This window comes from Agelaius tricolor, unplaced genomic scaffold (assembly GCF_023055355.1).
Source record: "Agelaius tricolor isolate 1412-34295 unplaced genomic scaffold, bAgeTri1.0.p SCAF_2, whole genome shotgun sequence".
In the NCBI taxonomy this organism is placed as follows: domain Eukaryota; kingdom Metazoa; phylum Chordata; class Aves; order Passeriformes; family Icteridae; genus Agelaius; species Agelaius tricolor.
The window spans coordinates 37,442,402-37,513,406 of record NW_027269262.1 but is presented as its reverse complement, the minus strand read 5'-3'; the positions used below and the strand labels follow the sequence as shown (position 1 = coordinate 37,513,406).

The 71,005-nt window shown below is 42.7% G+C and overlaps 2 protein-coding genes across 5 annotated transcripts; one reads left to right on the top strand and one right to left on the bottom strand.

Annotated features, from left to right (window-relative positions):
• Positions 1-15,979: 15,979 nt before the first annotated feature.
• Positions 15,980-34,976, bottom strand: DIPK1C (divergent protein kinase domain 1C). Of its 3 annotated transcripts, none has more exons than XM_071456333.1 (5): positions 34,752-34,976; positions 34,250-34,307; positions 28,516-29,234; positions 24,920-25,084; positions 15,980-22,893 (listed from the first exon to the last, which is right to left on the bottom strand). In XM_071456333.1, the coding sequence occupies exons 1-5, from the start codon at positions 34,890-34,892 to the stop codon at positions 22,675-22,677; spliced, it is 1,302 nt and encodes a 433-aa protein (XP_071312434.1). In that variant the 5' UTR covers positions 34,893-34,976; the 3' UTR covers positions 15,980-22,674. The 3 variants fall into 3 exon arrangements, with proteins under 3 accessions (XP_071312434.1, XP_071312442.1, XP_071312449.1); XM_071456341.1 differs by having other exon boundaries at positions 28,516-29,193; positions 34,752-34,975; XM_071456348.1 differs by lacking the exon at positions 34,752-34,976 and having other exon boundaries at positions 28,516-29,193; positions 34,250-34,683.
• A 12,871-nt stretch (positions 34,977-47,847) lies between these two features.
• On the top strand, positions 47,848-63,190 carry CNDP2 (carnosine dipeptidase 2). 2 transcript variants are annotated; one of them, XM_071456329.1, is made up of 12 exons: positions 47,848-47,910; positions 50,510-50,606; positions 51,558-51,701; positions 54,157-54,319; positions 55,869-55,957; positions 56,870-57,070; positions 57,825-57,909; positions 58,445-58,605; positions 60,506-60,670; positions 61,191-61,332; positions 61,926-62,073; positions 62,497-63,190. In XM_071456329.1, exons 2-12 carry the CDS (start codon positions 50,547-50,549, stop codon positions 62,564-62,566), a joined length of 1,428 nt encoding a protein of 475 aa, XP_071312430.1. In that variant the 5' UTR covers positions 47,848-47,910; positions 50,510-50,546; the 3' UTR covers positions 62,567-63,190. The 2 variants fall into 2 exon arrangements, with proteins under 2 accessions (XP_071312430.1, XP_071312428.1); XM_071456327.1 differs by lacking the exon at positions 47,848-47,910 and adding an exon at positions 48,242-48,337.
• Positions 63,191-71,005: the final 7,815 nt, after the last annotated feature.

Below are 71,005 nucleotides of genomic sequence, written 5' to 3'. Positions count from 1 at the left end.
CCAAAGGTACAAGAGAGAGGGAGAGGGGCTGTTTACAAGGGCACAGAGTGATAGGACTCAGAGTAATGGCATTAAACTGAAAGAGGCAGGTTTAGATCAGAGTTCGGAGGAAATTCTTCACCGTGAGTGTGGTGAGGCACTGGAGTGGGCTGCCCAGGGAAGCTGTGAATGCTCCATCCCTGGAAGTGTTCAAGGCCAGGTTGGATGGGGCTCTGAGCAGCCTGGTCTAATGGAAGATGTCCCTGATGGTCTTTATGGTGCCTTCCAAAACATTCTATGATTCTATGAAATCAGCTAAAACTGCTCAGTGCCAAAGCGTTTTCTAGAATAAAAATAAGAAGGGTTATTCTTCTGGGAGGTGCAAGCAAGAAACCCCTATATCCACACATCCAAAAAAGAAAGGTACCCATTTAATTTTTTTGTCGCCTTTTTTATTACATTATGCAGCAGAAATATTTTTATTGCAGCTGAAGCTTCACGTCTCTGGGATATTTCAAAGCACATGAGGTAAATGAAACTAAATTAAACCTCTGCTGAAGAGGGAAAAAAGGAGTGGTAAATCATAATTCAAGAGCATAACATGTAGTTCTTAGTCTTCAAAGTAAAAAAAAATCAGAATATTAACTTCATTTATTTTCCATTTATACAATGGAAAATGATATGTGAAGAATTAAAATGGAACCCTGGTAAAGCAGATAACATTCTGCAGCTTACTGTGCAGCTTTTAGTGTGTGTGGCCAGCACGGTAAAGTACTGAAGTATGTGTAAATTCAAACATTTGTTAACCAGGAAAGTTCTGTAGCTCTCCTTGTATTGCAAGAGAGACTTAAGTAAGGCTCAGTTCTATAAGTTTGTGTTTTCTGGGAGTGTGGGTGCTTTGAAGACTGACAAAAGCTTTTCATTGTGTATCAGATTTTGCAGCTCCTGTAAGAATGCCCAAAGTAAAATGCCACTCAAAGTGATCACATTGTCAGTTATTACTTTTCAGTCTCATACTACTGGTTGAATACTCTGCCACTGCATTTTTTTTTAAATTTAGAAAGAATAACAATAAAATCTAAAATCTGCCCATCCAGTGAAAGTAAATGCATTCCAGTAATGGAAAACACAAAGCTCCCAATACCTGGGCACCCAGCCAGCCCAGCTTGGCATTAATCATACATATTCATTAATTCCCATTTAGAGATGAGCCCATTGATGGTAGCAGTATAAGTGCACACAGTATGAGCCACCATTCAGCTGTGGAGGGAAAAACAACACCAGTTTGGGGACTTCATGTGCACTGAAAATACTGGATAAGCACACATCCCTTGGCCACTGGCATGCCTGCATCTGCTGAAGTCTGAGGGTGCAGCTGGGTGAGGGGTGCTGAACCACACTCTCTCGTGCCCTGCACTGACAAACAGCAAATCTGGTACAAATTTGTACCAGAATCACAATTTCACCTATATTTTCCCTATTTTCCCAGGCCTTTTATGGGCTGGAAGGAGCCAGCTGGGTGGGAGTGGGCAAGAAGGTGAGTTAAATCACAGAGACACTGCTTTAGAATGCTGATTTACATGTTTGATAAATGACTGCAGAGATCAATTTTTTTTAAATGACTTTAATTAAAAGGCTAAAAGCTACTTATTTGCTGCAATTTTAGTTAGTGATAATAAGCCTGAGGGAATTTGTTGTAACAATTATGCTGGGAGTTTCAATACTCTGAATGCCTTAACTTTTGCAGCTTTATGGAGAAAAGTTCTCATCTACTGGATCTTTTTAAATATTAATGGAAATTTTACCATGTGCTATAGAAAAAGATTTCTTTTAAAATATTTAGGTTTTTTCCAAACTTCAGTTTGCTATTATATGGAATTTTAAACCCAAGATGCAGATCTAATGCAGTCATATTGACAACTGGAAAGGAGAAAAGATATCTCACAGAAAGTCTCTGTAGATTAAATAGAAAAAGGTAAAGAGAAGGAAAGTTTTTTGGTGAACTAAGCCCACTCCCTGCCAAAGGGGAATACGCCCCCCTGACTGAGTGCCTGCCTAACTGGAATCTCATCTGAACCTACTGAGTCGTGCATTGGCAATGAGAGAGCATGGAGAGCATGCATCATTAATTTTTAAGAGAGCTACTGTTAGAAGAAAACAATCAGACTTTGTGAAGGGTGTAATAGACCTGTCAGGGCCACGTTTTAACGCCAGAACATTTTTATTTTCATGTCTCTGAAGAGTCAGTATCTGTTTAAGTTACAGCAACACTCATTTATTGTGCAGTTTCACACAGTGCCCAGGGGAAATTTGATGCAAAGTTTAGCTCCTTTGGATCAACTGCACATGCCTGCTACTGCATAATCAGGGCAAGTATTTTAGGATAATTTTTGGTTTTAGATGTAACAGTCACATAAGCTCAGAAAGTCTGTAAAAATTTGAGACTCATTGACTCATAAATGGACGTGGTACTTGCAGTCCTGATGAGCTTATACTCAAGCAGGACAGACACATTTTTGGAGGCACAAACTATGGACAGGAACAGAGAGCTGGTGAGTATCAAAATTTACAGCTGGTTCTATGTCACAGTTCCCATCCAGCTCTTTGCACATTTAATCAAGTCTCCCTTTATGATTATGGTGGTGCTTGCATTAAAGGCAATTAATCAGTCATACTGAATTCTGTGTAATTTTTGTCACTCCTCTCTCCCACCAGTTTATGCTTGCTCAGTCCAAAGGTGCAGTTCTCTGTCTCCATCCAAATGAGGGTCTTCCCACCTCTGCCTCATGAGCTACAATGTGCTTAGAACTACAGTGTGAATAATGCACATTTGGGATTGCTCTACAGAACGTAATTAATGGAATTGACTGTCATTCCTAGTGAGTCCTGTTTGGGCCAGTAACAATTTTCATATGGTTTAGGTTGCTCAGTCTTGCTTAATAAGACAGTTGTGATTAAATGCATTCAGAGCATCTGAGCCAGGTATCTTTTGAAAAGGAAATCTAACAAGAATTGAAATAAGCTTTATTTTTCCTATTTTGGTCTTTTGAGATTGAGGTTGTTTGTTCATCACCACACACATTAGATTTCTTTTATCTTTTCCTTCTAACATTTCTTGGAGGAAAAAAAAATATTTTTACTTAAAACTGGGAGCATAGGTATTCAGCTCATGTATTTGTTCATGTCTTTGTTCATGTCTTTTATATCCTTGGTCTTTTTGCACCAAGGATTCTATTGCTTCTTGCTTGTGCTTACAGTGTGTTGTCTCACAAAGCTGCCAGCTCCCATTTCTGATGACGTTTTTCTGCTCGCTGCTTTTCCTCCCTCTCTATTCCCAAGCGGGTCACCAACAGCTGCAGCTCCTTGGGGTGTCCCTGCCCAAGGTGTCCCTGTCCCTGCCCCAGGGTGTCCCTGAGCCTGCCAGCACCTCTCTGGCCAGGAGTGTCAGCCCAGCTATGCAGTTCCAACACCACCATCACCCATGGGCAGACATCCCTGGGATGGCAGGGCCCCCAGTCAGTGTGACACGGCTGCAGCCCTGGCCAGACAGCAGGACTCTGCCTGCTGTGCCTCAGACTCCCCTTGTATACAGTATGAGAAAAGATCTTAACACAAATTGTCTTTGTTTGAATGCAAACTCTATGCTTTAAAGTGCTGATCCCACTTGGTACTCAGGTTCTGGCCAGCTGGAGGCCTCCCATAATGTCCTGATGCCCATCCCTCCATTTCCCTATCACAGGCTTGAAGTGATTATGCAGTTTGGTTGATGGTGCTACATGAGTTGCATGGAGATGATTCCCTCCCAGGCCAGGGAGAGCCCAGGACCAGCTAATTCTGTCTGTGAGTACATGCCAGAAATCTATTTATGAGCAGCCCAGTGCATCCCAGAAAACCAGACAGCGCCAGCTTCTCCCACAAGGCTTGGTCTCTCCCACAGTCTTACTCCAGCCTGATGTTTTCTTAGTTTCCCAGACAGAAATCTCTGTCACTAATCAGTGTTTTCTTACCCTTGTCTTGGCTTCCACAATCGTATCTGTCCAAACAAAGATCCAGGGAGGACCAAGAAATTTTCCAGATTTTTACTCTTTCAGTATTTACTTTGAAAGAGGGAGTTTGAGACATGTCTTTTAGAGCAGTGTTTTTTTCCAGCATGCAAGATTAAGGGAATGTGCTGCTGATTTCAGGCAGATGATCTTCTTCTCCTGGCTGCACCACTACCTTTCCTCCAGCTCCTACAGCCCTTCATGCCCAATGATCTGTGATCACTGCCAAAAAGTATGTTCCTCCAGCTGTTTATCTGGATATCTGGAAGCTGATCCTCTTGCATCCCAAGACAAGGTAACATGCCAGCACAACCTCTCCATCCCTGCCAGAGCTAGAGCTGGCACAGAGCCCATCTAACAGGAAGGTTTTTGGTGGCTGTGCTGCCTGCATGGCTTCAGGCAGTACCCGACCTGCCCTGTGAGCAGGTGCACAGAGGGCATCAAAGGCTTAGAAATCCCAGAGGAGCTGGATCCATGACTGGCACTCATCAGTGCCCCTGCAAGCAGCTAGTTTTCCATAGACAAGATTTGGACCCAAACTATTCTTAGTACTTGGGGAGTGCATTTTATTGCTTATAGTTTGTGATTAAATGAGCAAGTAAGTTCTCATGCCCCTTTGTCTCCCATTCATCAGCATGGCTGCATCAAAACTAAAATAAATGACCTTAGAAAGGAGAACTTTATGTTATAAAAATACCCTTAAAGAATGTATGGAAAGCATGTGAATATTTCTGAAATATGATGAAAACAAAACCCAGATGACTGTAAGAGGTTGAAGTAACATTATCTGTTCTTTATTCAACCCAACCAGAGTTTCAATCTGCTGCAGGCAGTCTTTAGAAATAGCGCTTAATGCAATGCCAGAGCATCCTGCAGAAAAGGTACAGCACATTAATGTCCATGGATCATCTTTTATTTTCTTTAGCTCTGTGAAAAGGCCTAATTAGACAACTGCACTAATGGTAATTATGTAATTGATCCATTCACAGCAATTACTTCAGTGCAGTGTTGTTCTTCCATGGTGGAGAACAAAAACAAGAAGTTAGGCCATTGAATCAATTATTAAAATAAATCTTGACCAGTTTGATTTGTAGGGGTCTTTGAAACTTGAGTTAGAAAGATGACAGTAACTTTCAAGAGTAGTTCTTGGGAAGCTCTTTGGAGGGTGTTTTAATATTTCTACTTTTCCTGTCCTTGCCCCTGGGCTCTGCCTGATTTAACATCTCTGTGGGCTCTGAGGTTGGTGGATTGTCTTAAATTGTTGGCATGGCCTTATCCTGCCATCCTTCCCATCCCAGCCTACAAACACAGAGCCAATGGATCCACCTCTCAACAGTGGTGCTGACAGGGCATGATATTGACAGTCCTTGAATCTCAGAGGACTTGAAACAGAAATATTTCAATCAAAGTAGTAAAGCATGTCTGAGCACTGAGAGCAAAACTTACATCAGTTCCAGCTGATGCAGACACAGATTTTTTAATTCTTCTGTCCACTGTATGCTTAGAATTTTTGAGTAATTCCTTTTTTTTTCTGGGTATCTGAGGACTAAGTTTCTCTGTCCATCCTGATTTCAGAGTAGATTTTGCAGAGAAGAAACAGTTTCCTAATGAAAATATAGTCATTGAATGCTATGGCTAGGTCTTCAAGGGTATTTTTGGCATGAGTTTTGTTGCAGATAGGTGTTGGAGATAGGTTTGAGTTTATTTCATTCTCTTTAGTCAGACTGTCATCTGGAGTTTCTTTTGAGTTTTCAGTACTGTTCTGGCCTACTCCTTATGTAGAGGATTTCTCTAACTTCATAAGCAGACACTTGAGGCAGAAGAGAATGCAGATGTTTATTATACAAAGCAGAAGAACAAATACATAGGTTTGGAGTTTTTTTGTCAGTTCTCAGTAATATCTGCCTAGAGAAACATTAAAATAAAACCACATGTTTATAAAGCACAATCCCTTTTAAAATTCTGTATAAAACACTAATCTGCTGTGGTTTGTTTTTCTGGGGTTTTTATTTCCATTCATTTAAATAAATATGCAAAGAGTTTTTCAATTAAAAATGCCAACAAGCATTCTTGCAGAGCATTTTGCTTGGGTGGATATAGCGTGCCAGGGTCTGACCCTGCCTTACCCAAAGCTGTCTTACTCCATGAGAAAGGCACTGGAAGAATAGGTGGCTGGGAGCCAGCATCAGGCAGACTTAATTGAGAAACAAGTAAGGCTGATTAGCCACTGGAACAAACTGGGAAGAGAAGTGAAGGGCTTTCCACGTCTGGATGTCTTCAAAGCAACAATCAAATCTCACATGGAAGAAATGTCTAATCAAACAGACAATTTGAGGCTCAGTAAAGGGTGACTGTATGAAAGCCTGTGACCTACAGAAGATTACAATATTTAACAATTCCTTCTGGATTTAAGCCTGAGTTTGGGGCAAAATAAAATACTGATAACATGTGTGGCTTTCTGAACCCCAAATTCCCTTTCACAGATCTTTTTTCTTCAAGTCTGCCCAACTCCGAACATCCAACTATTCAGTGAGCATGGAAACAATTTTCCAAAAGGGCAGTTTTGAAAAGTTGCCAAGAAAATCATGGGCCCACATGTTTTAATAGACATCTGTAGGTGAAAGCTCCTTGCAGCAGAAAGAAGCTGTTTTTATCCTGGTGGGCCATCAAGGAGCCCTGACTGAGGTGTTTTATGGTGGCATCTTTGGCTCAGAGACCCTTTTGGTGACCTCAAATGTCAGACCAAGATAATTCTATTACTCAGTAAGTTGGTCTGGATGGACATCAAATGCAAATGCTGCCAGGATTTGATTGTTTTCATGCTTGACAAGTCTAAGGACAGAAAAATGGATTGAGCAAACTGACTGGTAAGCAATTACCAGTTCTCCCAATCACATTTTCCATCTAAGCATTGACTCGTGTGATAAAAGCCTTTTATCATTTGATAAAACTGAGCTGTCAGGGTTTAAAGTGCAAGAACAGGTTACCACATGGCAAAGAATTAATTCCATGCGCTTATTTCATCAGATGTTTGTGGTGGTGGAGTCTGTGCTCTGAGCCCAGTCACAGACACCCCTCGGGACTGCCCTGGGAGTGCTGCAGCAAGGGTGGGGAGCACAAGCAATCCAATCACCCCTCTGTGGGAACAGCTTGACACTAATGTCAGTATCAAAATGTCAGTATTGCAAACATCCATATGAACATTGGCACATCTTCTGTCCATACCTCACAAATTTATAGTAATTAGAGGAGGAAGAATTCAGTGGCTCTTGCCTTAGCAATAAATTATAATCTGCAAGATATGAAAAGAGCTTCATCTCTTTCAATCCATTTTTTTACTATTTCTCTTGCAAAATAAGCAGATATATGCTTTAATTTCAGGCAAGCACTCTAGCCAGTGGGGTTTTGTTGTTTTTCAAAATTGGAAAAATTGGTTCCTTTGCTGAGTGGATTCCTGTGATCTAAAGCTGCAGTGCCTGTTATCAGTATGCAGCTGCTTGCTTTCAATCACTAACTTCTGAAACACTTTCTCAAGCATTCCTGAAATAGAATATTTCATGTGGAAATAAATGAGTTTGTGAAACCCTTTTAATTATTTTACATCAGTAAAAAGATTAAAATCTAAATCTCTCTCGCTCCACATCCATGTTGTAACTTAGAGAATATAAAAGAGATTTATCACTTTCAAATGCTAAATACAGAACAAAGTCTATTTTTTTTCCTTTCCTCCACACAATTTGAAAGCCCTCAAACTCCCCCACCCACCTACTGTACATATGAGTTGAACATTGTCAAGTACAAATTAACAATTTCTTCCATGCGTAGATCCCAGGCTCAATCCAAAGCCTGCAGGGCACTTCCCAACACAAGGGATCAGGCATCTCAGGGGAATAAAAAGGCTCTGAATCTGTAATTATGAACCATATCTAATGGTGAACCTAACAACAAATAAATAAATAAATAAATAAATAAACACACACACACACACACACACATATATATACAGATATATATTTTCCTCTCTCAGCTGTAGAAAAATTTAGTATCATTTAGCAACAGGACGGCCTGATGTATTTTTGGAGGGGAAGGTGTGCTTGTCTTCAGGGGTTGTTAAAGGTGCAGGTTGGTGAGAAAGTAGACATCAAGATTTGAGTTCATAGGGTCTTGCAGTGCCATTTATTCCCAGGGAACATTGTAAGCTTCCTACCCTGCTCCTAAAGAAGCTGTTCCCTGGGAATACATCAGCAAACAAGGGCTTGAATGTAGCCTAGGCTACAGCTGGTGAATGCCACGCCACTCGCTGCAGAGCCATGAAAACCTTGATTGCAGTTTGGATCGCTGTAATTAGCACTTTGTATTTGCACTATGCATTTTAAATCAGGTGCACATTAATGCATCAGTTATCAAGAATGAGCAGCACAGAGCATCAAAATTTTTATAAAGACTTATTCAAAGCTAGATGATTTTTAATGTGTGTGATTAGCTGCAACCAAAATTACAGTAATAAATAAAATTATATACAAAACAGAATAGGAGGGTTCTACATAAGAATGAGGCAAATGGTACAACAAATGCCAAATTGATTTCTAAAGCTGGTTCAAATAAAATGTTTAGAGGAATTGCTTATGCTTTGATCTCAGTACTGAAAAATGTGAAGATTCTGTTTATTAAAAATATTTTAAAGCTATTAAACTCTGTTAATGTAAACCATGCAAGTATTTGTAAATGCCTTAAAGAGTGACACTAAAATTAGGAGTTTGTTTAGTGCAGCGTGGTGATGTAATTCACAGCAACAGAGGAATCCCAAATGTTATGGAGAGTTTGTCTCAAAGTCCCCCTTTGCTCAAAATTTTCAGCTCCCAAATGGTGGGTCTGTTCTCTGAAAATCATTATTTGAGTTGGGACTTCTACAGTGCCAGTTTTGCAAAAGGATTTTTGAAACTGTGGGGAAATATGCTTTGAGGCAGCTCAAAAACTGGGGCTATTCTTATGTATCAAAATTTAGGTATTTGCAGGACTGCTCCTTTTGCTGAGAAGCCACAGATCAGCAGATTCTAGACATTAAGCACAAGATGTAACTTGGACAAAAAAAATGCCCTAGTTCCATGCTATTTTTGTATTCTTGTGGATATTTTTCAAAGCAGATACCTTTTTTTTTTCCAAAATATTTTCTTTTATTATTTTGTATTTCTCATTCTTTAAAAAGCTGCTAAAACATTCCCAAGCATCTGGTTGAGGAGGCTTTACACTAGAAAAAGCACTCTTGAATCCAATCCTCATGAGCACTGCACTTTTCTAGAGCAATTTATCCCCAAAGTCTTCTGTAGGGTCTGATCAACTGTATTCTGTTTTCCCTGTCTGTGCTCCACACCTTGGAGTAATTTCTGTCACCAGCTCTCTCAGTGGCTTCACCCTGAATAGATTTTCTGCTCAGTTTCAAATTTTTCCCATGTCTCTCAGGCATTCTGGGTTTCTTAATGGCACTAGTCTGTGCCCCCCAGCTGATAGGAAAAAGGGTTTCTGTTCTCTGTAGTTTGTATTTGATGTTTATTCACCTGTTTCTTTGTTTGTTGCATATATGGTTCAACACATTTCATCACCTGCTTCCCTCTGGAGCACTGCCAGATGCCACCTCCCCTTTCCAGCCTGCAAAGGGAAGGGAATGAGCTGGCAGTGAGGCTGCTCCTGCCCCAGGGAGGCTGTCCTGAGCCACCCACCCTCTGTCACCTCCAGTCCCTGCAGCTCCAGTGGAGCCTTTGCTGTGACTCCTCTTCCCCCTTCCAAAAAGAGGGAAGGAGAGAGGTGCAGGCATCTCCACGGAGATCCCCACCACCCCATTTCTTCCCAGTGCTGCAGACCATGGAGATGGCTGGGGCTTTAGAGCTGCCAGCACTACCTTGGGTTTCTGTGTGCTTTGCTGGGCAGGCAGGTTGCCAGCCCAGGGTGGCAAGGCAAGGCAGGGTAATGCTGGTAATGCTTTGGGGTGAAGGTGCTGTCCCAAAGGTCAGGGATGCTTTTCTTCCTGTATTTTTTCTAGGCTGCTTTTGTTTTTATTTTTAGGGAAGGCCAAACCCTTGAGGAGTTTGCTCTCAGATGTCACCTGCACATTTCTCATTAATAAAAATGAATTTATTCCTTTGCCCTGAGGTAAGCAGTAACAAATATGAGGTAGTTCATAACAAATGCGTGTCTCAGAGCACAACTTGACTGTGTAATTTCACTTGCAGCACTAGACGGGATGTTAGTCTGTCACTAGAACCCTGCCAGATTGCAACAGTGAGGATCTGACTGCTAATTTTTCTCTCCCAATGGTATGTACTATTTTACAAAGAAGTTTTCTTTAATGAAAATTCCATTAACATTAGTCTCTTTCACTCCCATTATCAAAGAAGGCTTCATTTACTTTATTAAAAAATGGTTTTTGAAATGCACTTATTCTGACACTTTCTTGTTCTGGTGATGAGAAAATCTCTGAATAACGTGAGAAGAATAAAAATGCACTACCCTTTTTTTATTCCATAAGTGACATATTGTAAAAGATACTTCTGGTTTCACCAGAACTGTTTTTGTGACAGCATTTGTGGCTTTCCTGGTAGCAGGGCTGTTAGACAACTATTTTGTCTGACTCAAGAGTTGCTGACATATCTTATTTGATAACTGATGCAGCTGCACAGCCAGTTTAAAATGCTCAGCACCAGGTCCTTAGACCATGTGAAAAGCCCCAGCTCTATTAACTTCACTGGAGAAGTGTCTATTTATATCAGCTGGCACAGTGGGAGATGCAGCTATTGTCCAAGGAGGGAAGGGGATAGGAAATGCTGGATGGGCAGCCACTGACAGATTATTTCTGACAACAGAAGAGGAGCAGAATGAATGAAATTCCCATCCCTTTTTTCCAATACTGCTATTAGTTGCTGATTCACTAACACAATGCCACAAATCTTTTTCCTCCTACAAGCAGTAGGCTTGCATCACAATTTATAATGTGCTAACAAGTTCTGAGGGGCCTTCCAAGGAAGGTCCTAGAGTACCTCTCAGATATTTGCAACAAAATTACACCAAAGATCCTCAGGTATTCATCCTGGAGGTAAAAAAGTCAAAATGCTGTTGTCAATGGTTACAAAACAGCTTGTATCAGAATTCCTGGGAAGCCTATGCACCTGCTGGAGAGGGTTTGATAGGCTTCTGTGCTGTGGCCACTTTGAGCTCTGGTTCAAGACAGTAAAACCCCAGGGTGCCCCAGAGATTCAGCAATTCCTGCCAGCAATTTCCAGCTGCTGACTTGGTGGATGACAACATCCCTAATTCTCAGCAACAAGCCTTTGCTCTCTGTCTGAGCCCACTGCTTCAGAGGAGTCAGATTTGGTTTTGCTTTTAGCAGACACCATTCTCTGTTTCGTCCCCCAAGCAGCAAAGACACATGCTGCTGGTTAGAAAACCAGGGGTTTATTTCCCCCTCCCAAACAGATCTGATCGGTTCTGACAAGGTACACTTACCCTTTATCCTTCCTGGCATTCTGATCAAATTCCTCCATGTTTTTTTAGCAATCCCAGCTGCCCTTTCACTACAATGGAAGGATGGAGGCAAGGCTGGAGCATCTGTGCCTACACCTGAATGCCCTTGCAGCTTCAAGCAGAGGGGGAATCCCAGGCTGCCTGAGCTTGTTCCTACTTAAGAGACCCATGGGATACATTCAGTCTTCTCCCTCATCTCATATGGGTCAGATTTATGAAGAATTAGTGGTTTTGCAGCCTTGCAAGTAGTCAATTTCAAGGTCTCCAGCACTGTTTTATTAATGAATATCTAAATGGTAGAAAACTGCTAATTAGGAGATCTTAACACCCTTCAACCTAATCTTCAGATCTGTTGTAGGTTATGTATGAGGGACTATTGTTTCATGCCATTATAAATGAATGAGGAGTATGTTATTAGTGACAATGAACTCTTTGTGGTTTATGGTTTACTGAAGAATATTTTTTAAAAGAAGACTTTGTGCTCTCAGGGCAATTTATGTTGGAACAAGAGTGTCTATAAACTGCAGGTGTCTCATTAAATTCTGCTGGTGATTAGAAGAAGCAGCCATGTGCACAGATCTTCATCAGGGGCTCTGTGATTTGTGTTGTCATGCTCAGTTTTCCCCTAATAGCTGCACATTACTTAGCATTGATGCTCAGCTGCTGTGAGCAGAGCTCTGCAAAAATAGTTGATTTCCATTCAGAAGCAAATGGCACCAAGCCAGCTATTGATTTATAGACTGACACATTCCCCTTTAAAATGGCTATAAGAACATTGGCTACTTACCTGTTACCTTTCTCTGTGTTAAAATTGGGTTAAAAATAATTTTCCACTTGATAAACGGAAACACAGTGTGTGATATTTATACTGGTCATTTTCATAGAGAGCTCTGAAAAGGGCTGCTTTATACAATTGCACTGGAGAGGGAGGGAAGGGTTGAGAAAGTTTGTCAGTATTCCCAGTTCTGGTTAAATGGTTTGGCCTGGAGGCAAGATGGATACATGCCCATTTCTTCCCAGCATGGACATGTGTTTGAAAACAGAAACTTGGCATAATGTTTTTAAAAAAACCAACACTAAACACAAAACAACAACCCTTTTGTATCTGCAACATATCCTGCTTCTTTGAGGGAAAAAGGCAATACTATTCAAACTCATAACTGCAGGGATACATTATTTAGAATTGTGCTGTCTTATTCATCTGAACAGCTAAAGAAAATTTACTACAGAACTGATTTTATAATCCTCTGGTAGTAATATGACAGCTACTTCTAAAATTTTTTGTACCTCCAGTGCTTGGCTGGTCTTTTTTTTTTTTGTTCATAATCTTGCAATTGTGCTTGGGATAAAGGAGGAGTACTGGCTTTTTCTCAGGACTGAGGGTCTGTTTGGGAGAGAGAATCTAAGCCATATAAAAGAATCCACCAAACTATTTGGCATGATTCTGATTTTTCCTCATGTTCAGGTCTTACAGTGGGCATAGATTATGATGATATCAATTTGCAGCTCTGAAGGGCCAGAGAAGCCCAAACATGAATGCCAACTCAGGCATTGTTTATTACCCTGGTCCTGTCCAGCCCCTGGCACAGTGAGTCCCTTATCCACTTGGCCTGGGACAGATACCAAAATATTTAAACCATGATCGTATTTTCTTCGAAGTTCAGATGGAGATTGTTTTGGGATCCAAGAATTTTGCAGAGGATTCATCCTATTAGCAATGCAACTCTGCTGTTCCTTGGCATTCACAAAGCCCTTGTTCTTCCCATTCCTCAGCTTCCTCAGCTAGCTTGTGTTGGCTTTGGCTAGGCCAGGGTGTGAAATCTGTTCTTCAGCTGAGAGCAGAAGATGCCTGCAAACTGGATGGGCCACCTGTTAGATGGAGACCAAATACATGCTTTTGGCTGCTTCACATGAATAAGAGCCACAGTCAAAAGAAACCTTTAGGTATTTTGAGTAACAATAGTTTGCAAAGGCCTGATTTGTTTCTCCAATTTTCAAACTGCAGTTAACCTTTTTGAAAGGCTCCATGCTGGCACTGAGGCATAAAAGCTTCCCAGTCCAAGTGCTTGCTCAAAGGTGGACCAGTCAGACTGGATTTCTTAGGCTTTTGTCCTGTCAAGCTCGGATATCTCCAAGGACATGGATTCTACAACCTCTTTGGAATGCTGTTCCAGTTCTTGACACTTTTCAGTGTATAAAACCTTTTCTTAATACCAAGCTGGAATTTCCTGTGTTCCTGCTTGTGCCTGTTGTCTCTTGTCCTGCCATTGTGCACTTCCAAAGAGAGTTTGGCTCCATCTCCTGTACAGGCCTCCATGAGCTGGACACAGGAGTCACTGCTTAAGGCCAAACAAGCCCAGTCCTCTCAGCCCTCTCATAACAATCTTCCCTGTTCTTGTGCAAGAGAGAGGATGTGAGGTTTTTTGTAGGGCTTGCTTCTTCTAATGAAAAGCCACTGTTATCTTCTGCTTTTAACAGCAAGCATGTCACAGTACCAGAAGTGTCTGCAGAGATCCACACAAGCACCCTTTAAAAGCCCATACCTATTGATTTGGCATTGCTCCAGCTGTGCTCTGCTTTCCAGCATCTTTGCAGCTTGAGAGCATGCACTCAGAGCAGCCAGTTTAAATATTTATAGCTGTGTAGTTGCACACTCCAGCTACAAGATTTTTATCCAAATGCCCAGGCAGGTGTGTATGCCTGCATTCAAATCCCTGCTGCTTACAGAGATGGCATCTGAGCTGGCTGACAGCTTTGTGAACTCCTGAAATAAAAACTAGAAACACCCTTGCTGTGCTTTGTCATCTGTTATATGAAAGGATGGAGCACAACAAATTCTTTCTCTTCCTTTACACTTAGAAAAAGACTGTTGTATATTGTACTGATTGTTCAGACAATCCTTCTCAGTTTCCCACGTGGAAAAGCAGATAGTATTAAATACACCCCCACAGGTTTTTTTTGCAGCAGTCTACACTGAGAGTAGGTCTTTCTCAGCAAAGTTTGTGTAAAGGCTATGGGATGGGGTAATAGCAACAGATGAGGAACCTCCATGGTGCCACATTTGTTTTCTGTTCCTTCACTGCCATTCTTGGCATGAATGTGGTGCTCCTCTGAAGTGCCACTCTCATCATAGAAGAGGTTTTTTCCTTCTCTTTTTCAGTCAGAAGAGCAGGATGGCATGGGTGATCTCCCCACCACTGTGCTGTGACTGGGAAGGGTACCAGCTATGGAAAGAGACTTTTCTGGGTGGGACTCTTCAGTACTGGGAATGGTGCTAGAGGTTCACCCTCCAGCACTTGATGGAGATCCATTAGAGAAGTAGTTTTATTTCCCAGTGAGCTTTCCCTCAAGGACTGGGAGAGTGAACACTTGTAACTCATTGCCTAATGGTCAGTGCTGCCAGAGAGGGTCTGAGATTCAGCCTTCAGCCAGCGGGGCAGTCTGATCTACCTGCTCATTTTCCAGGTGCAGGAGAGAAGAACTCTCCTGAGCTGCATCCCCACGTTCTTTGCCCTGCCCGAGCGCCCAGAGGAGGTGCCAGTGGTGAGAGCAGAGCCCAGGCTCAGGGCCAGGCATCATGGGTGAGCCAGTGTGCATGGAGGGATAGCAGTGGCTGTGACACAGTTCTTGAAGAAGATCCCTGGATTGTGTCCGAGTGGGTGCAGCCATGTGTCGGTGTTTCCACAGAGATTCCCGCTATGGAAAGGAAAAAGTGCTGGGCTGTGGTTAAACATCTGCATTCTCACTTTCATTAAATGAGTTTATTGCTCATTTACTCCTGCCTCTGCCCATTTAAAAGTGCAAGGAGCCCCCATTCTCCTGCTGACATGATTCAGGAGCACACACTTAAATGCCATGGAATTGTGCTGGTGTAAATCCAGCCTGAGCCCCCAAACATGCCAGTATCACACGTGACTTCATATTCCTGGGAAAATGGATGCAAAATGAATGAGGTGGAACTGAGAACTGTCCCTGCATAGTCCATTTCCAGGCTTTTCAGTGGAGCTTATCACTGTCCTGTCCAGCTCTTGGCTTCATTTCTTCTCTTGTGAAAGATATCTGTTGAAATGGCAATGGAAATTCAGGCAGTATACTTGCATTATCTAATGCCTCTTCAGTGATATTGCTTTGGTTAATGTAACACTGTTTATCCAATATTTTCTAAGAGTTGAAAACTAGAATCCGATCCAAAAAATGTAACTCTTTAATTACTTAAGAAAGCTCAGCGAAATCAATGGGTAAAACCACAGAATTTGATTAAGCATTCTGTTAATTTTTCATCATTTCTGTGCACTGTGTGATGCTCATTCATGTTGCTAATTACTCTTGCATTTCCTCAATTTATATAGAATATAGTATGAAAAATAAAACCCCAGGCATTTGGGTCTGCCCACTGAGCATTTGTGACATGAAATTACAGCTCAACAAAGGAATGCCTGAGGATCTGTGCACACACTGCCTTTATTCCATGAAAAATAGAATACAAAGACTAAAAGAAAGACCATGGCTAAAACATTCCAAGGAATGGTTTGTTCCTCCATGCTCTGGTCACAGTTTTACCAAGAATCCGTGTATATGCACATCTGGACATATGTTTGGCAAAGCACTTACATGAGCATATATAATCTAGAATCAGATAGACAAATACTGGTATCATTACATTAAAAAGAAATTCTGAACACAGGAGTAATTACTTGGATATTTATTTAGCTATTGTTAGACATTTCATTCCATTAAATAGGCCCTGGTTCATATAATAAATATTTAGCCACTGATTAACTCCCTTCAAGATTAGAATAGTATTTAATAACCCTTGTACAAGAGAAAAAAAAAACCAAACAAAAAAAAAAAAAAAACCAAAGAAAAAGAAAAAACCAAAAAAAACCCCCCACCCCCCTCCCTTTTCCCAGCTATTCCCTTTCCTGGGATAAGGGAAAAAAAATCAATTTCCTAAGGACAAAGATACAACTTGAAATCTCTGACATAGAAATGAGAAAGAAGTAATTACCATATCTGTGAAATTTGGAGTAGTAAACACATTGTGCTTTTTTAAATTTTCTTTTGAATAGGAAAGAAGCAGAGGGTTTTGAATTATGCAAATGGAGAGGAATGTTAGCTCATTAATGTACATGGGATATTGGTTGAAAGATCTATTGTTTTCAGCTACTCTTATTTAACTTCCTCTTAGAAATAAGAACTGACCTCTGTTCTTTCCTGCAGCTTTGCATGTCGTACCTTTAAGAGAATGAACCCATCCTGAACTCAAGGCAGTTTGTTCTTTTCCTGCTGCAGCATGAATCTTGGAGAGATTATAACCAATTTAAGCAGGATGGGGGACTCTGTTTCTAACTAGCTAGAAGCAAACTGCTAAGGAACCAGCAAGGGAAAATGAGAGGTATTCACAATAGTCTCCAGCTTGGGTTACATGTATCTTGAAAGCACTAGCAGCAGATGCTTGTGGAAGTGATTATGCACTGGATCATAGGCACATCCTTCTGGCTGCCAACATCACTTAGGCACATTTTGTAGCGTAGGAAAAATCCCCTCCGGTTTACAGGGGAAGGAGCTCAGAGTACACTGCAGAAGGCACCAAGAATTGTGGTGTTTAAAGGAGCTCAGCAGTCCCTCTGCTGCTCTGGAGCCCAAGCCTGCAGGATCAAAACTTTACCCACAGGATTATGGATTGCAGCCTTTCAGGGATTTCAGCATTTTGCAATATTTTAATCTATAGATATAATAACATTTCTAGTGAGAAAAAGACTCCTTTCCCTCTTTTTGGCTGACATTGTTTGTTGCTAATTAGGGCAGTTTTATGCATTTATGTAAGCAGTAGTTCTAAAAGCTTTTTCCAAGTGATTTTTTTCTGTTTAGTCTTTAGGCTGCAGATGTCATTACACAGTTCCACAGTCTATTTGACAGATCCTTAGATCCTTAAACACATACAACAAATGGCTTTGGTCATGGCCGCACTATATCCCCTGTGCTACTGCACTTTCTTATTTTAAAGTGATGGAAAGTAACAATGGAAATGTTGGGATTTTTTTTCTCTCAATCAATTCATTGACATTCTCTGATTTTTCAGTATGGAGTCTCTTATCTCTTTGGTTCTGAGTTCAATTGTCCTGGATTTTCATTCTTCCAAGCATCTCATTCTTTCCTTGCTCTGCATTGCTGTCTTTTTTTGCTGCTGAAAGCCCAGTAGCCTTTCTCCTGATTTCACTGAGGATCCAGGAAAGTGGCAGCGACTGAGGCTCCTGCAGAGTGACTCTGCTTATTGTGTGGACTCACTACAGGTGGCCTAGACAGAGGGATTTCATTTTTCATTTGTACTAGGCTTCACAGGGCATCTGCAAAACAGCCAATCTGGTTGTTCACATCTGCTGATACAGAGGATTCTTGGCTGTTTTGTAGTTGGCTGTCCAGATGTGTAGACTGCCATCACAACTACAAGGCTCCCATATTACAGCCAGAAGCTCATTAAAAGCTGTAATTTATCACCCTCCTGGCTGTTACACATGACAATATGATTTGCTGTAAGACAGGCAACCTGGTATATGGCTTCTTTAATTTTTTTTGTTTGGTTTGGGTTTTTTGTTTTGTTTTTTTTGGGGGGAGAGGGTTGGGTTTTTTGTTTTTGTTTCTGTTTTTTGTTTTTTGTTTTTTTTTTATCTACACCAAAATAAATAGGCCAACTTGGATTTACATTTTATAACAAAGGAAAAAAATTATCAGTGAGGAGTCCCTAACCTCTTCAAGTACATGATCCCATTTTTCACCTTTAGGAAATATGCTGTTCAGCCAATGTTTCTAATTTAAAAAAAAAAAAAAATCAAACCCTTCTCTCTCTTCTCTCCCAGTCCCAAATATCTGTTGTTATCTCTAGTGGTGAGCAATGCATCTGAATGCTCTCAGATTGGGAGATGCTGTCAGGGGAGTCTGGGCAGTCACATTAGGGAGCAGTAGTATCTGTAAGAACAACTCTGGCTACAGCAATGACCTGCTTTTCAGGGCTAGTCACCATTGAGCCAACCTAGAAACACAAGGGGGACCACATAAACCCTTTAGAGCAAGGAGTTCTGCTCTGTTTTGTACCATCCTAGTGCAGGACTATTGCTTGCAGATGTCTTTTGCAGAGCATAAAATGCCAGCTGGAGAAAATCAGAAGTAGTGCTGTGAAAATCCTGAGCATCAGGTTGAATTTATCTTTTTTAAAGATTTCCTAGAGATGAAGTAGACCTCCAAGTGGACTCACCTCTTGTAAAATGTGGGAACAGACTGTGTATTTGGATTATTGCAGAGTTGAAGCACACGCTGCTAACTGAGATGCAAAGAATGAATAAACAATGACTTAATGCCATTCCTGTTTCACAGGGAGCCATAAATATGGGGTAGAAGTTGCTGACTAAGGCACTAATGGAGCAAGTGGTAGAAATTAATCAGGAGGTAATGCCACTTTTATAGGGCAAAAAGGATATGGGAAGAGACTAACAGAGCAAAGGGATGGGGCTGAGATCAATTGAATGGGAACAGACATCTTGGACTGGAGTGGCTGTTGCCAGCACAACCAAATGCTATTAGTGAACCTGAGACTCGGGGAAAACCAGCAATGGAATATTTTGTCACAAATGACCTGGGGAAAGGGAAAAGAGCAGTGTCACGGACATATTTTATGAAAAATTCCTCTTTTATGTGGAAGGGATGAGCAGTGGGAAGAATCTTACACAGTCTTTGTAAAGCTGTGGTGCACTAACTACCAAAGAGGGGTGGGCAGTGCTGCCAGGGCAGCATGAAAAGGGCTTTGTCAGAAAGGAGCACCAGTCCTGGGTCTTCCTATCAAACACATTCCTGTATAGATTTTTCCACCCAAAAAAAAAAAGATATTTTCACCAAAAATGTGGTTGTAAAATCACACAGGCTCAAATTACAGCAGTTTGTACTTGTCTCCTTAAAGTAAATGGGAACTAAACCAGTGCCTTAACTTTCTTTCTGTCCCAGGGTCATAAAGGCACACCTACTGTTTTATTCCTGTTTTGGTCATTGCTACCTGTGCTAGTTAAATTACAATATTTTATTTGCTTCACTGGTACTGCTTTCTCTCCTGTTTCCCAGGATTTAGTGACTTTACAAAGCACATAGGGGGCTATGAAGAATCAAGTCCTGTGTTCACAGAGCCTGTCAGATTCTCCTTGAAGGTGTGCACCAAAACCTGCCTGGAGCTGGCTGCATCACTGATATGTAATCTCACAGCCCAGCCAAGGACAAATAACCCGATTGTGTTGATCTTGAGAGGTTTCTGAGGTTTCTCTGTATCCTGAAAAGAAGTGAAACCTAATGTCCTGGGAAAGTGTGGTGTGGGGGAAGGAGGCCCTGCCAGGTGGAGGTGGCTGCAGCCAGGACCTGAAGGGTTTGGAGAAATCTGTCAAAGGCAGCTTCCCTTCCTACATCCTGCCAAGGAAAAAGGATCTTCTGAGCAGAGTCACATTCCACCAGCATTTGGCTGCCACCAGTTTTCATTTCACTGTGTTTTTTCCCGCCTGTTTTTAAAGTGGAATATCCCACCCAACAGAAATTTATCCTCTCTGAAATGCAAATCTGGAAATGGGAAGGGGATCCCTGCCATGGGGGGAGCCTGACTCTGCTGCAAAGCACCAAGGGTCTGTGTGATGCCTGCTGGCACTCTCTGAGCTTGGGAAGGAGGAAAGAATGGGACCAGGGAAACAGGAACACAATGATATATAGTAGCTTCAGGTCCCCCAGCAGCATTTGGGACTTATATTGAGTCCCTCCTGACCTAGCAAGGATCAAGAAGGAGGGATTTGTTGTGAGGGAGCCCAAAAAATTATTTGTGTCACAAAAGCACAAATGCTAACTGGTGATAACATAATCACATGACTTGGAGGTAAAAGGTTACCTCAAGGCAACATCACCAACTTAACTTCATGTTCATTATTCCTGACAGGCCCTCACTCTTGCCTGTAGTTAAAAACCACAATTTGTGAAGTCTGATGATTTCCCAGATGATTTGTGTCATATCTTCACTGTTTCTTTCTATCAGAAAGCCTGCAGCAAATGTCTTACCTGTTTTCTTCCTTGCTACAGTTTAAGCTCATTGCTGGTCATATCCACCAAGGAAATCTGGATAGCAAAGTTCTCTCCTATTCTCTTTTTATTAACCTTTCAGTTTTTGAAGAAAGTTATCATGCTTATCTTCAGCCTCTTCTTCCCCAGACTAAATGTCACTTTATTGAATCTTGCAGCATAAATCATGTTTCTACAAAGGCTGACGTATTTTTTACTTCTTTTTTTTTCTATTTTCCCTTCATCTATCTTTTCTTGTCTTCTCTCTAACTGATACTTTACCTATCTTCACTCCCTTGCCACAATCTGATTCTGTCCTTAATTATTTTCTCCATCTATTTCATGGCTTTGTAACAGGGCTAGTTCTGGAGTTTGTGTTTCTTCTTATTCTGCTTTGCCTTCCTGCTTTTGCAAAGAATGATCTTAAAGTATTGAAGCATTCTTTGCCTGCCTGGTTAAAGGAGAAGCGTGGTCTGAGAGCAACTTTACCATTCAGAATCTGCTAAGCTGGAGCTCCACCTTAGCAGCAGCTTGTCCAGCCCCAGGCAAAGCATCTGACCTTGTTCTTGCTATGAGTTTCTTGAGGCCTTGCATGATTTTTAAAAATATGATAGCTTATTGCAAGAAATATATATAAAAACACACTAGTACAGTCTGAAAACACACTAGTACAGTCTGAGATAGGTTTTAAGGGGTCAAAGCTGTCTCCTCAACAGCTCCCATTTTTCTGGTCACAGGCAGTCTTTAGCTTTACTTTAAAGAACCACACCAGAAATGGAAAGTTTATGTCTAATTAGCGCTCACAGGCTTCACAGCTGTCATAAGGCTGAGGGACATAAAGATGGAGCAGATTAAGTGTTGGTACATGTCTCACATCCACAAACCAGTATTGTGGATCTCAAAGTTGATTCCTCAAACTGAGGGCTGCCATAGGCTGCTGGGATTCCTGTTTGTGGGGTTTGTAATGTCCTCATGCCAAAACCAGTTCATGGGGACGTTGCCTGGTACTGGGCCTACACACTTATAATGTCTCCTGAACCCATTTTAGTTTCTCCAGCCACAGCTCTGCACATTTGAAAGGCAAAGTTAATGTTTTTAAGTAAATCTAGAGATCTTTATTTACGTAACTGATTGCAAGATAATGAATTTGTACAAAACATTTTCCTTTTGTTCATTAAAAAAATACCATGGAAGAAAACTCTGCATCTGGATATTGTTCTGTGCAAAGGACAGATTGTTGACATTCCTGGGCAATTCTGCTCTCTGGCAAAGGAGTGCTTCTTATCAAGTGCTCTGATGTACAAGTGCCTGAGGGCTTGTTCACATGGGAAAATCCAGTAGCATTATTCATACCTCTTCACTGCAGAATATGAGTACCCACATGGGAGCTCAGCAGGGGTATAATTATTTTGCCCTAGAAAAGTCCAAAGTACCTTTATATAATTTTTCCCCAAAAGAGTTTTAGCAATGGCACAGGTAATGCAATGGCCCAGAGGAAATGCATTTGGGGATGTCAGGAAGGACTGCTTTGTACAAAAGCAACTCTTTCCTTCTGTGACAGCACATTTCCCTGTTTGCGATCCCCTCCTTTGTTGTTTTTTTTTTTCCCACACAAAAAATGCTCTGTATCTACTGTAAAAACTCACCTCATTTGACAGAGAAACTGAAACAAACACCATGCATGTACTTATTCACACCCACCCACCCACCCACCCATTCTTTTAATTATTGATCGAGTTTTGCTGCACTTACACTTTTCTTCTGTCAGTGCATCCTCTGAGCACCACACTCAGACAGATGCTATCTGAGCAGTGACTGCAGCCCAGAAGGATGTGCTGTATGCTGATGGAGAGGGGCAGTGCTTCCTCAGGAGAATAAGCAAGAACAGAATCCATGTAAAGCAATTTAACATTTTAGAGGGTATCATCAGGACGTGCTGCACCTGCAGCTATGAACTTCATTTGCATAGCAGAAAAGCAATCTCTGTGCTGTAAAACCCGGGGTTAGGAGGGGTGACAGAGAGACTGGGGTGTGGCCTTTACAGTCCTGCCCTTTGTGCCTACTCTGGCCCTTGCAGCTCTCGCTGGGTGACCCTCAGCAGGTGGTAGAGCTCCGAGAGGGATTTCAGAGCCCTCTGGTGCCCCGTGGCACCCGTGGTGTGCCCTGGCTGAGCACACTCCTGCACAGCTTTCTGCAGCTGCAGCTGCAGGGGCAGGGAGACCAGCGCTCCTCTGAGGCTTGGGGAAAACCAGCGACGGAATATTTTGTCACAAATGACCTGGGGAAAGGAAAAAGAGCAGTGTCACAGACATATTTTGTGAAAAATCCTTTCACTAGGATCTTTTCTTCTGAGAAGCTGAGAAGCTTCAGCTTCTCCATGTTTTGCTGCTTTGGAATGTGATTTGGAGAATTGTTTACCCAGCATGTGAAATTGTTTTTACTTGATAACCAATGACAGCCACCGGTGTCGAGGCTGTGAGCAGTCACAAGATTTTATTATCATTCCTTTCTATATCTTGCTAGCCTTCTGATGAAATCCTTTCTTCTATTCTTTTAGTATAGTTTTAATATAATATATATCATAAAGTAATAAATCAGCCCTCTGAAACATGGAGTCAAGATTCTTGTCTCTTCCCATGTCAGGATTGCCTGCAAATTCAACAGAGCGGATCATTGTGTTTCAGGAGCTACCACTAATGTCCTGCTGCTTCCCTGGGACTGTAGCAAAATGTCATCTGAATCCAAAGTGCCTCTAGCCATTCACAGAGGGAGGTATAGGAAAGGAGCATCCATAAAGGCGATGCTCTAGCTAAGGGATGGCCCTTCTCAAGCTGCTCCTGCACTTCACACATCTTAGGAGTGGCTGGGGGAGCTGGGGTTGTTCAGTCTAGGAAAGAGGATGCTGAAGGAGGACCCTATAGCCCTCTCTAATTACCTGAAAGGAGGTTGTAGCCAGGTGAGGATCAGCCTCTGCCCCCAAGTGACAAACAATACAAGGGGAAATGACCTCAAGTTGTGCCAGGGGAGGTTTAGATTGGATGTTAGGAAAAATTTCTTTACCAAAATGGTTGTCAAGCGCTGGAACAAGCTGCCCAGGGAATTAGATGAGTCGCTGTCCCTGGAATATTTAAAAGATGTGTAAATGTGACACTAGAGGTGTCATCTGTTGGTGGACATGGCAGTGTTGGGTTAACAGTTGGACTTGATGATCTTAAAGGTGCTTTCCAACCCAAATAATCCTATGATTCTGAATTATGAGTGGTGAGGGTGAGGGGGTGGGAGAAGCAGGCAAAAGGCCAACAAGCTACACCCCCCCAGCCTTTCTGTTTTGCCAGTGCCTCCCACCAACACAAACTGGGTGAGCTGTAAGACACCTCATCCCAAAGCCAAGAACCCCATGGACACCCCTTCCCAGTACACCCACACACTGCATCCGTAGAGTGGAGAATCGCAACCACTGCTTACACTTGGACAGCCTCAACTTTCACAGAATCATAGAATCACTAAGGTTGGAAAAGACTTTTAAGATCACTGAGTCCAAGTGTCAATGCAGCACTGCCAAGTCTATCACTAAATCATGTTCCAAGTGCCACATCTACAAGTTTTTTGAACACTTACAGGGACAGTGATTCCACCATTTCCCTGGGCAGCCTCTTCCAATGCTTGACCACTCTTTCAGGAATTTTTCCTCATATTCAACCTAAACCCTCCCTGGTGCAACTTAGTGTCATTTTGTCTTTCCTACCACTTGTTACTTGGGAGAAGAGGCCAACACTTCACTGCATCCTCCTTTCAGGTAGTTACCAAGAGCAATAAGATGTCCCTGATCCTCCTTTTATTCCAGCCTAAAGATCTCCAGCTCCCTCAGCCACTCCTTGCAAGTCTTGTGCTCCAGACCCTTCATCACTCCATTGCCCTTCCCTGGACATTCTTCAGCACCTCAATGTCTTTGTTGAAGTGAGGGGCCCAAAAAAATGAACACAGGATTTGAAGTGCAACTCAAAAATGTGAGTTTACCGTCAGTGGAGACAGGGAGTGCTAATCCCCTGCCCCTGCTTACTCTGCTCTCCTGTCTGTGCCACTGGGCTAACACCTACAGAAAATCATGGCAAATAAACACTATATAGAGAGAAAATAAAGATCAGTTTATGTGCCCCAAGATGAGATTTCTGAACAGGACATTTACATGGACACGTTTAAAACCTGACTGTCTTCATCTCATAGTCTCCTTGTACATACCGTGCATTTTATAGTCAGTGTGATTTTAAAAGGAATGGATGCATAAAACAGCTGTGTCTACTCACTTGCAAGTTGTTATTGGCTCTCTGTGCTCCACATTTTCTGATTTTCAGATTGCATTTTGAAAAGCAATCAAAGAAATTACAATCTTCATCTCCTGTGCACTTCTGTTCCAGGATGTCCCTCATTTTGGGTTCAAAAAAGGCCATATCCACATCAATGGCCACCACCTGTGAATCAAAACATCCCATCAGATCTGGCACGGCACAGCCTCTGGAACAGGGCTGAGCAAGCATTCTTTGCTGTTGGCTTGGGGAAATGCTGTGCTGAGAGCATCTGCTGGTGGGGAACTGGGATCACAGGGGCTTCATTTCGCTTAACTGAGCCACACTAACCTTATAAACAACACTTTTTAAACAAAAACAGCCAATGTTTATGACACCAGGAATGGAAAAATTATTTGTGAACAATATGCACCCCTGGGGTCAATTGGATTGATTCACCTTAAAGTGGACCTATCCAATCTGAAGATGGATTTACTTGCTGGTGCCGCAGATGCAGATGGCACCTCAGCCTCTCAATTACATGATGGTGCACAATTACCCATGGACCAGACAGTTTCATTTAGAACTCAGCATTCAGACTAAACCCCTGACTTTGCCACTGTGGAGAGGAACAGTGGGATGTGCAAGGATAGCTGCACCTGGTACAGCTCCTGCAAACCTGTCCTTGCATTCTGTGGGTTTGAGTCTGTTCAGCTGTAGGAGGAGATCCCTGACTTTGCTGAAAGCTGAGTCTGGCTTTGTGCAGTCTTCTTTGCTGTGGTTTGACACATTTATTGTGCACAGTTCTTGTTCTTGTCCAGAAATACGTCCTGTAGCAGTGTCCAGCCAGAAGCTGGTCACAGCAGAAAAACCCTGAGTGAAAGGGGTCAGTCCCTTTCCTCCCCCTGGCAGGAGGCTCCCAGATGCAGCACAAAGTGTTGGCAGAACTGCTGCCCGTGCTGGGGGTGAGACCTCTCTGGAAGCCAAGGGCTGTGGGCTCAGTTTCTGCCAGTGCCACTCCACCCCTGAATGCTTCACTTAAAGAAATCACAGTAATAAAGAGGGAAAGAAAGACAGAAAGCCAATACAGGGATGGCAGCTGCCTGATGGGTAACCACAGGGAAGGAAGCCTGTATCCAACATCAGGGATGTGCAGCCAACAAATGTTCACAGCTGCATTTCACACTTGACAGTCAGGATCAGGGATGTTCTCTCTCAGCATCTGACACACATTTTTTGTGGAGGAAAAGGTCTGGGACCTGGGCAAAGCAGAGTTACTTGGGCTCAAATTATAGTTTTGTTTTTCAGATTCGACCTCCCAAGTAACAGGAGAAGATGAACAGTGTGACTGGAACAGCAACTGGATCAACCCCAGGAACTAAAGATGTCTGGTTTGGTAGAAGGCCAAATAAACCTTCCACAGGCAAAATAAAGAATATAGTCTAATCTTCATTTTGTTCTACTCCTTTTTCCATAGGGAAAAATCTTACAGAGATGAGGCATACCTTAAAAATATAAGTATTTTTAAGCATTTTGGAGAGTTCTATGATGATGTAGCCTAAGGAATTTTACATGTTTGGACACGCTTTCTTTTTTTTTTTTTGGATTCTTTACTTCCTAAAGCTTTCTGTGGTTTTGTTGTTCAATTCCTTGGAGAAGAGACAGTGAGAGAAGTGCAGGGTTTCCCCAGTCCCAGCATCACTGTTCCACCTCCCAGGTGGGGTCTTTGCCAGCACATTTGACAATCTTATCCATTGCTCCACTAGGAAAAGCAGCCCCAGTTCCCAAAAACGTGGCTGCCAAAGGGTTCAGTGGCTTCACTGAAATTCTTTTACAAAAATGTGTGGGCATCCAGCTAGACCCTGTGAAGACACATGTGGCTGACGCTCTGCCTATAAACAGCTATGTTTTGGTGGGCTTTGCTACGATCATAGCTGATGAAAAAAGTACCATAGGAAATACAGGAAGGACCCAACTTGGCTCATGATCTGATTTAAAGTCATGCTTCATGGGCTGTAATCTTTCCAGTTTTCTCTGAAGTATTGGTAAAAGAGGAAGCTCTCCCAGAGCACTGTGCATTCACCCAAACCTCCTTCTAACTCTGTACCTTATGTGGCTCCACAGCAGCTTAAATTCCTCCTGGATGATCTACCAGACAGCTCCTCTCTGTGCTGCAGGAGAGCACGTGAAGCCTGGAGGCTTATCCCTACCACATGAAAATAATCCTCAATGTAAAACTATTGCATTCCAAGTACATTTCTTTGGGCATTAGAAGTCTCATTACTCAAATGAGGAATAGTGGTACAATTGTGAGGTTTTTTATTATCCTATACAAGAAACCAGCAAGTGAAAAAGTTGCTTAAAACAAATAGAAGAGACAAAAAAGGCTGCATTGCTGTGTTCCCATTCTGGAACTGGTTGGTGACTGGAAGATTCTGGCAAAGCAAGCCTCACCAACAGGATTCATAAGACAAAACACATCCGGTATTCATCTCCTTTCCCTAAATGGAATCTATGTTCCTGTAAGTAGGTTGTGAAACAGATGCTCTGGCCTGTGCTCAGCCACAGGCAGCCACAGCCCTTAGTAACTGAGGAAGATGGGCAAAGCCTGCCTTTAGGAATTCCTGCTTTGCCTAAATAGTGGTACAGCTTGCTTCAGTTTCTTGCTGCAGCTCCTCACCCGTTCCCTGCTCAGCTGCTGTATTGCACCTGAATAAACACTGGGAGGAGAGGGAAGGGTGAAGGGGAAACACTCTAATTGCTCTTAATGGCTGTGTGTTTAGGTAGTGTTTGTCTAGTACTCTGAAGATACAAGTGTTACATTAACACTCAGTGAGTACTAAAAATAAAGTCCCTGAAAATGCTTTATATTCACTCAGAGTGCAGAAACTCCACTGATGACACTGCAAACTGGGGGCCTAAATTCAAACACTCACTGCACGGTACCTCCAATCTGTATACAAAATTCCAACATAAACCAGAGGAATTTCTGTCCACAGAACAAATGTGAGCTGCACTACTACTTAGAAAATATACACAGCTATCAGGTCAGAGTTACAGCTGCACCATGAGAAGTCAAAGAGTGACAGTAGTAGGGAGTTTCATGTTGCTGTCCTTGCACAGTTTCCAGACCAGGTAAGCTGACCACCAAAGCACAAATATGTGTGTTGGGATGTGGGGAGTTCCCCTTGTGTCAGACCATGAATTCAGCCTTAGCTTTCAAATTCATATAGTTTTTTCATTTCAGCATCACTACCAGAAATATTATTCAAATTACAGCTTCATTTAGAGATTTTGAAATCCCCATGTCTCCAGGAGGCATTCCTCGCCACATCCAAGGGACCTTGCACCGGTGCCTTTGAAGAAGTGAAACAAAACAGAAGTGAGCAAGAAGTTTTCAAAATAAGCAGCAGGATTTAGCGCTCCAAAAATGTGGCTGTACACATTACAAAGAGAAAAAGCAGCAGAGAATCTCCCTTGATGCTTGTAAATTCATTGGCTTTGCAAAAACTTAGCCAAAAGCTGTATGAGGAGGGAAGTGTCATTTTTACACAGTCACCTTCAGACTAGAATTTGACCTCAAGTTCCTGGAACACCACCCCAAAGGCCCAGCTTACCGTGAGATCGTGCCTGATAGCGAAGTTTTCTGGTTTGATGTCGCACAGGTGAAGGCGGTGAGAGAAATCATTATCAAAGTGCTGCACCATGTCCAGAAAGCTGAGTGCAATGTCAATGATGGCTCTCACCCTGCTTCTGTGGCCAGTAAGGGAGGAGCCCATCACATTTTCCAAGGGAAAAAGAGTTTTGTGCCAGGCATGTCCAGCTGTGAGATACTCCACAGCATAAAAGTGTCCACAAGAGCCAATAATTCGTAGCACATGTTTGCTGAAGTCCTGCAGCAAACTGAAGTAGATATATTCTTCCTGCTGGAGCAAGGACCACATGCTGGCCACCTGTGCTTTCCAATGTGGTCCCTTCTTCCTTGTCCACAGGGGCCCCATGGTATTGTTAGACAGTTCTAGCCCCAGGGCATTTTTGACCTCCAAAGCTACCATAAGCAGAAGCTCTGTTTCAGGGATATCCTGTGTTTCCACCTCCTCTAGCATACTGAGGTGCTGGTAGCTTGAAAAGCTTTCTTTTTTGGATTTCAGTATGATGGGCTGGCCTCTCCAATCAGCCTGAATGACCTTCTTACCTCTGTCATAGTAAAGGCAGTGTTTGTACACCAGCTTCTGTGCCACACACAGGTCTTCACAGAGGTCTCCAGTCAGGGCTCCGCTGCTGTAGTCGAGGCACTGGAGTGAAAGAGCAGAATATTCATAGCAGAACCATACCCCTACAGACCATGCAGAAGAAAGACAAATAATGAGCAACAGTCCTAAACTTGAGAGGATTGCAGCAGTCATGGAACTGCAAACACACACCTACAACCATTGGGTTGTTCAATGGTTTTTCAGAAGTCTCTAGAGATCTATTACCAGGGGAGTTTTGCTTCAAAACAGGGATTATGGGGATGGTAAAGGGCAAGCTTTTCAGGGGCAAGGAAAGGGACTGGATGACCTGTTAATCTGAAATATTTTACACATATGAGTTCAGTGGGACAAACTCTAACCACTTGGGCTGTGCTGTGTATGATTATGGGTTGTAACGCTTTAAGGCACAGAGTAATGCAGCACTTCTCTGGAAGGTTCAGGGCAGCATGACTTAGACATTGCCACTAAAACTAAAGGAAAACCCATGTGTAGCTGGATTTCTGGGACATTCCACAGCTCTGCATGTTTCAGCCTTGCACTCAACATGCTCTGAAGGAAGCTGTGATAACCTCCTCCTGTATCAACAGGAAACACAAGTTTCATTCAATGAGCTTTGGACAAAGAACTTTCAGAATTTTTGAGTATGTAAATGCTGCAGAACACAATGACTCTCCAGGGTTTATATGTAGTTATCAGAAGTGACATTTTAATATTAATTGCTTCAATATTTAATCTTTTATTAACTGGAAAGAAATCAGTCTTTGGAAACAAGGGAACTGCTGCTTGATGGTTAAATGGTCAATGGAAATTAGTGCAAGAACTGCAAGGATTCCCTCACCAGTTCTTCTCAAGCCAGAATAATTTCTATAATATCAGTTCCAAAAGTGGAGGCAGTTGATGTATTCCTATGGTCATTCAGAAGTGCAGCTGTAGGGACTGCTTTGGGTCCCTCAGTAGAGGGGATGATCAGAGGTCTGTGGTGAAAGGGGAATAGAGGGGATGGTGTAAGAAAGCCAAACATCTGTGAGGCAGCTTGACAGTGTCATCCACCTCCATTGCTTTCTGACATTTGAACCTTCACTTAAACAAACTGGCAGGTCCCCCCTGCACGTGCAGAACTTGCAGTGGCTGCCTGAGCCCCGCCTCAGTTGTGACCGCCTGTTACACGAGGAACGTGATCAGAGCATTCAAGCAATGTATTTTCTTGGGACAGTCCCTGAGGTGTGCACATCAGAGGAATATGTTCTGATGCCAAGCAACATTTAGAGTCCAGCCTTAAACAACACACCTGGGAATGGGTGGAGGATTAAGTCCAAAATCCAAGAATGGTGATCAGTTGACAGAAACAGCTCACTGAGGGCAGTTCAGAGAGACATAAAATTTATTTATATTCTGATGTTCTCACAGCCAACGTGGGAAAATTCAGTGCCAGCCAGGAGAATCAGGTAAGCAAATTCTTGCATGAGTGTCTGGACACTGAGTCCATGCATGGACACACGCATCTGCATTCTCATCCGCACCAGGATGACCAAAGAGATTCACTCAGGCTTCTGAGACTCACTCAGACTCAGATCTGCAGACTACAGAGCATGCAGATCAATGTTCTTGCTTTTGAAAATTTACTCCTACTAATGTAATACAATTTTACTCTACCTTTTTAAGTAGGAAATGTAGTTTTCTCGACAAAAGTAGGTTAGCAGTTCTCACCATCTGGAGCTCAAAGCAATTTTAGAAAGAAAATTACAAACAGAAGAAATTTTTCAGGGTTTCTGTGGATTGTAAGTATAAGCACATTTAAAACTCTATTGACAGACCACAGTCTAATTCTCTTCTTGTACAGTAAGAGAAGATAGGACTTAGTCATGTAATTGGGTTCACATGGGTGGACGCTTGCCCCTGTGGACAATTTTACTGTGGTTCACTCTTGGAGGGTTCACATGCACATGGACTTCTGGCATCGAGAAGAACACATGAAACACATGACCATGACCTGTAGCGAAACATGTCAAGGCACAGCTTATTTTCCTGTGTTGACATCACGTCATTCTTAATGGCATTAGTGAAAAAAAGTTGTTGTGGAAAAAGCAGAGTCAGATTTCACAGGCAGAGGAGAGAGGTCCTTTTTGAACCTGGTTGCTATTTAGAACTTTTCTGCTGTTTTTTCAGTTGACGCTACAAATATTTGATTATTAACCTAGTATCTGACAAACAGTGTTGGAATCATATTCTTCTTACAATGAATGTGTGCAGTGTTTTGCAAACTGGGATCTGTGAAAGAGGACTTGACCAAAGAGCCCATGGCCTCACAGTGATGAAACACAGATCAGCCTTCCAGAAGTGCATTCTCAGCTGGTCACAAAGGCAAGCAAGGCTTTCAAAAAGACTTCCTCAAGGAAGCAATCAAGAAGATTGAACCATTTCCTATCAGCCTTTTAGGCACAGTTTGTACTGGTAGTTCATCTTGTAGCAATTATTTGACCCTTACATCCATTCTAAACACACAGTTTACAGGACAGTGTTCCATCATATTGGCATAGCTTGTACTGTTGTGCTCCCTAGTGTACTAGCTTCCATTTTATAGCATTAAAACACAAATTTGGTGGACTGGAAGAATTTAACCAGGTAATACGGATTACCCTGCCATGACACAATGGACCATTCATTATTTACCAACACAGGAAGTTTACCACTAACTTCAGACTTCACTATACAAGATTGTCCATCATCCTGCTGATAAAAGAAAGAATCAATTCCCCAAAGAAATATTTCAAAAATGGTCCTCCAACCTAACTGGCATCCCTGTCTTAATGACTGAAGTTTGAGATCTGTTAATAAGACAGTTTTAAATTGACCTAGTGATCGACCTTTGAAAGCCACAGATTCTTCTTTCAGTGCCAGATACTTAAAACTAAAATATAAAAGTGCTACTAAGCCAAAAGCCTTATAAAGAAGCAGCTGTACTACACAAAAATGCACACACAAGCACAGCTTGGACTCATTCATATGTATCTTATTAAAATTGGCTACATAATTTTTAATGTCTTCAGTGGACTTATCAAGATAAGTTCAAAAAGCTGGGTTTAAATGATTGTGAAAGCTTAAATTAATGTAAACCTTGCTAAGGATTTAAATAAATTTAAATAACTCACTCTACCCTGAAACTGATGTTTTGCCTAGTTAGCTACTACTTTTGTGTAAATGCAATACAGACCCAGGTTTGGAAGGCATCAAAATTAATTGATTTCTCCAGAGGGAACAGAAATTGATTGCTATGGCTTAGTGTGTTCAGTTGAATGAAGATGAGACTGGCATTAGGAAAGAGCAAGGGGAGAGCTTTTTCTGAGAGTTAAAGTTGGTCTCTGCAAATTGCCCAGTGCTATTTTAGCCTTCTCAGTGTAGTACACAGCTGCACAGATGTCTTTCTCAGAATAAGAAAATTAAACCTTCAAAAATGCCACTTGAAAGGGCTTTTGCACCCACTTCCTTAAAATATCTCATCTCCTACTGAGAGATGACTAGTAAAATAGTTTTTCTTAGAAGTTGATTTTTGCTTAATAGAAGGTGTGAGACTCAAGCTATCAGGTTATTTGTTTCACGGATCACTTGCACTTTCTGTAACTGTGAAACTCCTGCTAAGTTCAGAAGATGTAGGAAAACTTATTTTGGGGAGGATGAAGACGAGTTCATTTTCTAATTATTCCACTAGAAGGACAAGCCCTTTCTAACGTCATCTGGGAAAACTGTTGCTTACAAACCTTAGCGATACTACTGATGATTCACCTACTCACAGAGAAGTACAGCGATCTCAGCTACTCTTCCTCTGCAAGGAGGGTCTGAACCTGAGCTGTCTCAGTGATAGAGACAACTTTCCAAGCTTGCGACTGAAATCTGATCCCTGGGCTTTTGAAGCCTTGCCTGACGCTTTCCAAACTGAAGAACAGCAACAAGTCTCTGTCCATCTGTTTATTGGTGACTGCGATGGCAAGGAGCTGGACCTCCCTGAGCCTGGCAGCTCCGTGCACCTCCATATCTCAGTGTTCTTCCCGAGCACGTAAGGGTGAGGCAGGAATCATTCCTTCAGCTGCAAACCTGAGCTCAGCCCTACTTCCATCTGGCTCCTGAGGTACTGAAACTGGAACTCACTGCCATTAAACACATGCTGTCAGGACCGCTGCCTAGCCTTGCTTTTCCTTTATTATTCATAATTAAGGAAAATCTGTGATCAGTTTTTGCTTGCTTACAGTGGTAGATTATTCAATTCCCACTAGGATTCCTCCTTTCCCACCTAACCACTGGCACTACAGATACCCTGACTAAGAAACAAAATTGAACTAAAAGCATTAACCCACGCTGCTCCTCTTCTCAAAGTGTTTCCTACACAATCCTAAATCTGTTCATTATTATTTTTAAGGGAAACTTTAATGAATATTCGCAAATCCCTTCTTGAATTTTAACCACATCTTACACACCACCAGACCACACACCACCAGCCCCCACCAGACCATAAAGGAAGCGATACAAGCTGCCTGGCACTTCTGAAAGACGACTTTTGTACGAACAGCTTTTCAGCTAAAAACAAACAAAAACCCCCAAACACCCCGAGGAAGGTTTTCCTCCTCTTCGGAGCGTTCGGCTCAGGCAGCGCACCCGCATCCCACGCCCGGGAGACGGCCCGCCGCCTGCACCTGACCTCGCCCCGGGAAGGGAGGCAGGGAGAGGGAGGGAAGGTGTAGGGAGGCAGGGAGGGAGGGAAAGGAGGTAGAGAGGGAGGGAAGGAGGTAGGGAGGCAGGGAGGGAGGGAAGGGAGGGAGGAAGGAAGGAAGGGAAGGAGGTAGGGAGGCAGGGAGGGAGGGAAGGTGATAGGGAGGCAGGCAGGGAGGCAGGGAAGGAGGTAGGTAGGCAGGGAGGGATGGAAGGAGGGAAGAAGGTAGGGAGGCAGCCGCCCGTCCGTGCGCACCGGGGGCGCCGGCGATGCGGCACCTCCTGCGGCCGGAGCCGGGCAGGGCGCCCCGAGAGCAGCCCCGACGGACCGACCGTCCTCGCCTCGTCCGGCCGAGCAGCCCCCGGGAGATGTCCCGCGTCCCGCCGGGGCACGTACCAGCCTGGCCAGGATCCGGTGGCTTTTCTCGTCCGTGCAGCTCTCGGAGAAGACGCTCCTGTGGAGGAGGAACAGCGCAGCGCTCACCAGCACCCAGCAGGCAGCCCAGAGGAGGAGCAGCAGCAGGGCGCATCGCCGCCAGATTTTGAGCCGCAGCCGCTTGAAGCCCGGGATGCCCCTCATCGCCGGCGCTGGGCTGGGCTCGGGCGGCCGCTCCGGCCGCGGCGGCCCCGAGCGAGCGGCGGCGGGGCCGGGGGAGCCGCGCTGCGCCCCCCGCACGCCCGTCCCACTCCCGCCGCCCCCGCCGGGCTGCCCCGGCCCCGGCCCGCTCCCGCCCCCTGCCCGGGCCGGGGCTGCCCTGGCGGAGCCCGGAGCGCCCCTTTTGAATTTAAGCCACGTAGTTCCGCCGGCTTTTGTCTGCGCTCCCCTGTGCCAAGCGGCCCCTGCAGCCACTTGGCGGCTGCTGCCCGCGCCCCCCGCCTCTCCTCTGCGAGTTTCTCACCCGAGAATAAAAGGAGTTTGAAGGGTGATGAATGCTGCTCTGGGAACCCTTTGCAAGCGGCAGCCTGGAGACGGACAGGTCCCCCTGGTGAAAGCTTCGTGTCCCGACAAATGGGAAAAGGAATAAAAAGTTGTCATTCATTCTGGAGTAACTTCTCGGTTTTATCCTCCCGGAGCTAATGGAGGGAGAGAGAGAAGCGACTCAGACGCCCTTTGAGTAACGCAGCCCCCAGCGCCCCTAGAGCCCCTTGGCTCCCCTTGGCTCCCCCAGCCGCAGTGGCGGGGTGCAGGCTGGCCTCTGCCAGCACCCCCGGGTCCTGCCTCCCTCGGGAGCGGCCACTGGGCACACGTTGCCAAAAGAGGCAGGGTGTACTGGGTCCCAGGATGCTGGGGTGGACAGATTGCCTCCCTGCCCTCTCGTTGTCTCCCTGTAGCTGTGTCCCTGTTATTGTGCGGTCAGCTCCACCAGACAGTCTCTATTTGACTTCGTTAACCTTTCTGAGAGGTGAAAGACTCAGTTGTTTGTTCCCGTGCAGCAAGGAAGATCCTGGCATCCTTTCCTCACTCCAGGTGCAGATGTTCACTGTCTCTGTTCACAGAACTCGGTTCTGAGCAACACATCATGTCTAACTTAACGAGAAATGTTTCCTTGACAAGTCTTTAAAAAGAAAGATGTCTCTATTGATATGATCGAATTTTATCTCTCAGAACAGCAGAGGGAAGAACACAGGTGCAGCCTGTGTTATCCACACCTTTTACATGATCAGTGCAGTTCTCCTCTACCTAGCAGAGCAGGGCTTGAAATGGAGCTTCTAAGTAGATAGCAGACTGTGGTAGAAAAGAAAAAGGAAGATAAAAATATTGCTGGACATATTCCAGCTTTCCTTCCTAGAGACTGTCAGTGGGGAGGGAGATGCAAGAAGAGCAAAATTACTTTCATCTCCAAACTCTCAGAAGCAGAATCATTATCATTAGCCACATCCTCTGTCAGTGTATTTTGCTTGATTTCTCCACCATCTCATTTCTTCACCTGCTGAGGCTGCCTTTTCAAATTTTCTTTTTTCTTTCCCCTGATCCTTTTACTGAGAGGCTTACTTTTGAGGCACTGGTGATACAGTCTGTTTCTTGGGAATGTGGCAAGCAGCAAAGACCAAGGAGGCAGCTAGGAACTAAAATACTTTAATCCTGTTTCTCAGTCTGATAGGAAATGCTTTCAGAAGCTGTCTCTGACCAGCTTTGGGTGTTCTTCAGAAATTTCTAGGACAATGAGTGGACAAGGAGGAATTTTGCTCAGCCATTCCTCTGTAGGGATACCAGCTAGGCTTGAACACAGCCAACCTTCTTCAGCGACTGCTGCCACCTAGGAGATAAAATTGCAGATCTGCCATATTGATGTCTGGAACAGTCCCAAGATACATCCCACATGGAAGAGGGATGCAGGTGCTGGGGAAAGTCAAGCATACATCCCTACTGCTTGGTCCTAAGCTGTCTGGGTAATAGTTTAGACATCCCCAAACCCACATGTATTTTAAAGTGTGGATCTTGACTTCTCTGTGCGTCAGCAATCCCCAAAGGATATTATGCATTTTTTTTAAATCTCTGTGAAATTCCGTATACGTGTCACTGGTGTTTCAACAACAGCTCTGAAAATAAATCTAATTACCCCTGACTTTAAGCCAGGAAGAAAATACAGAGATTTCAGACCAGGTTAGGTGCCACAGCTGACCTTCTCTAATTGCTGCTGAAAAATAAAGGATGTTCCTTCCTCCTTCCCCTCCTCCTCTGCCACCACCTCCCTGTCTTCCTCTTAGTCTTGCCTGCCTAGTCCAGTCCCTTTCCCCAGTGAAAAATACTCCTTGCTGCCCAGGGAGCTTTCTCAACTTGCTAACAGGGCAGAGAAGTGTAAAGCAGTTTCTTGCCGAGATTATGTTCAGAGAGGTCAGCAAGCCCTGAGGATGCCTCCAGGCTCCTGCAGGGATGCACACTGCAGGGCTGGGTGCTCTGGGAGGCAGAGCTGCATCAAATGTCTGCACCTTAAAGGTGCAATGAGGTGTTGCAGATAAGGTGATCTTAATGGAAATGGTTGCTGAAAGAAGCAGTCCTGTCCCTGTTTCTACCCCAGCCATATGCTGCCACTGCTCCCTCAGCAGCTGGACGGGGGTAGTTAGCCCAGCAGGCAGCATCAGGAGGGTGTCTGGCTGCACTTCTCATTTCATCCCAAGATACCAGCTAAAATTCACTGGATTTCAGGGTCTGTAACAAGCCCACATCCTCCTCTTTGGTTTGGAAACAGCTGCTACATGTAGTAAGAGCAATTGTAACTTTAACATGCAGGTATCTGATGCTTTGAAATGATGAAATATGAAGAAATAAACAAAGAAAATAATAATAGGTTTTAATGTAGTTTTAATATTGCTTTAATAGTTTTCATAAAAAATAAAAGTACAAGATGAATGGAGCTTAATGAAGCAAATGCAAGCTGTATGACACTTATACTGGGTAGTTTACCAGTTTCATTTTATGCTAAATCCCACAGGAAACATTTGCAGGGAATAAAGCCCTGTCTTCCCGAAAGATTTCAGTATAGCATTCAGGTGGGGGAAGGGGTTGTATCTAGTTCTCCAGACTCTGAATTTTTAAATATCTCACTGACTTTAGTGAGTGGGAAAAGCTGGACAAGCCTGGTAAATATGTATGTGTGTGTGTACACGTACCTTCTTGTACACATGAACATAGAGAGCTTCAGAACAGGTCAAGAATTGACCCAGAAATCTTGGATTTAGTAAAACATAAAAGCCTAGGTGGCTTAGGATTAAGTGGTTTAGCGTTTAATAACAACATATTGCTAAATGTAAAATTCAAGTCTAATTTCAGATTTCCCTGAGCTTCAAGGTTGACTAGCAAAATTTTATATATATATGTGTGTGTGTGTGTGTGTGTGTGTGTGTGTCCCTATGTGCTATATCAATTTTTCTTTAAAAAAATCCTCTGCATCAGAGAACCCTTGCTTTCCATATATATTAAACTGTCTGCTTCACGTTGCATTCCTGTGTTCCCATAGGAAGCTATATTCCTATTCTCATTTTGACTGAGAATTAAACTTGATGGAAATTAATTAGTAGAAGTTGAATTAAGGCAAGAAACATCAGGGGCAGTAAAAATAATCCAGGACTAACTAAATTAGTTCCTACCCAATTAATCTTTGAATTGGTGCTTAGAGCATGATGTCAGTATCAAGTTGGCCTCCTCTTTGTCGCTGTGTTGGGCACATCACAGAATTGCACATCACTGTGACAGTTCAGACGTGGAATAACCAGAGGCTTTAGTATCCAGGAGATGCCTTGGCACAGCCAAGTAGGAGCCTGGCATGGCATCCCCCCATGCTGTGTGCCTCTGCAGGGGCTCAGCAGCTCCTCAGATCAGGGCCATGAGGAGTGCTCATCCCAAGGAACTGCTGAGCCCTCACGTTTCTCACCACCTTCAGACACAAACTGCATTGCAGACTCAAGTTGTATTATGCTGTTAGACCTTATTTTCCTAATTACTGAATTCTTCATGAAGAAAGAAAACTGAATCAGTCTTTAAGAACTACCTTGGCACTCAAGTTAATGAAATGTAAAACTGGTTCATTAGGACTTATTGTTCTCTTTGATTGATTTTATCACCTTCTGTCATTGGTTGTGTATGGAATAGGGTAGATGTCTGCTAATCTTTCACAAGGCATGTAAATCTCCTATTTTCCTTCTGGGAGGTCAAGAAACTTTTCAGGGCTGTTCAAATCAACTTTGAAAACATATTTAACTTACAAATATTTCTTTCTGATTTCCTTTCACAGAATTGCTGCTGAGAAACCTTGCAAGGTTAGACATAGGTTTGAACATGCCCTTTAGGCAGTGAAATTCCCCTGCAGAGTACTGAGTCTACCAGAGGAATCCAAATGTATTTTATCATTTATATCATTAATCAAAAAGAGTATGTTGCAAACTACTCACAGAAGTTTTATGGCACCAGTGAGCAGTGAGTTTATTGGGTCACATTGTGAACCAGAGGCAGAAAAATGGCACAGTATAAAATACGGAGTACAGCTTTGTGGGCAAGGGGAAAGCCTGGTATAATTCACTGATTTAAACAAGGGCAAGTGTTTAGACAGAAAAAGCTTTCCCATGTATAAATAGAATAAAATAATATATTTTCTCTTGTTTGCTTTTTAATTTTTGAAGTATTTCTTAGGCACAGTTGCCCAAGAAAGCAACAAAGGTATTAGCTTTCTCTTTACATTTTACCACTATCTAGATTCTGCATAACAGACTTTAATTGTCCTGCTCTTCTCAAATATCCCCTTTTAATTAATCTCTTTATTAACCTCAAGCCAAATTTTCCCTCTCATTTGGAAACAATATCAGCTGAAGAAGCCAGTAAGATACCTTGGCAATCACTGTAGCAGATTGTGGTTTACTTGTAATTCTTCAAATGAGATGGAAAAGTTAAGATGCAAAAAATATTCTGGAATTTTTGTTGTCATATCCCAAATAGTGCCTGATACAATATTGCCTATTGCTTCTCTGCTACATTCTTTGCCTCTTTATGTTACCAGTCACGAAAAGGAAAATAAGCTGTAAGATGAAGCTTAGTCAGTGTGCGAGGGCAATTATAAGTGGAATTTTCTTTGCTTGGGATTGGAGTCAGTGGCTTGAGAGCAATTTTCCAAGCCTAAGAGGATGCTCTCCAGTGGAATTTGGTGCTGTGTGGTATGTTGTGTGTCTGTCCAGTGTGTGAAAGGGTGAACAAAGAAGGGAAAATGCTGAGATTGTTTTCCAGCCTTTGCATCAAGTTCAGGCCAAGTGATCTCACTATGCCAGTAGTGAATCTGGCTCTTTGTAGCCTCTCTTTATGAGTGTCTGAAACAATTCCAGAAATACTTAGAAGTTGCACTAGGGTTGTGTAGAAAGAAACACCCCACCATCTAATAAGCTAATTCTGTCTGGCATTGGGCTGTTATTTACATGAATGGTTTAAAGTAATTTAAAGGAGCAGAATATTACACATAATAAACAGATGGCATTCATGGGGCTGTGATCATTTAGATATGTGGTAGCTCATAAGAGAAAAATTTAAATGCCATCTTTTCTAGTCAAATGACCAGACTTATTATTTCAGTGCATTAAAAGGACATTTTGACAGCTGACGCTACCAGAAGGGATATCGTGCTGTCATACAGATTAAATCAATCCAGTTCTATGGCTGCAGACTCTGAAATGAGTTTATATCAGGAATTTGCCCCAGACTGATTTTAAATTAGTTTCTACTGGCAAGGGTGACCTAGGGTACCCAAAGTCCACAAGTTCACGTCTTGTTATGCCATAAATTGTAAAATGCAGCCAGAGGTCTGCATGCTGTCTGTTACTAGAAGAGAAATTGAAAGAAAACTGGTTCTTGGAGATGCAAAAAAGCATCTCGTTTGTTGGCACAAGTAACCACCAAGTGGATACTTATGATATTGCATGTGAAAGGTTTTGTAAACTGGAAAGACACTTTCCAGGGAGAATCTGTGCTGCTTCTCTCCATTCACATAAGCAAATCTTAATTTATAGCATTTTTCTGATTCTTTGGCTTTGTTGGTTTGGCTTAAGGTCTGTGTACTGTAGAACTGCTTGTTTAAAAATCAAATGAAATGGAGCCATCACATACAGTATTAGATCGTGATGCATTTACATGTGAGTATGTCCATTTTTTGACTTCTCTTCTAAAAATCCAAATCTGAAGTAGAAAAAAATGAGGGCTTAGGAAGTTCTTGGATGATTTTCAGTACCAGTTTTGTAAAACTTAATTACTTTCAGTTATTTCCTTGAAGCTGTTCACTGCAGTTTCTTTGCAAATGATGAATAGCTGGACACGGAGCAAACTGTAAAATGATCCATTAGTGAAATCCAATTTTCTATCAGACTTTCCAAGTAATTAGCTTTTCTTTAGGCTATATATTGTTAGTTTGCATGCATCCAATGTTGTATGACATTTGTTTAGGAAAGAGTAGACTATTCAATTTCTGTATTGCTTACAACAAACAAACAGCTCATAACTCTATCAAGATTAAACATCCCTTAGTGCAAGTGAATCCCCTGTGCTAGTCCCAAGCAAGAAATCTGAGTGTTGGATCCTGCCCAGCTGCCTGAGCAGCAGCAGCAGTGCCACTGCTGTACAATGTTCCTCTTGTTACATGCAAGCATCTTCCAAGAACCTGAGTGGTTCTGGTGGCCAGGCCTGTTTCTGGGGCCTCACTGCTACCCAGGCATCAAAGCCAATATAATAACCAGGGAGGGCCATGGTGCTGCCTCCTGCTTTGAGCAGAATAGTTGGTGACTGAGAAGGCTCAGAAGCAGATTTCTGTAGCTTCTTCCACAGGCAGAATCTTCTGCTTTCTGTCACTTGTCTTCAGTATGATCCCATTTTCTTCCCTATTTACATTTTTCTCCTTATTTTTCAATGATTTACCTTCTCAGTTCTTCATAGCCCTTGTCTACCACCAACATCCTCTGTCAGTCACCTCTCTCCTCAGAAGATTTTGTGTGTTTTAGAAGGAGTCCCACTCTCCCACCTCTAGCAACAGCATTTTTCTTCTTGAAAAACAAACAAACAATCAAAAAGTCCTTAATTCTGGTCCAGAATCAGTGGCTTTGCTTTTGATTTATACAAAGGAACATAAAAGGAGGAATATGCAGAGATGCAATTATTGGACAACATTTCATACTTTCTGGTTTTGCAACTCCCTGTTTCCTGCATAGAACAAAACTGTGCTTCCACTCCATGCTGTACAGATGCACACACACACACATGTTCTTAGCAAAAGAACTCATAGCAAGTTTCCCAAAATGAAAAACAGGGATTGCAATGTTCTGGATGTGATTCTCAGTCCTCGAAGAGAGGAGATCCACCAAAGGAGGGGGAATGGAACCACAGTAAAACCACAAGAGATACCAAAAGCAGCCCTGCAGAGCTGCATCTCTGGAGTAAATTCCAGCTGGGGAAGCACTTAGGCTCCATTTTATTGAGGAGAGCATGCATTGCTGGCCAAACCTCTTTAATATTTCTCTTTCACACTGAAAAATCAACAACTTACAAAAGACTGAAATAAAGTCTCCCAACACTCCAAAATCTATTCAAGGAGAAATTTGTGATGTAAGGGTCTGAAGCCATGTATCATGTTGCGAATTGTAGGATGGATCATGATACGAATAGTGCAATGGGGAAGAAGGTAAGTGTGTAGAAGTCTATTTTTAGGCTGACTGGGATTTTGAAGGTTATGTTGAATTTTCATTCTCAGAGGGAAGTGAGGTTTTCTGTTCCGGAGTAGATAAAAATTGTAATGGGGATCAGACTGATTAGGAATGAAGTTTTGACTGTGTTTGTGATTGTGTTGGGGGTGTTTTTGAGGTTGTGCTGCTTCTCTCCATTCACATAAGCAAATCTTAATTTATAGCATTTTTCTGATTCTTTGGCTTTGTTGGTTTGGCTTAAGGTCTGTGTGCTGTAGTACTGCATGTTTAAAAATCAAATGAAATGGAGCCATCACATACAGTATTAGATCGTGATGCATTTGGCACATATTTGGCACATTCCATGCACTTTCAGCATGGATAAACTAGGCATGGAGTTGGCATGAAACACTGAGATGAAATACAGGATAGTTGAAATTAAGCAGAAAAAGGGTGAATGTTTTTTCATTTGGGCTTTTTGGTCATTCCAAAGAAAAGTGCAGGACTGAAGCAGTGCCCAAGGGCTGTGGTTCTCATTTGCAGTCAGAGCACATCTAGCTGGTTATTGACTCCTTGCCTGCCTGTCCTTTACACGTGCCTGCTACATGACACACATCTCACCATTCCCATTTGAGCCATTGACTTGTTATATCAATGCAGAGCAGCAGGACAAGCAGGCAGAAGCACAGAGTGCTTTAGTCCCTCAGGCAGAGGAATAGATGATGAACAAAGGGATGTAGGTGTGGTTTTTATTCTCTTTGGAGCACTGGCACTGCTGGACTAACACTTCATCAAACAAGAAATCTTTGGCATGCCCATTCAATAACTTTCTAAGATATGTTGGCTCTGCAGTTTGCAAGTCAGTCCTCTGAGGTGCTGGAAAAGAGCAATTTACTAACTGCCTCTCACATCATTCTTTAATCAGTGCCTCAAAATCAGAAGTGGGAACAGTACCTGCCCTCTCTGAGCACAAGATCCCCATAATAGACTGCCTGTTCCTGGACAATGTTAGGGGAGAATGCTGCCAAAGGCACATTGATATCTGAGCAATTTGCACATTGAATTTAAATGGGGGGAAGGCTGGGGTCTTTTTTCATTGGCTCTCTGCCACTCTCTCTAATTTTGAGGGAATCTCTCCAGCCCTCTAGACAGATTAACTTTGATGTTTCTGACAGTGATATTGCCAACGTGTCACTGGGCCATGCTGAGAAAAGGATATGTCAAACACAGGTTGCAATATAGTGTACAGACTCAACAAAATGGCACTTCTGGGGAAGGGCAAAAACACCTTATATAAAGCCAGGAAAAAAGGAGCAAATCCAGCAGTGCACATCAAGACCCTCGTATTCTACTTTATGCTGTCATGGTTTGCAGATAAATCTAGTGCCTAGGATGAAAGATTTCAAGATCTATGGTGTCCTGAACTGACTTAGTTAAGCAATTAGTGACTGCTGAAGGCTGAGTAATCCAGGATGTTTTGGTACTTTGTTAAGATACTGGAGGGTCTATAGTTGCAGCAAGCTGATTTTTATGAGAAAAGTTACAACCTTATTGATACAGGGGTAACCAGAGATGCAGAAAAGTTTTCTATGTCAACCACTGAGCTGGGAGGCTGGGGACAGGAGGAGGTGTGTAGGGATTGGTGAGGAAGGAGAAGTTCAGTGAGTGTGCTGGGCCTCCTGAGTATCCAACCCACCACTGCAGGGCAAATTAGCTCCTCATGCTTGTGGCAACCGAGCCAGAGAGACAACCTAGCACAGCAGAACACAGCCACCCTGTGTGTCTGTCTGCTCCACAGTGGCACAGCACTGTGGGGGCTCACGCAAGACAGTGCACATGTCTCTGTCCTGAGCTGGACTGGATGGAACCCCAGGGAGTAGAAGTCCCTCACTTGTCAGGTTCAGCATAGTAAGAGGACACAAAAGGAGCAGTCACTGAATGGTTGAGGAAGGGAAGGAGCAGAGGGAGGGAGGGGAGTCCTTTAGCATGTACTATTACTTGGGCTACTCAGCCACACAGGTTTCATTTCACATTAGTGCTCCAATATGCAAGGATAGGAAGAAAGATCACAGGACCAGGATTCACGATTTTGATTCAGATCTTATCTCAGCTGCAGCATTCCTCTGTGTGCACCTTCACAACAGCAAAAGCTGAGTGCAGAGTCCAGTGAAGTGCCATGGAGCATTCTAATTGGGTTCTGACCAGAGACTTGAGTACAAAGACACCCCACACTGGGGTCTCCCATGTAAACATCAACATTTTCTACATGGTTGAGTCTAGGTTAAATGTAATCTGCCCTGTATTTTGATTAATCACCTATTAAAAATTATTTGGTTGGAAGAAGCTCGTGAGGAGCAAGCTCATTAATTACTGCATGGCACACATGCATATGTAGATTAGGGAGGGCATGAACACGCCCAAGTGTTCAGCACTCTACAATTACAGCACCTCACATGAGCAGCCCTGCTTTTTTTGGAGGCCAGGGCAAGGTTACCTCTGAAGCCAAAGTACTGACTGGATAGTAAATGATACTTTGATTTGTTTTGGTTTAGTGATAATGCTCTAAATGAGTTTGGGCTTTGAGGCCACCTGGTTTTGAAAAGCCAGGGGTAATAGGTAAAGCTAATGTTGCTGGAATGCCAGTGGCAATGCAATTTCCAGGGGTAAGCAGCTCTGTTCACCTTTAGCCAACAAAATCAAACCCAGCAGAAGTGGGTTTACTTAAGGTAAGCAATGTTAATGGAGTCAAAATGTCCACATAGGCACGTGCACATGGGTGTGATGTAAATAGGACACAGTTTAGAAGGGATTGAAGCAACCAGTGAGGACTTCCTTAAACATCCTTCTTTAAATTTGCTGTCACTAGCTCAAAAACTATTGTTTGCAGGAAAGCAAAGAAATCCAGCAAAGCTTAGCTGTTCTGCACATCCATATTTACAATCTTTCCTTTCAGGCTAGCAGTTTATGATTGTATGGTTGTATGGTTTATATAGCAACCAATGTTTAGAAAGTTTAGCTTGTGATTCACCTAAGCAGAAATGTAAAAAATAAAGGGGAAAGGGGAAGACAGAGCAGGAAATAGCAAGATACAATAAAGAGGCTGAAGACAACTAATTTCAGCTTTCAGTGATGCTCAGAAGTGCACTAAAGTAGATGTTGTGACTTTATCTCATGTAAAAGACAAAAAAATTGAGCAATGTGAAATGTTTAGATGGCAAACACCTGCAAACAGGGACATGACCACCACTTGAAATTAATTTCAAAAGAAGTGAGAGTGAGTTTTGCATGTGTACTGTAGTGTCCATAGAAACTTTTTGTTCCCTTTCATCATTTTGCATGGAATTTTTCAGAAGGGACAGCCACACTAGTAATGGCATTTCTGATGGCCTCCCACAGCCCTGTGGCTCTCAGTCCAAGCCATCTAAAAAGCTGATTCACACAGTTGTCCTCTCCCAGACAAGTGCTTATGTTTCAGGCTCCTCACTTACTCTGCTGCTACTGCTTCAGCTGACTCATACATGCTACATCCCTGTGATTAAAAGCAATGACACAAGTACCTACAAATTATTTCTTTGGAACAAAACTATTTCAAGGACAAGATATTAAAAAAAAATATAGAGCAGCTTAGATGTTTAGATATCTCTGTCAGGACCAGAGAATGCTGAGCATCCTTATATTTTCTTTTTACTTTGCTTTGTCATCCCCTGTCCCTAAACCATTTCTGATAAATGTGTGTTTTCACACCCCTCCTTTCTCCTCTATTCCCAAAGGGTTTTTATGTATGCATACGCTATTTTCACCTCCAAATTAACAGCCTTGTAAAACAAAACTGTGTTTCCATAAAGACAATTTACAAGGCTCTCAAAGCTGATAATTGGGCCTGTTATCTTTCAAAAAAAGTTGTAGCTTTCCCTCAGGTAAGTTACTGTGTGGTTTTTGTGTTTGTTCTTCACATAATCCTTTGTGGATTTAGATCAATACAGGCTTGCAGAAAGCTGTGATAATACAGTGCACAATATTTGCCACACAACAAATGTTTCTTTAATGCCTTTCTTTTGTGAGCTCGTGTCCTTGATTCTTATTTTGGCTTGTGAATTTTTTTGAGGATGTGGGTGAAAAGTACCAAAGACTACTTCCATGTAGGAACATGAAAATAAAATAGGTCACCAATCATTCTGTGTCATGTCACTTAATACCCTTCATAAATACAACAAACTGCTTTTCCCTTTCCTTTTAATTTTTTTTTTATTTTTTAATCTTTTTTCCCTTGTTGCTCCCAGGCAAGATTTTTCCCCAACATAAGTGTAAATAGAAACTTTACTCCAGTTTCTAAGTTCCATTTGTCCATTTTGGGTACATTTTGCCATCTGTTCTCCCACCAACACAGAACAGTGCCAGGTGTCCTGGTGTCAGGGGCTCCTCAGAGTCTGGGCTGCCAAGAGTGGCAGGAGCTCCCCATGGGAACCTGGCAGCCAGGGCCTATCCCATCCCATCCCATCCCATCCCATCCCATCCCATCCCATCCCATCCCATCCCATCCCATCCCATCCCCAGCCAGGAGCCAGGTATCTGGGGGGCACCAGGGCAGCCCCAGCTCCAGATAAATCCTGGGGGACAAACCAAGGCTGGCATCAACTGAGAATCTCTGGCTCAGCATGGCCTACAGCCAGACCTGCTTCGTGCAAGGCCCCAGCACTTACCTTACCCCACACAGCACCACCAGCCATGATCCCAAATGATGCAGCTCTCCCCCATGGCAGCTCACAGACCACCTAGCATGCCCCACTGTTTCTCACTTTTTTCCAGCTCTTGAGCTCCCAGCTATCTCATTTCATCCTGGTTGTACATACAGGCCAGGGAACGAGACGCTGGAAAACAGTGCCACGGAAAGGGACCTGGGGGTTCTGGTTGATGACAATTGAATCTGAGCAGTGCCCTGGCAGCCAGGAGGGCCAGGAGTGTCCTGGGGACATCAGCAACAGCATCTCCCGTGGGGCAAGTGGGGGGATTTTCCTGCTCTGCTCTGAGCTGGGGCAGCCTCACCTCCAGTGCTGGGGGCAGTTTTGGGTGCCACAATATAAAAACGACATTAAGCCCTTAGAGAGTGTCCAAAGGAGGGCAATGAAGATGGTGAAGGGCCTTGAGGGGAAGCTGTGTGAGGAGCACCTGAGGTCACTTGGTCTGTTCAACCTGGAGAAGAGGAGACTGAAGGGAAACCTCACTGCTGTTATGACTTCCTTGTGAGGGGAAGAGGAGGAGCAGGCACTGATCTCTTCCCTGTGGTGACAAGTGACAGGACACCACAGTGGCACAGGCTCCCCAGGGAAGTGGTCACAGCACCAGCCTGACACAGTTCAGGAAGCATTTGGACAGTGCTCTCAGGCACAGGTGTGATTCTTGGGGATGTGCTGTGCAGGGCCAGAAATTGGACTTTGACGATCCTTGTGGATCCATTCCAATGCAGCATATTCTATAATTAATTCTGATTCTAGGAACCTGTCTAAACCACATCTAAATCTTTTAAACCTATCTAAACCACAAATGTAGGAAGATCATAGGGATACTCCCAGCTTCAACTGGAATAATTCAGTTGTCCAGACTGGTGTCTGCCAGTCTGTTATATTGTACCCCATGTTATATTCGCCTATATATTAAATTCCCCTTTATTACACCCCTGTGTTATTCCGGCCCCGCCCCACAGGGCCGCCCCCCGGCAGGCCGCAGCCCCGTGATGAGGCCCCGCCCCTCCTTGGCTCAAGCTCCACCCCCGAGAAGCTCCTTGCCCGCGGATTGGCGGGCACGGCGCGGTACGTGCTGCGGGGCGGGGCTGGCACGGGGGTATTTAAGGCACCGTGGGAGGCCGTGGTTTCTTTACTCCAGGTGGAAGCCGGGGCCGCGTGGCTGCTGTGGGTGAGTGTCGGGAGGAGTCGGGGGAACCGCGTCCCTTGGTCTTGTCGTGCGGCGGCACCGGCGTAAGTGGCCGGCCCTGGCCCTGTCACTGCCCCTGCGCGGCCTGGCGGGGAGGAGCCGGGAATGCCGGGTGCGCGGCGCCGCCGGCGGGCCGGGCCTTGCTCCGTGTCTCCCGGTCTGTTCGGCCTTGGGGCACGGCGGCACCGTGGATGTCCCCGGAGAGAAGCTGCGCCTGCCTCTCCGCTCCTGCCCCCTTCCTCACTGCCGCTCTCGCTCCCCGTGAGCCCTCCCCCTGCGCTGTCCTTAGGGAGGCTGCCGTGCCCTGCCTCCTTCCCTCCCGTCCCGAGGCTGTCACCGACCTGGGGGCTGCGGGGACCTCGTCCCAGTGCTGCAAAACCCTGTAGAGAAACCCGCGTTTAACCTTCAGGTCAGCCTCGGCCCGAAATGCTGAGCCTGCGACCTGAGCATGGGGCTCCATGGTGGCTGCAGAGCACTCTTGGTTCAGTGCTGTCTCCTCTGGGATATTCATGTTGCTTGTGGATAAGGAGGGCGAAGTTGTAATGGTGCAATGATAGTCCCTTGGGTTGTTTTATTTCAAGGTGCAACTTCTGTAGTCCTGTGAAAAGATAAAACTCTAGAGCCTCTTCTGCATAAGTAGGAAGGGTTCAGCTCTCCTAAAGGACTTACCGGAAGTTCAGACCCTGGTTTTGAAGATGAAGGGGGAAGTAACATCCAGGCTTTTACTCTGTAGTAACCAATACTTACTTTTTGTAGTGTGAAGCTTTCTGGAGCAGGCTACTTTGCAGCTCTTCCGTGTGACTTGTGTGATTCAATGCCCTTGTGATTTCAGAGCTATTTAACTATGGTTAAGGTGATATTTAAAGTAGTCCCTGACTTAACAAGTAGTTCAGATCTTGTTTGTGTTGGACAGAAAGTCAGCCTCCATGTACCTTGTGTTTTGTGTCTGTGCTGTGGAGCTGGAGCCCTGAGGTTGCTATAGAAACTAGTTGAATGAAGGGGAGGGTCAGATGCCCTGGACTGATACCTGTGGGGTGATTTCCTGAAAAGCTCCACATGAATCCTGCCCGAGCTCTAACTGTGTGTGAGGAGAGTGGCTTCATTAGGGAGCCCCAGCTTCAGTGAGAAGCATTGCTTTAACTTGGTTATGTCTATGTAGTCCTTCTGAAGGTGTTCAGTTTTCATGACTGTTAAAGGGAGTGCTTACCTGTCTGATGATTTGAGGTTGTTCTAATTCGTGTTTCAAAGTAGTTATCCAAATTTAAACTTGATGGATGCTTTAAATTAAATTGATGATGTCTCTGGTGAGGGAAAGGATTTTTGTATGTCAAACACCAGTATCTGTGCAGGTACAACCTTGCTTGAAAGGAAATTTGAGGTGGTGCATGTATTGCAGTATATTATGTGGGACAAGTTGCAGCTGAAAAGGATTTGTTTCAGATATGCAGAGTAGTCAGCTGCTCAAGAAATCCTAAGACAAGCAGTCAGATGTTTTAACAACTGTCTTGTGACTACTGTGTAGAAGCAGAAGAAAGGCTTAAAGGATCTGGCATAAAGCTGACTCAACAAAATACTGAATGATGGTGGCTGGAGCTGCTGAACATGCTTCTATTACATGGGCACTGGAGTTTTTCCTCCTAGTCCAGGCGCTTGGATTCTAGAGGCACACTTCAGGGAGCCTCCTCTGGGGTTACTCAAAGAGGCTCCTGGACGCTATCCTGAGTAGTGTGCTATAGGGCCACATCTTAGAGCAGCTGACCTCCAGTGTCCCTTTCAACCTTAGCCATTCTGGGATTTGTAAAGCTCATTGTTTTCCTGGCTTAGATGAGGTGCTGTCTCTTTAGCTCTAGCTTGAGAGTTAAGCTTAAACTTGTTTGCTTTGTTGCTTTAGTGGGCAGTATTTCTTTTCAATATGGTAAGGAAGACAGTAAACTGATAAGGAGTCTTGGGTTTTCTCATGTGAACCTCAGTTGAAATAAAAACAAAAGAAGGAAGTGGTGGCACTGAAGTAGTCACTGATAACTTGCTCATGACCTGCTGGGGCTGGCCTCTGTTCCCATGGCTTCATTCTGACCTTATTTGTGAAATCTGGCAGGCTGAGACTTAAGGCTGAAGAAAACACAATTTTCCAGCTATTGTTTTTAACCTCCTCTGCAGAGCACAAAGTGTGGTGCTTTCTTGGACCTGGCTACCAGCATTCAAGCCTATGGCATGCTATTAGTTGAACTCATAATGAAATCTACTCTTTGAAGTTGCATTTTACTCAAGTAATTTTGCCTGTAAGTCTGCAGTGAAATGAAGTGTATGATTTCATTGAAGTATCTCTAGAGACAAGACTGCTCAGTTCAACTTTGAAAGTTATTTTGAGAGGAGAGGCATAAAGAGTGGTGTTGAAATTTAAATATGCTTTTGTTTAGCCACTTCACTGTGGTGATTTCATGAAAGGGAGAGGCCTCAAGTTTTATGTTAGTACAGCTTGGTGTGTGGCATTAGAAGCTGAAAGGTGAAAGTCTCCTGTGGCTCTTGATTACTGACTGTCACTTCTCAACCCTGTGAAAGCTAAATTATTTTTCTGTCACAGAATCTTCAGCAACACTGCTCTGAAAACTAGTCCAAAAATGTCTGCTCTGGAAACCCTCTTTAAATACATTGATGAACACCAGGACCTCTATGTTCAGGTAAGTTTTTTTCAGTTTTTTCCTGCAGCATGGGCAGCTATGGGATATTAGAAGTTAGGTGAACAGCTTCAAGCTTGTTGTTACATCTCTATGATATACCCAGTAATAATGTCAAGTACTGGGGGAGAGCAAGCAGCAAGTGTGAGGGATTTGAGTCAGGCCAGAAAACTGTTTCTTAAATTTAGGCATAGTTCTGTTTAAAAACTTTAATGTCCATGATAAATTTATTAGGAAATGATCTATTAGTATATGGTATATATATGGTATAGTATATATTTAGAGGTACAGGAAGCTGACACTGGTTTCTGAATGCCAAACTGGGTTTATAGTTTCTTCCCTTTGGAGATGGGCAATGAAATGTTATAAATGAGGCTGGAAAAAAAGCTTTCTTGTATAAAACAACTTATGCTGGGGTACAGAGGGAGAGGTTGCCCTCTCCAAAGAGGTACTTTGCTGCTTGACCTGCTGTTTAGTTACAGGTTGTGTTGTAATCCCTTTCATCCATGAAGGAATCAGTGGTACAGCACTGTGAACTGAGGCATGAACTGTGCCAAGTGTTCAGCTTGATTTCTGCCAGTTGTTCTTGCTGAACTCATGCAGGGAGAAGAAGCTAAAGTGGCCTTTTTGAGAGGCCCAAAAGACTTTAGCTGCTTCTGGATACTTAAAGAAAAATGTAAAGGGCACAACAGGCACAAGTTGTGATACTCTTAAGCTTATTTGATATCTCTGTAGACTTTATGCTATGCAGCAGGGACAGCTGTAGGCAAGTGAGGTTTTAGAGAACTTCCTGAGAGTAATATTATTGGTTACAAGTTCTTTGAGCAGGGACAGAGCTGATTTGCTTCAATTTGAGCTTGGCTTAAACCAGTGTTTGTTGAATCACGAGGTGTGTGGTGGTATTTGCATGGTGCCTGTTGTGCAGTTAAACCTGTAGCTCTTCCATCTCTGCAGCGCCTGGCAGAGTGGGTGGCAATCCAGAGTGTGTCAGCATGGCCAGAGAAGAGGGGTGAAATCAAGCACATGATGGAAGTTGCTGCCAAGGAGATTGAGCGACTGGGAGGCACAACCAAACTTATGGATATTGGCAAACAAAAGGTACGTGAGCATCTCCATGGCAGCTTAGTAGGGAAAAAATCTCTTTAGAACACAAGGTGTTTTGCATGAGGAAGTGCTGGTTTCTTATGTTCCCCAGTATGAAAGGCACCTAGACTCCTTTGAAAGGCTGTTTATTGGACTTATCACTATAAAGAAAGATGATAATGTGGACACTCTTATGTCCCTGCAGATACTGGAATCTCCAAGCTGTGCAGCATCTAGCAGCACCCAACCAGCATCCAACATACTGTGCAGATCCCACGCATGGAAATTTTTTTCCATTTTATTTATTCTGGCTGTTCAGTTCCACTAACAGAAGGGATTTTTTGTGAGAATTTCTTGATGCACTTTTAGGTTAAGTCAAGGACAGGTGATGTAATCCCTAGTGCCTAGTGAGAGCTGCCTTCAGGTTGCAGCCAAGTGGCTCTGTTTATCCTGCAGTCCAGGGATATGCACAGCACAATACAGGCAGGAAGGTGAAACTGTGTGTGCAGCATAGCATGGCACAGTCCTTGGGCTATTCAGGTTGTCTTTGTGGGCCACTAATTCCTTGGTGCCTGATGGGCTTCTGGGTTGGGATCACCACACAAAGGTCCTGTGGGCAGTGGCCTAGAAAGGCAGTAGCCTGTTGGGGTGTAGGATAATGTCTTTGCTGCCACACAGTCTGAATGTTCTGTTAAAAACCTTTGTTTATAGTAAACCTTGGGACCCACTTAAAGATGTTGAATTAAATTTTGGACTGTATTAAATGTGTTTTAAATACTTTTTGAACTGAACATGAATAGAGCGCCTGCATCAAAAATGTTAGACATTTAAACAACAGGCTCCTATTTGTCCTTAGACCCATAGACTGTAAAGATACTTACTGAAGTTTCAGTAAGTCTGCCAAAAGACTTCTGGACTTTCAGAAGTGTTACATTTGTCACAGGATTGCATTGCTGCCTTGCTAGATACAAAAGTATCATTTAAAGAATTACTTCTCTCCTTATTTTTGGCTGTCCAGACTGCTTTTTTTTCCCCTGAGAAATGTACATGCCTATAAGAATGATAATGATAATCTCATCCCAGAGAAATACCCGCTTGGTATGCTCCTCCTCTGAAGTGCTTAGCCACTACCTCCCTCAGATCAAGACCCATACCACAATTGTTAGGCTAGGATTTGGATAGTGGCATTAAAAACCTTGTGCTGGAATGTTTACTAGTTTTAGAAGATTGTCCTTGTAATTGGTGTGAAAGATTGCTGAGTGAGATCTGTGTTTATGGGAACCTTCTGAGCAGTTTTTGCTTTGGGCAATTGAATTATACCTGTTTGTAGCTACAGGTTCCAGCAGGACAACAGCTGACTTTGAGGGAATCTATGGGTTAATTCTAGCTCTGCTACTACCTACAGCCTAAAACCCCATCAAAAGCATTTCAGTTAATTCAGAGACAAAGTTGTTTTTTTCATCACTGTAGCTTTTGGGTAGCAAGAACTGATTTTAGAGTTTTATATGTAATATTTTTATTAGGTAACTTTAATCTGCAAGAGTTACTTTCAGTGTTCTTTTTTATTAAGTATAGAGAGAGCTAGTCAATGTGTTTTGTGTTCCTACTATATCTGTGAGGGACAATGTAAAGCAACTGAGCTTGTCAGATCAAAGTTGCTTTACTGCTGCTCAGCAATTTGTTGTGTTGATTACTGTAAATTCTTGCAGTAGGGCTTTAATCATGTAGAGCTGCAGCTGGCCAAGGAACATGTAACCTGTTGATAAAAATCTGGAGCTTGGGACCCATATAAGCAAAAAGTCAAAGCTGATCTTCCATGTGCTGAACAGAAGTACATGTTCACCGGAAGGGAAATACTTGCTGACTGGGAATAGCTTGTGATAATTGCTTATGGGGTATTCCAAGGGATTAAGCTAAATTCAACTCTTGAACTCTTGAACTGAGTTCATCAGCACTACCCTACCCTTAGTGTAACAATGTAGGCTGGTACAGAGAAATATGTTGGTTATGCTGATTTTATTTGGGTGTAGGCACATGATACACCCAGCCTTACCACTGTCAGGGAATTTTTGTTCAGAGAGCTGTACTGTGGACAGGATGAAAGTGCAGTGACAAGCAATATTGAATGGAGTTTATCACTTATGCTTAGGTCAGCATTAGATACAGCAGGTTGGCATGCAGTCAGCTTGCTCTGCTAAAATCTGATGTAGGATTGGTAGTTCAAAGCTAACAGTTCTAAGTGGCTTGGAACATTTTGGCTGTTGCTGGGACTTGTCAGGAAACTAACTGGCATGGTGCCACCAGGCCTTCTTTGGCACCCTGCTTCTGGCAATTGGTTTAAGTAGATTAATTTTGTTTAGCTGTCTGTGCCTCTACTCTCACAACCTCCATAGTATTAAGGTAATTGATGTATCTGATTAAAACTCTGGCATTCCACATTGTATTAGAACTTCTGCCTTCCTATTTCTAGCTGCCTGATGGATCAGAGATCCCCCTACCGCCAATTGTTCTGGGGACACTGGGGACAGATCCACACAAGAAGACAGTGTGTGTGTATGGTCACCTGGATGTTCAGCCAGCAGCACTGGAGGATGGCTGGGACAGCGAGCCCTTCACTCTGGTAGAAAGAGATGGTAAGAGCAGTGGACTTCACAAACTGATGAACACTTCTGTAACAAGTGTGGTATTCCTCAACTGTTCCAAAGCTGTGCCATTGATTGAAAGAGGGAAGGAGAGTTAGAATTGGTATGGGTATTTGATAATGTTGAGGTAAAAATGTGCAGGTGGGGAAATGGTAAAAAAGTCTAGCTACAAAATCTCAGCTACTCTTGGGATTGTTTCCTTCTCTGATAGTCTAGGCTGTAATTTGCATGTTTTCTTCCTTGTAGCTACAGCACAATCTTAACTGCTGCCTTCCATGGTGCCAGCTTGTTGCCAGAGAGCTTTTTAGAACTAATTTCTTGTTCACAGCTTGAAGCCTGTAAGGTCATGTCAGACTGCAGGAATTTTGAACCATTATTGAGAAAAAACACACAACACAACTTCTTTATGCCTGGAGACAGGAGTGGCACAGCAGCCTCTCTGGGTTGCCTTGTGTTTAACTGCTCTACTATGGGTACTACAGAACCTCTTTTGCACAGGTAGTGCCCCAAAATTTGTCCCTCTCCCATACATGGGGATGAAGGAATGGAACAGTATCTCCTGTTGAAACAACATTGCCAGCAGTCAAAAAGACTTGAAACTTCCTTTTCTATTAAAAGCTGGTCCTGCTGACAGCTTCTTTATTTCACTTTCTCAGTGTTAAAGGTCAGATCAATAGAAGGACATTAACCACTCCTGCTCCATAAGCATTAATGATTGCCAGAAAAAGGAGTAGCTGTGCAACTAGTAGTTCTGCTTGGGCACTTACTCATAGGCAGCAGAGTCCAAGTTACTAAACTGAGTTATCTCATCTCCTAGCAAGACCTAGACTCGCCTCAGGCTGTGGCTTGTCTTTGTAGAGCCTGACCATGCTGGAGACATTCTCCAATGGCTTTACATTTGCAAGCTGTCTGGCCTGTTCTGTCACTGGTTACATGGAGTGCTGAGGAATTGTAGCCACAGCTGAGTTGCACTGATAGTGCCTCTGCTATGATCCCACGTACTACATTTTCTGGGAATTCCCTGTGGCCTGCAAAACTCATCTTTGGCTAAATTCTTTTCTAGAGAGATCCACTTTTATCTGGAGAATCCAGAGAAATGATTTGTAACTAGCTACTGAGATTTTACTATTCAAACAAAGAATTATTGAACTGAACATAATACTTGATAGATTTCTGTTAAAAGCAGAAAACTTGTTTCTATACACTGAGGTGTTTGTAGAAAATTATATTATCATGAAAAATAAGGCAGCTATGTCTTTTCCTGGGTTATAATAAACTCCTATTAAGGGAGCAGCTGGGGGAAGAGGTGGGGAAGCTCTCTAAATGAGAGAACTATTGCAGTCCTGTATCTATCCTACTTGAAAGGGTATGTGAAGCAGGATCTAAAACTGCTACTTATGATGAATCAGAAATTATTCAAAAATTATTCATTAAGCAGGGTTAAAAATGTTACCCAAAACCAAATGTTCTCATCTAGGCAAGAGGTGAAACATCATACTAATTTTTTCCTCACTGGTTAATTTCTATCTTGTTTCTACAGGAAAGTTATATGGGAGAGGATCAACAGATGACAAAGGTCCAGTGCTTGCCTGGCTGAATGCCTTGGAGGCTTATCAACAAACTAACCAGGTATGTGCCCAAAACATATTCTGCTTTTTCACGTGCAGCTGAGTCTAGCAATAAATTTTATCCAAGCCACAAACTCTTGTGAGGGAAACCTGCTTATTCAGCTGATTGGAGAAATGATGTAATAGTCCTGCAAATTTCCTGATTTCCTAGTAGGGTTAAGTTGACTTGCTGACAAATTAGTCCTATAGATGCTTAGGTTGCACTTCTAACAATTTTCCTTTAATGAAATATGTAGGAAGGAAAATACATATGCAAACATGTGGAGCAGGAGGAATAATCAAATGTGATCACTATCACGTAAGGATGTCAAATTACTTTGGCCTTTATCAAGACTTAATGCCTCACTGCCACTGAGCTCTAAGAGGGGGTTAACTTAGTAACACTAAAATTGGGAGCTTTGCACATTTCTGTTAAAGAAAATGTGCAATCACAAATAGCTCAGACTGTTGGCTTAATCTTGCAAGACAAGTTCCTATTGCTTTTGAGAGGAATAACCAGTTCTCAGTTGCTGTCTAGGTATATGGAATATGCTAGACTGGATAGACAGGGTAGCTCTGTTCCTACTGTGGCATGCAATTCCTGTGGTTCATGTTAGTTTTCCCAGCCTGGTGGCTAACCTTTGGCAGCAGATTTCTGCTGTGTTCCCATGCTTACAGGGTTTGGGGATGATTTTTTAATACTTTTTTGAAGAGTTTGAATTCCATCAAATGAAGGTGTAAGTGCCCTCAACATAAGCACAATCCAAACTTTAAACCAGTTTGTGTATAATTAACAAATTCCATTGTCATTCCACTGGAGTTATTTTAGCCATGTCCATTTTTCTTCTTTGAATGCAACAGATGAAAATTACAGATCACTGAAGGAGTCAAGTGTTCTCACATGCTTAATCTGTTCTTGTTTTTCATTTCAAAGGAGTTTCCAGTAAATATTAGGTTTTGCCTAGAGGGTATGGAAGAATCAGGATCTGAAGGCCTTGATGAACTGATTTTTGCTCAGCGAGATGCTTTCTTTAAAGATGTGGATTATGTTTGCATTTCTGACAACTACTGGCTAGGCAAGAAGAAGCCTTGTATCACTTATGGTTTGAGAGGTATCTGCTACTACTTCATAGAGGTAAGTGCTGAAATACACTGCAAATCCATTATTATTAAACTGAACTTTCCACAGGAGAAGAGCGGTAGTGCAAACCTTTTCATGCCAGTAGCTTTTTTCAGAAAAGAAACTGGCTACTTACATGGAGTGGTTTTTCCTAATTGCCTAAACATCCTTCTCTTGCTATTCTATCTGATACTTGGGTGGGTGGGATAGCTTTCAGATGTGTGAAGCAAGATAAACCAGCACTTCACTGAAGGATTGTCTCATAGCATAGATATCTTTATCCACATACATCCTTCTTATAGATGGATGTCACATTTGTGCTTTCCAGTCAGCTGGAATATCTCCAGTTAACCAGAACTGCTGGTAGATGATTGAGAGTGGTTTGACAAGTTTTTACCAGTTCCCTCAGTACTTTGGGGTGGATCCCATCTGGGCCCATATACTTGTGGGTGGCTAATTGACATAGCAGGTCATTAACCATCTCCTCATGGATCATGGGCTTCCCTCATCTCCCCATCACCAACTTCCAGCAGGGGAGCAGAGCATCCTGAGGACAGCTGACCTTGATATTGGAGACTGAGGCAAAGACGACATTAAATACCCCTGCCTTTTTCTCATCCCCTGATACTATACTACCCTCTGCTTTGAACAAATGATGGGGATACTCCTTGACCCTTGGCCAGATCAAGTTCTAGCTGGGCTTTGGCTGTTGTAGTCTCCTCCCTACATGGCAAAATCTCCGTGCTGAATCTTCATTCACTTCAATCAGGTGGAATGTTGTGACAAAGACCTTCACTCCGGAGTTTATGGTGGTTCGGTCCATGAGGCCATGACAGATCTCATTGCTCTAATGGGTAAGAAAACACAGGTTTCACTGAAAATGCGTTTAAAATGGGAGCAAGAACCATCCAAGCATGACTGAGTTTGCAGTAGCAAAGCAGTGACCAGTGAAATGGTGCTTGCCAAGTATCCAAAGCTACTGCCTTAGATACAGAAACATGGTGAAGGTCTTGCTAAGAAGTTGTCAGTTTACTCTGTTTTCCCTAAAACCTTGCTGCAAATTTGCATGTTAGATCAGCTGTCTTCTCAAATTCTGCTGTGGGTATGATACCGAACTCTTTGGGAATCATACCTTCAGACAGCCAGTGAAATGTAACAGTAGAATTAAATAGAGTAGCAAGCAAGATTGCATTTTGGATACAGGCAAATTCTTTTAAGTGTCTTCCATGCTCAGTGGTGCATGCTCTGGAAAACAGAAGTCTAAATTTCATTGCATTTTTACAGAGTTTTCAGAAGGCCCAGACTTCAGTTTCCCAAGGAAAGTGCTCCCAGGAATGACATCTTGTGTCTTCTGGTTGAATACTGATATTAGGTGCTTCTTGTTTACAGGTTCTCTTGTAGACAAGAAAGGGAAAATCCTTATCCCAGGTGTTAATGAAGCTGTGGCACCTGTTACTGATGAGGAGCTGGCATTATATGAGAAGATTGATTTTGACCTGACAGAATATGCAAAAGATGTAGGAGCAACAAGACTTCTGCATGATGCAAAGGTGTGCTGCACTTCTCCTCTGCCCTGTCTAGATCAAGCTGTCTGTGTTAGTAGGAGACCAGAAACAAGCTTCTGTGGATGTGTGTGTGTGTTAAGTAATTTATTAGGCAGAGGATTCATCTGATGTCTTCAAAATGGTGACAATGCCTTGAAGATAATTTTGCTTACTGTATTGTTGACTGCATACTTAACACTTTGCAGAGGGACTGCTAGTGTTACGTGCTTGAAAACTTATTCTAGGTTATCCCATGTTTAACTCAAATAGTCTTGACAACTCTAAATTTTCTCCTTACTCTGTATAAATAGTATTTGAAACTGGTACAGAACTTTACACTGTTCTCTTAATTCTAGATAAGAATGTTGGCAGCTTTCCAGAGGTCAGGTGACAATCTACACAAAACGTCTGATTTTCTATGTCTGTAGGAAGTTCAGTGGGTTATCAGAAATAAAGCAGTTGCTCAGAGATGATTGCTCCTTAGGTGAGAAAAGAGCTTGAAACCCAGCTTTGCTGAATTCAAGGCTGGCATTCTGAACATATTCCTAGACCTGGCAAACAAGGACTGTTTTGTAATCATGAGCTAGGCAGCCCAAATCTTTGAACAATCTCAAGCTCAATAAACTCATGTCTAAAGTTAAATCTTCATCCTGGGAGCTCTCCAAATGAATGCTTTTAACAGCATTGACTCTTACAAGGTACAAGTATTACATACTAATTTTAAACCCTAGATGTAAATACATCTCCTGTCATAAAAAGCAGGCATAGGTGTTGTAAAAGGCAAGTTTACATGTGCAGGTCTGTCTTCTGTCCTAGTACTGTCAGGAGACTTCAAACTTAAATAGGAATAAGTAACAACTTATATCCTCAACCTTGTCTTTACATGCTCAGGTTTATATCAACTGGGAGCACACAGACTTCCTTGCTTAGCCCTGTCCTTTAAAGTAATGGATGAATTATAGCTTGGATATAAGGAGGAGCTGGCAAGATGTTCTTTGTGATACTGAACTGAAGCTGTTCAGTCTTGGCTCAACAGAAATTCCAGCTAAGGGACTTCTAAGCTGCATACATGCAAGAAGGGCTTTAGGGCTAGGGAGCAATGACTGAAACTTCCAGATAAAAAGCAACTGTGCTTGGGAGATTTGAACTGTGACAGCTACATTTGCTTTGAGAGAAGATGGTAAGCAGGTTGTACCTGGAGAAAAACCAACTTGTTAATGTAATGGACACAAAATTTCTGAGTCTGCTGCATTTCTGCAGTGAAGCTCATGCTGAAGATACTGCACCTGTGTCTGCTCAGGGCAATTCAGCAACTGCACTGAGTTCAGGATCCAAGGTAGTGAACAGTTGTGCTCAAGGTAACAGTTATGTTAAATGCAGGAAGTGTACCTGGAAGGCAGTGGTGGTCAGTTTAATCAGCCTGTAGTTCAGGCTTTTTAATACAGTTGATGATATAAAGAAAAGCACACTGTAAGCCTCAGTTTGAGCAGTGGTGAGGCTTTTAGAAAATGTCAACTTAAGCAGTGTCTTGGTGATGAAGGCACCTGCCTGTCCTGAGGCAGTGGGAATTAAAGCTTTCAATGTTCCCTACGAACTGTGCTTGAGCACCTTGTAAGTGCTGCTTGTGTCCTAATCAGAATCAGACTGGTCATGTCCCCTAAGTTCCACAGAGCTAGGAGAGAGCCAGACTAGAACTGCTGAGTATCTTAAGGTGCGAAGAGCCCAGCTGTGTTATCAAAATGTGTGCTTAATGGGAGTAACAGCTTCTGAGTGATGTTCAATGAGCTGCATTTCTGCATGGGAAAAAATGCTATTTCTTGCAAGTTCTTTATTAGGTTGAAGAAATAATTTAGGGAACTCTTGTCAAACCTCATGTAACCTTGCATTTTTCTCTTTGCTTCTACAGAGAGAGATCCTTATGCACAGGTGGAGATACCCATCCTTGTCTCTCCATGGAATTGAAGGAGCCTTCTCAGCCTCTGGTGCCAAGACTGTGATTCCTAGGAAAGTGATTGGCAAGTTCTCAATCAGGCTTGTGCCAAACATGACTCCTGAAGAAGTCACAAAGAATGTATGTTGAGATGGATTGCTGCTAACCAAACAAGTGTCTCTAAACTTCTGCTCACCTTGCCTTGGGGGAAGAGTTTGTCTGTTTTCTAAAGCAGTTCTGTTCACTTGCTTTCCCACTATCTTCCCTGTACTGCACCTCAACACGAGATAACTGAGGGAATCCTGTGGTGCCCCAGTGGGTTGTAGTGCTCTGATTATCCAGTTTCTCTGAACTCAAAAGGGCTTAGGAGTAAATGCTAACCTAATTGTGGGGCACTTGGACTGCCAGAAATGCATATTCAAGAGCAGCAGTGTTTGACATGCTGCCTAATTGTTCTACAATACGCTGTTAATTTGCCTAAAGAAGATATTCTGGTTCAGAGCAGAGAATCATTGGATTACTTCAAAATAAGAAAAATAGGAAAAGTATTGCTGCACAATTGTAGTGATCTGCAAGTCCCTAAGATGCTTTTAGAATGTGAGCTTTGCCAGTGCTCATACAAATGCTACCAGTAGATAAGATCATTCAACCTTTCTTACAGGTTGAAGACTACTTGAACAAAAAGTTTGCAGAGCTGCGGAGTCCCAACAAATTCAAAGTGTACTTAGGCCATGGTGGAAAGCCCTGGGTGTCAGACTTCAACCACCCCCACTACATGGCTGGTAGGAGGGCCATGAAGACAGGTCAGTGGGTTTTTCTCTTAGCACTGGTAGGATTAAAAGTCTCTTGTTCCAGCACCTCAAGAAACACAGAGGAGGTCATGTTTGCTGAATATTAAGTGTTCTGCTCTCATGTTTAATACTTTGGCTCACTGAGTGAGGAAGCATGACATGTGCAACCTTTAAACAGAAGTTTAATTACAGGCAGGAGAGATACTGGATATCAAATTCATGTATGCTCTTCTGGGACAAGTTTGTTGATGTGGTGTTGCTTTTGCATAAGGATGAGACTGTTGGTTCAGATCACCTGCTAAGCCAAATTCAGTGAAGTTTGGTCACAGCACCCCTCTTAATCAGTTTAGTTAGATTGTATTGGGCAGCTAGAGCAACTTTAACTTGTGTTGGAGTACAGACAGGCCTTCAGATGAATTCTTTGTGTATGGCTGACAGTGACAATATTCCAGTGCTACATCTGTGGGGAGAAGCTCCACAGTTTTGTGGCCTTTGCAGTCTGGCTGACTTGGCCAGCACCTGGTGCAGATGGGAACATCATGGCTTAAGTGAGGGTTTGTGGGGAAAAAATAGACTTCAAACTGACTAGAGTATTGCTTTTCTAGTGTTTGGAGTTGAACCAGACCTGACAAGGGAGGGAGGAAGCATTCCTGTTACCCTTACTTTTCAAGAAGCCACAGGCAAGAATGTCATGCTGCTTCCTGTTGGAGCTGCAGATGATGGTGCTCACTCTCAAAATGAAAAACTAAATAGGTAAGAGAATATCTATTCCTATTCTGGGGTGTCTTGGCATGTGTTATGAAAAACACCAAGAACTGAGCTCTTGCTTTTGTTTAATTCTCTGGATGGCAGAGTGTCATCCTCCCCAGGAGAGAATGACTGACTGGTTGGGTAACTAGTTTGTAGCTGAATTTTGATTTCTACATTGATACTCTTGAAACCAGAAGTAGGTTTTATATTTTGGTCTCTCAGCTTGGCTACCCTCTCCCCAAAGGGTGTTGTTTCTGTCTTGCCAGGGAGGATGTAGGGGTTTGGGCAGTAGTGCCTGTTGCCTGCAGCAGCAATTCCCATAGAGTTTGTCTTGTGCATAGGACTGATGTGTGGGCTTTGCAAATAGGACATCTGCTAGAAATAAAGCTCAGTGGAGACACTGCTAAAGCAAACTCTTCTTTGCAGGTACAACTACATCCAGGGGGTGAAGATGCTTGGTGCATACCTCTATGAAGTTTCCCAGCTGAAGGACTAAGTTAGACACCTCACCTTCTAGTTTATCAGAAGTCTGAATTTTCTTGCAAAATGTCATCAATTACCAAGTCTTACATGGCTCCCCTTTTCTACCAACACTCCACTGCTTTGATGGGGGAGAGGGAAAGGGGCAGTTCCACTTGACAAGGAACATGATACACCAAAAATACTTCTCTAAATGCTTACTTTATATGAACAGATTATTCCTTAACTGGTCAGCAGTCCTGGACTGCATCTTCATCCCTCTGTATCACTTCAGTTTGCTGCATTGATCTACTTTTCCTGTAAATGAAGAGGAATGATTTACCCTCAGCAGTTTAAGTAGCCACAGCAGTGGCAGAACTTCCAGCCAATTCAAGGTTCCTATTCCTGGGTATGTCCTGGAAACAAGAAATCAAGATTATGGGGCAACACTGGAACGTGCTCAGGCTGTACTGAGACATCTGTCTTTGCTGACTGTGAGTGATTTGGAAGAGCAGTTTGTCTCTTACAGTTGATGCCTGCCTGCAGGTTTCAATTTACAGGGAATCAGGTTGTAACAAATTTCACTGTGGTAGTGACTACTGGCCATTTTTGTAAAGCTGCCTTTGTACTACCGAAAAGAATAATAAATAATCATGCTCTAGTTTGGCTCTTGCTCTCTAAGGTTTAAATAATGGCTTGGGTGGGAAAGCAGCTTTGGGAACTTGGGAGGGACACTTCTGTGGCTATAAAGGCAGATGAGCAACATGGCTACCCAGGCTGTATCTTCTGGGAATCCAAATTTTTATTTCTGGGCTCTGGCTCTGTAAGAATTTGTTGACTTTGAAGCTGATGTTGCAAACTCCAGCTCTCCTGTGAGAAACTGAGCTCAAAGTGTTTAATTTTGGCTCTGTAAACCAGGTCATCACACTGTAGCATAACTGATAATACTAAAGGGAGTGAATGGAATTTGTAGGCATAAACAGAGACAGAAGAGATCACTAGTTGCAACTACTACTGCCATCCAACTTCAAGCTCTCTACTGGATACATTAAACTCCAATACTTCTGTTATTATGCCAAAAAACTCCAGAAAAAACAAACCTCTTAAATGATTGCTATCTGAACTGGATTGGGCTCCCTGCTTCTGAGTGACCTGATCAGCACTGGCAGCCTCAGGTAGGTAAGTGTTTCAAGTGATGGTGCTTGGCTTCTGGTACAGTCCTGTGTCCTGACACAGGTTGGCAGCATGGGATGATTCCCACTTTGAAGGGTAGAAGGTGGGAAAATTTTCTCTACCTGGTCTTTACTGTTGCTTGATCTGGAGACTTTACAGTGGAGAGCTGTTGGGCTAAGGAGTCTTCTGGTGTCACTGAAAACTTGTTTTGGGTTTTTTGGTTTGTCACTGAAGTTGATGACTGGAGATAATCTGGTACCATTAACCCTTGCACTTGGAGCTGGGGTACAGTCAGACCATCCTGTGTCAATTCTTGTGAGCACTGAACACAGACACTGTGGAGTGGAGTGAATGTTTATTAATTTGGTTGTGAACTATGTTCAGAAACCATGTGTAGTTGTCCTTTTGTAACAAATTTATTGAGAATCAGCTAATTGGCTCGAGCTCTGCACTGCAGACACTATATCAGATGCTGTACTTGCTAAGTACAGCATGGCAGAGTTGTGAAGGAGGCCCAAACAGAAGAAAAGGTGTCAAGAGGTTTGTAGAAAAGGCTGAGGAGCAGATACTGTTGAATATACAGCAGAAATATTTTGGTATGGGGAGTGCCAGAATCCTGTGAAAAAGACATTAAAATGGGCCTTTGGCCTGAGCAACCTGCAGGGGCCCACAGGAGTAGGTTGCTAAAGTAATCACTACTTAATGAGATTTAATGGGACTTCAGATTTGTTTAGATGAATTATTTTAAATTCAGAAATCATCAGTATTTGTTAGCTTGCTACAATGGGGCTTGCTTTACTGTAACCTCTCCTGTCTCTGCAGAAGGTGACCACAAAAGCAGTAGTATGTGAACTGTAGTACTCAGTGAACAAGGCAGGCAGAAGGGGACTAGTGGTGCCAGCTTATTTCTGTGGCCTGTGTGCTTCAGACCTGGCATCCATGAATGCTTATGCATGGTGTCAAGAGTTTGCTCAGCCCAAGCTGTTTATTAACAGCACTGTTGTACAACACAGACATGTCTGACGTGACAGAAATTGTGAGCTGCTCATGAAAGCCAAAATGCATCAGTGAAGCCCAGAGCCTGATGCCCCTGTGTCTGCTCTTTATACAGAGGCCACTTGGCACTTCTCTCACAGAACATTGCTTTACCTGTTGAATTTGAAACTGGGGCATCCCTGGATCAGTGGCATGTGGCTGTCAGGAAGTCTAGTTTGCTGGTACTTCCAGTTCTCCCACTCCAAGAAGGGAGAAAGTTCTACAACATGGGTTTTACAGCTAATTGTTCTCAGGGTGCAACTACTGCAAAACTGAGAATGTGGACTTGTGCCCTCATTGCTCACTAGATTGCTTGTGTCTTAGCAAAATCCATGGCAATGTATCTTGATATGGAATATGCACTCAAAAGAGCAGCTGGAGTTATTACAAGCTATTATCCCTAAATAAGCCCTAAGTGCCATTTAAAATGTGATTTTTCTTTATTTTTTTGTGTTCTGGGAAACATGAGCATGCACATTAAAACACAGCCCTGATTCTCAACTTTGATGCAATGCATTTTAAGCTCATCCAGTGCAATGTTTCCTAATTTGAAACTGTTTTTAAATTGCAAAGCAGAGTTTGGTTTACCATAGTGAGTTTGCATGCACTAACTAAATCAAACCTTGAAGAGCTTCAGCTCTATGATCTTGACCTTAAAGCAGTGTGGAGAGTGGAGATAACATAGAGCTAATATAGATAAAGTATTCTAGTTTGTTCATTCTGTTAAACTATTAGCTCAAAAACAGTACCATTTTTTTAGTGTTATCTGAACTCATTCAATTAAAATATTATAGATTAATGTGTTATATATGCATTTAAATTATGAGGTGTCCATCTGAATAAATTGCCTTCCTGATAATTAAGTTATGCAGGGAATTTAAATCACTCTTCAGAGAATCTTCTTAGGCTACCCAGGAAAGTTTAGTGGGTAATTTTGATTCTAGTCCCTTGCTAGCTCGATCATAACCTAACACAATGATGTAAAATGCTATGACAGGGCCTGAATGCTGAGACATGTTTTTCTAGCACTTTCAAATATTCATTTTTCTATTAATTTTGCATACCCTTAGTGCTTCTGAGATTTCTTGAGGAAAACTTAACATGCATGCCAATGAAATAGGCCTGCTGATGCTCAAGCAGTGTTCTCCTCTCTGTGCAGGCTCTTAATTTTCAGTCATGGAGAGGCAGCTCACAGGCCTCTAATGTTTCTGCCCTTTAGATTGAAAAGTGCCCTAACAAGCACAGTTGAGCAGCTTTTTTTTATCACTGTTATTGTGCTGTGTGGTGGTGTTCACAGGGGTCCCAGGATGAGGGGAGAGACCAGAATCTGACTCCATGTTTCAGAAGGCTGATTTATTATTTTATGATATATATATTATATTAAAATGATACTAAAATAATAGAAGAAAGGATTTCATCAGAAGGCTAGCAAGGAAAGGAAAAAAATGGAATGATAACAAAAGCTGGTGACTCTCAGAGTCTGAGCCAGCTGACTGTGGTTGGCCATTAATTAGATACAACCAACATCACCAATCAAAGATGCACCTGTTGCATTCCACAGCAGCAGATAATTATTGGTTTTCTTTTCCTCTGAGGTTTCTCAGCTTTTCAGGAGAAAAATCCCTTTGCCAGGATTTTCATAAAATATCATGGCTGCAGTGCTGTGCTCACCTTCAGAAGGCAGCTTCCTGTGTAATTCCACTGGGATAACCACCATGGAGTCACTCCTCAGGCTCTCTGTATGTACTGGGGTTGTGTGGAAGGTTCTTGGCAGGGCTATGGGAGTGGCTGCTGTGAGGAGCTGCCAGAAGCTTCCATGTCTGACAGAGCCAATGCCACATGGCTCCAAGACAGACCACCCCTGGCCAAGGCTGAGCCCATCAGTGACAGTGGGAGAGCCTTTGGGACAACATAACTAAGGAGAGAAAGAAGTTCCTGCAGAGAAGAGAGGAGTGAGAATATGTGAGAGAAGCAGCCCTGTGGGCACCAAGGTCAGTGATGGAGGGGGAGGAGGTGCTCCAGGTGCCAGAGCTGATACTCTTCAGCAGCCCATGGTGCAGACCATGGCAGCTCTTCTCAGCCCACAGAGAACCAACATATGATGAGCTGACTGTCTCCCTGGGGTGAAGGAGGCAGAGAATTGGGAATCAAGTTAGGCCTGGGAAGGAAGAAGGGATCAGAGGAAGAGGTTTCACAGATTTCTTTTCATTATCATACTCTGATTTGATTGCTTATAAATTAATTTATCCAAGTCGAGTCTGTTTTGCCCATGATGGTACCTGGTGAGTGAGCTTTCCCTGCCCTCCTGATCTCAGCCCATGACTCTTTCATTGTGTTTTCTCTCCCCATCCAGATGAGGAATGGAGTAATAGAGCAGTGTTGGTGGAGTCCAGCCAGAGTCAATCCCTCATGCTGTTGCAACACTGCACAAATTTGACCCACTGCACAAAATGCCAAAATATTTGAAAGTGAAATATGTTCAATTATTAGATTTTCATAAAATCATCTAGAGGTGCTTCTGTGTTGCTTGTGAAAATGTGTGCCCCACAGCTGTCAGTGACAGTCCAGTGGTCCATACTGAAGGAACTTTAAATAAAGCTGAAGTGTTGTTTATAAGCAGTGTGTATGAATAGTGTTTAAGGTAGGGTCCTTTGAAGGGTGCTGCTACTGCCTATGTGTGAATACACCTAAAAACATGGATAGAAATGCTAAATGTATTCATGTAAAGGTGAACCTTTGGAGGACTGTTTCCTCGCTCTTTTGGGCAGAGTAAATTAATGGAATTGCAAATATGAGCTGTCTATCTATGCAAAATTGTAGCCAATTCCTGAATTCCAAGATGTATGCTAAGATATGTGATGAAATTAAATACAATATTTCTGAAGTACTTAGTGGATTTAATTTTGGTGTAGTGGATAGATTTGAGAATAAATGCTGTGTTGCCTTGGACTGATTTTAAATGCTTCTAGGTGGAATTTTGAGATTCTGCTCATTAATTTTAAGAATACCTTTTAAACTCTTCTATAGACTTGTAGAAAGCAACTAAACTAAGTGCTAAAGTAGTAAAATGACTGTAAAAGACTTTTGAAAACTAGAATGTTGTAAAATATCTATTTATTTATAATTGTCTTTGATAAGGTGTTGGTTTAGACTATCTTTCTGTATTAGTAATGGGTTGACAAGTTTTTCTCTTCTATTTTCAACTGTGTAGCAGTGCATCATTAGAAACCTTTTAAACATAAAAATTGTCTCTTTTGATGGATTTTCAATAATACAAGCAGAGTACAGAATACTTGCCCTTTGCTGCTTCACATATTCTCTGCTGTTGCTGCTGTTCCTGCTTCCCCACTCCTATTTTTCTCAGTCATTCACATGAGGAGAACTAATCCTGCAAGGGGAACCCATGAAGTTTCCAAGGAATATTTCCAGGCTTTTGCTGTATAATGTGATAGTTACATGTTGACTGGATTGAGTCTCTTCTGCTTTTTGTATAAAAACTATAGTTCTAGTTCTAACATGAGAGCTGCTAGGAGGAATTGAACTTCAATTTTACTTTGCAGTTGCCTCTGCAATAGTTTTCAGTTTTTGGAAGTTAGCATACCTGTTGTGGTGTGTTTTATGCTTGTTCAGTTTTCCCTCCATTGTTCTCTCAGAAAGTCCTGTCCTGTTACCAGTTTGTGTCAATCCCCAAACCCCTCCCCAGTTGTCTTGGTTACCAAATGTATCTTTCTTGTTCCCCACCCCTGGCAGCCTGCCTGTCACTCGACACCCCTGCCTCTTTTTCTAGAGAGTTCGGGCCAGGGTGTCGAGTGATTGGGTTAGGGGCCAGGGTCCCTCCCGCAACTGTGTTTGATGGGTTCTCCGATCATGCCAATCCTTAATGTATCCCTCTCTGATTTGCTATCTTTCACCCCTCCCACCCTCTGTAAAACCGAGGCTTTTTCCCTGCCTCGGGGCTCTCAGCTTCTTCCACCGAACCTGCACGTTTCCCTACCAATAAAACCACCCCCCCGAAGAAACTGAGGGTCGCCTCTTCATTTCATCCTGCGACTTCGGAGCTCTTTACTGCGGCCACACGTCCGCAAGGCTTGACATCGCCTTGGGCACAAGCCCCTGACCCCGGGTTGGGGAAGTGCCTTACTGGCTGGAGGTTGGCTGGACACTTATCTAGCCTGGGCGTTTCACTTTCCACCGGCCACTGCTCCACATACCATTATAATAACACTAAATAGAGTGGGAGAAAGTAAAGACATTAAGGGAGAGGAATTTGGAAACAAAAAGTTACTATGTGAGTGAATAGTAACCAGTGAGAATTTGGGCAGAAGAGCAGCTATGTCTGCAAATCCACTGGAACTTTTTAATTTGTGGAAATACCCAAAGTTAAAAGCATCAGAAAAAATGAGTTGGAAATGGTTCCAGGCATATCTCTTTAGGTTTTTCTATTGTGTTGAACACTTAACTACAGGACTGTAGTTCAAAGCTGCAAGAATACAATAGAAATTCAAAATACAGCCTCCATGTCATTTTTAGGCAATGGTTGTCAAACAGAGAATTAATGCAAAGAAAGCAAAAGATTTATTTCTGCACAGCTTTGAATCTTGTTAACATTTCCAAAATATCCTGTAATGTGTTGCCAACCATATCCTAAACTTTTGTACAAGGAGAGTCAGTGCTGCTTGTGATTAGTTTAAGGCAGTTTTAATTCTGAGCAGATGGGTTCAGGAATACAAATCAAGAAAAGGGGAAAACTGCTTCAGTAGCTGAGGCACACCAATTCTGTTGCCTGGCAACAAAATTTCAGTATATAGTTGTGAATAAAGATACCTTGAATGTGGACAGGCTTGGAAGAGACACAGGTAGAGAGCAGGTCTCTGAAATTACCTAAAGGGCTTCACGGGAGAGGTAAAAGTGAATGTACAAATACATGTTCCTGGAGAACAGAGCACCAGAATTCATTAGCTTCCAGTCTTTAGTCTGCTAATGTTCCTTTGCACTTATCTGGAAATTATATTTAATGGAATTTGGCTTTATGAATTTCAAGTTTGTAGAACTGCATATAATTTTTGGAAGCTTTCCTTGGAGCTGTCTGACACTCATAGATGAAATTTTAATACATTGAGACCAGTTCAGAAATAATTTTTTAAAGTTCATGAGTTCTGAGGAAGGGATTTGAGAAATGGCATAATAAAATTTTGTTTTTAACTGCAGATAAGTTCATGCATTGACTGGTTTAAAATAGAAGTAGATTAAAATGTAGCAAACACATCTGGGTGGGTTTTTTTCCCCAAGGAAAATTGGAGCACCAGATTAACTGAGTATTAAATTAATAGAAAACTGTGCTGTATTATGTCTCCCACTGTGTGAAAGTGTTCCTATAGGATATGACAGGTAATTGAGTCATCAACATAAAATATTAATAATTAGGATGATACATTTCATTCTCTTAATGTGCTGTAGTTCCACATCTATCTATGTGCAAATATGACACAGATTTACTGGGACACAGCAGTCACCTTGAAGCTGTGCTCAGTAGCAGCTGATTAGCATTATCTCTTCCAAATGCAAAATAAGTTCAGCTTCTCTGACCTCATTAGAGGGAGCTGAGAGTGCCTCAGTAATAAATGCTCATCTAGCTTCTTCCAATAATTTGATTTATATGGAAGAAAGTTTTAATGACACATTCCCTGCCACCACTAATAGGCCAGCAGTCCTTATGGATGTAGAAGAAAGATTCTGAATATAATTAGACTCAGCACTAAAAATTGAAAAGGGGGCTCAAGCAGGAAAATATTGTTTTCACTAGCACACAGTCTGTAATACAGCTGTGAAGTAGGAAAATATTGTTTTTGCTAGCACACGGTCTTAATACAGACACAAATACAGACATAAAAAGACACAAGTGTGTCTTTTCACACACTTGTATTCATACACATCAAGACAGAAATAAGGTTTGTATCCAGAAGTGTTTGATAATCTCTGAACTTAGATACATGCACCTGTTTACTTTTGAATTTGAATTACTAGAGTCTATGCCCATCAAAAATAATTATTATTCTGGCACACTATTATTTTTATTTTCCATTGCTGAATAGAAAGAATTCAGTTGATAAAATGATAAAGTGGTCTGTGAAGCTGAGAGGCTGCTTCTTTAAGTTTGGGTCTAAATCAAAAGTAGAGGAGGGTGGTGAATTGAAATTGTGAAATATTCAGAAATTTGTTTGCTTTATAACAGAGCACGATGGTAAATTTTAATTTCACACACTTTGCA

Coding starts and splice junctions, on each gene's coding strand:
- DIPK1C (XM_071456333.1), bottom strand. CDS start 34,892: ATGAATGACAACTTTTTATTCCTTTTCCCATTTGTCGGGACACGAAGC. Junction 29,235..34,249: donor ACCGGATCCTGGCCAGGCTG/GTACGTGCCCCG, acceptor CATGGTCTGTAG/GGGTATGGTTCTGCTATGAA. Junction 25,085..28,515: donor CTATCAGGCACGATCTCACG/GTAAGCTGGGCC, acceptor TTTGATTCACAG/GTGGTGGCCATTGATGTGGA.
- CNDP2 (XM_071456329.1), top strand. CDS start 50,547: ATGTCTGCTCTGGAAACCCTCTTTAAATACATTGATGAACACCAGGAC. Junction 60,671..61,190: donor CTGAAGAAGTCACAAAGAAT/GTATGTTGAGAT, acceptor CCTTTCTTACAG/GTTGAAGACTACTTGAACAA. Junction 61,333..61,925: donor TAGGAGGGCCATGAAGACAG/GTCAGTGGGTTT, acceptor TTGCTTTTCTAG/TGTTTGGAGTTGAACCAGAC.